A 67,955-nucleotide genomic window follows, 5' to 3' on the forward strand; every position below is an offset into this window, starting at 1 on the left:
GTTACGTTAGCAAAAAATGATAATTGCATAATAAGTTATGCACCTTAATAAATCAACGCATAACATGTTATGCAGCCCAATATATGAATGCATGACGGGTTATGCATTTTTCAATATTGAAAAGGAGTTAAGCAGGGTTGTGTTTTTAAATGCATAATAAGTTATGCACCTTAACAAAAATCAATGCATGACATATTATTCAGTTCCAATATTAAATGCATGACTAGTTACACATTGTTTAGATTAGCTGCATCACAGGTTATGCATATAAAAAATGTTGTTATATTTTTTATGCATTCCTTTGATGAGTGTCATTAATCATGTTGCAGTATAATGAGAAATTTAGAGATGAGTGCAGTGCAATGGAGATGGAATTCTGTGAACCAAGAAAACCAAGAAAAAGGAAAGAGATATATGATCTCGTCGCAATGAATCTTGAAGAGAACAGGGACAATTATGAAGAAGCATTTCTGGATGCGATTAAGATCATTGAACAAGAAACGTGTCCACCCGATTGTGCTGAAGCAAGGTTGCAGATCATTGAAGCAAAGCTGAAAGACATGAAGCAGACTCAGGAGAGGAATAAACAGAGTGGAGTAGACTTCAATGAAAAGTTGTATAATTACGTGAAGGAATTGCTCGTTGATTGTGGCAACATAGAAGTGCAGTAGGAGTCGTCAGGTGGACCTAGTGTCAATGTATCATCAGCTGAGCCAAGTGACCCACTGAGCCAAAACTTTCCAAGGAATGAGACTCTTGTTGAACTGGTATCTTCAACTGAACCACCTACACAAGAATCAGTTCCAGAAGTTATCAGACTCGATAGCCAAGACCAAACGTCTAGTCAAGGTATCCAGTCTTCACATTTCAAGTTCATGGACATGGAAAAAGATGTTAATCTCTCCAGCGACGACAAGGAAACAGAAACTCAAGTGGAATTGGAGACAACACCAAATATAGCAACAACACAAGAAAGACTTGAAGCACAGGAAAAAGACTTTTTGGCCGGTGGTGATGATGACATTCTTCCAGAAACTCAGAAGAAAGCAGAAGAATATGTGGTGCCCACATTTAATCTTCATTTATCACAACCTGCTGCTGCAATTAAAGATGATGCTGGTGGACCACAAGAGAAAGCTGAAAATCTGCAACAACACGCTGTTGATATACCACAACATCAAACTGAAGAACCACAACAACCAGAAGAGCCAGTGGCTGAAAAGCCACAACAAGTAGCTGTTGAGATGGTTGTTGATGCAGAGAAGGAGATGGTGGTTGAGAATCCTTTAACTCCTGGTGCCACACAAGATGCTGAAAAAGAAAAAGGCTATAATAAAGATGCTGAGATGGAGACCATTTCAAAAAACCTGGTACCTAAAATATAACATCTTTTATTATGGTATTTTTATTAATGTCAAATCAACTATGTACTACTTATTATTTTTAATCAACTATAAATTGTTTACTATATTGTTGTTTTGTTGTTTAATCAACTATTTGCTTAATTTCATAATAAACTATTTATATCTAACACATTTTGGTTACATGAATATCTAGGAAGAAGACGTAGGAGGAGAGTTTGTACCAAGAACAAAATTTTTGAAGAGGTCACCATTGAAGAAAAAATCAGTATTGAAGCGAAAAGCAAACAAGACATAAGAGGATGGGAAGCAACCAGGAAGCAATGTAAGAAGAATCAAGGAAAGGACAACATGGAATCAAAGGACAACCAGTGTACTACTCAAAGATTGTGAGCTAGGGAAGCAGTAAGAAGCAAAAAGACAAGCCTGATGAGAATAAAGTTGAAGAAGAAAATCCCCGTACGTCTGCTGGCTTGCCGTTCAGAAAATTACCTCCGCTGGAAACAATGGAATGCTTTCAAGATTACAAGGATACAATAGAACCAGCCATGATGGAAGTACTGGAGACATACTTTGAGAATGCCAACAGCCTGTAAGTACATCAAAATTACCTTTATGCTTGTTTGCATAATATGTCATGCATCTCCCAATGTTTAATGCATGGTTAGTTATGCATTGTTTAAAATATCTACATCACATGTTATGCAGCTCCAATGTTTAATGCATGTTCAGTTATGCAAAAAATGTTGTTATATTTATTATGCTTGTTTAAGAAATCAATGCATTACAGGTTATACTTCTTATGAAATAAATGCATAACAAGTTATGCTTAAAAAAACCCATGCATAACACAACCCTCTAGTTTATGGTTCTGCCGCATGTCACTTGAATAAAACATCTCACCAATTATGTCTTATGTCATCTGCAGAAATTCGGCTTGGAGTATCAGAGAAGGAGAAGACCTGTACTTGTGGGATATTCGGATTCACAGATATATAATAAGGCAGCTAATGAACAATGAATACTTAGAAGACCAAGTAGTACGCTACTACAGTTATAGGTTGTTCAAGAAGCGGGAAAATGAAAAGATGGCTGATAGTGTTGAACATAGGTATGCGGAGTCTGCATTCATGACGCCAGATGCTTGGGTAAGTCAAGAAAATAAAATCATTTTGCTACATAACAAGTCATTCCTGCATATTATCTTATGCCCATATAATTACTTCAGCATAAAATGTTATGCAACTAGATTGAACTGCATAACAAGTTATTCAGCATTGTTTTCTACACCTGTTGTGCACCCTTTCAATTGCATCCACTAACTTTTTTTTCCTAAAAAATATTTCTTTTGCAGTTCTTTGTTAAAACAAAGGATAAAGATGGGATTGCCAAATTTGTTGGAGAATTCATCTTGAATCTCCCTATTGAAGTTGAGAGAATGTTCATTCCAATGAACTATATGACAAAGGAAAACCCTGCTGGTACACATTGGACATTGTTAGAGTATGACTTTTCAGAGGGTGAGTGGAACTACTATAACAGTGTTGACGGCTATAAATCTAACTGCAAGAAACAAGCTCTCATAATGGCAAAGGCTTGTATGCCGTATTTGATCCAAAGATATGATGAACTGAATCTATCACCACAAATCGTGGATATAAAGCGGGAACCGCTTGTATACAAGGATATTTTTACCAAGATTGTTCCTGAACAAGGTCATCACCCCGACTGCCTCATATTTGTATGCTATTATATGAAGATGAGCATGAAGTCTCAAGTCAGGGACAAATGGCTGAAGTTGGGAAAGGAAGATGCAGTAGAAAAATCCAACAAGAAAAGAGTAAGTCTGGTATTGAAAATGCTGACGGATCTTAGAAACAGTTGGGCGATATATGCCAATGAAGACATCTGGGATGATGTTGCGCGTCAATGTGATGAAGATGAGCGTCAAATGTGAATCTGTGCATAATAGAAAGGCTCAAACATAACTTTGTTTTAACAACCTGTGTGTTGTTGGTAGGTTGAGAAATTTAACTTGGGAGTGAAAACTAACGGGAAAGTAGTTAGTGTGAAGCTTAACTTAAGTCAGTAGTTATGTGTAATGTGTTGGTATGAAAACTTAACTTTAGTCAGTAGTTCTTGTCAGAACAACTTATGTTATCTTGTCGATGTTTATATATATATTTATTATATATCAATGCTGGTTTCAGTGCTTCTATTTGCTGCAATCTTATTTCATTTAATTGTACTATGATATAAATATTAAAAGGAAAATGAAGGAACAACAGGTTACATATAAACATCTAAATAACAAGTTACGCAACAAATTAAACCTGAATAACATGTTATTCCCAATAAAATAAATGTGCATGACTTGTTGTGCAGACGCATGACCTGTTATGCAGATGCAGATGCATGAAGGAACCACATTTGCATGAGTCGTTATGACGCCATCTTTAAAAGAATAAATGCATAACAGATCGTGCATCGTCGAAAAACAATGCATAAGAGATTATGCATCTTCAAAACAATAACGCATAATACGTTATGCATCATAAAAACTAATGCATAACAAGTTATGCATCATCAAAAACTAAAGCATAATCCATTATGCATTTAAGAATAAAAATGAAAACATTATCTGATAGAAGCAGAAAAACACACAGTGAAAAAAAAAGTATTTTTCATAAAACCAATACAAAAAAGAAACTAAGTAAAGAAAAAGTACTTGTTCATAAAAACTAATACAAAAACTAATGAAAGAAAAATGAATAAGGTTCAAACATAAAAGTAATAGTCTGAAGAAACAAACAAGATAATTCTCTTCTTTAACTTCCCTTAGGCTGCTTCGGCGGCTTCGGAGGCTTCTTGTAACAGGTAGGATTCGTACATGTTTGCTTGTTATGATGACCAAGATCAAAACAATTACCACAACGAATAGCTCTCCTGGGCGTCTTCTCATATCTTCTCAAATGCCTATTAGCTTGTGGTCTCCATGGCGGCCTCCTAACATCAGGTACATCGATAATATCATTACCTTCATAAACTTCAGGCCTGTTATATTTCGGAATAGGATGAATTGCATCATTGTAGGCATTATTGAACTATGAAGTAGTGAAATAAGGTTCAACAAAATCATATGGATTAGAACCAGACATTGTTATCGATGCGAAAGCATGCACACATGGAAACCCATAGACGCGCCACCTCGGACAGGTACATGTCCTTGCCTCAAGGTTAACACTATGAGAACTGTCCCCTCCTTCCACTTCATAAACATGAGTATCGGACTGTATAACCAGCCAGGTTAAACCCCCATCAATAAGAGCCTTCATCTTATTTTCATTCTTCGGTGTGATAATTTTTATGAAACTATTACCCGTATTCCGCCTTTCTGACATCATACTCATCACATCCTTCCTTATCTGATACAGAAGAGCATTTGCAAGGAGCTTCTTGTGTACCTTCATCCAACTATTGGAGGATTCAGCAAGAGTAGAAGATGTCCTACCATACCTACAACCCTGGAAAAAGGCATTTGACCACTTCTCTGGAGGGATATCTTCAATATAGTCGGCAACCCAACCACAACCAAGACCCCTAATAGCAGCGATGGAAGTTTGGAAACCTTCGCGACTAAGAGCATAAGCAGCAGCTTGAAATGAATCAATAACTGCACCATACCTTTCGTCAGATGCATTAATAGGTAAGTTCATCTTAAGATGATAATAGCAGAAACTATGGAAGGCTCCAGGAAAGTAAAATGGAATCGCTCTCTTTAATCCTTCTGCACGATCAGATAAAAATGGCCTTTGATCATGATCAAGAACATTACTCAAATTCCTCATGAACCATTCCCAGTTATCATTATCTTCACCAGGTACCAGGGCCATGGCTAGTGGGAAGAAGCCTGCACAGAAAAAAAATATAAAATCAAGCCAACGTCTACATGAAGTATGTGCAGCTAAAAAATGCATAATGGCTCATGCATCTAAACTAAATAATGCATAAGACATTATGCATCTAAAACAGAAAATGATGCATAACCAGAAAAGTGAAAACAAATAATGCATAATGTCTTATGCATCTAAACTAAATGATGCATAAGACATTATGCATGTGCATAAAAAGGATGCATAAAATCAATAAGTGAAAACCATAATGCATAAGACATTATGCATCTAAACTAAATAATACATAAGACATTATGCATCTAAAACAGAAATGATGCATAACCATAAAAGTGAAAACAAATAATGCATAATGTCTTATGCATCTAAACTAAATGATGCATAAGACATTATGCATGTGCATAAAAAAGGATGCATAAAATCAATAAGTGAAAACCATAATGCATAAGACATTATACATTTTAAAACAGAAATGATGCATAACCAGAAAAGTGAAAACAATAATGCATAAGACATTATGAAGCAAAAATAAATAATGCATGAGACATTATGCACATATATAAAAAGGATGCATTATCAGAAAAATTATCATTTTCAGCATTGATAGCGGTTGCAGCCATGAGGCATCCTCTATATGTCCCTGTAAGAAAGGTAGCATCGACATAAACCATGGGGCGAAGGTAACGGTAACCATGGATGCATGCCTCGAAAGCAAAAAAAAAACGTACAAACTTATTTGAAGGTGCCTCATCTTCTAATTCAGCTGAACTATCCTCGTTCGCTTCAGGTTCATCCGTTTGAACTTGAAAATCAATCCAACTCCCAGGATTTGTGCTGCGAATGGAATCTACATACCATGAAAGATGCGAATACGACATGGCTTCATCACCAAATATATCCTCATACACTTTCTCTCTTCCGTTGTAAGCTTGGTAGTATTTCACATTGATCCCGTAGCTAGTTTTGAAAAACTTTGCCAAATCAGATGCTTTGAAACTCGGATCACTTCGGATTTCATCCTTGATCAGACTAGAAACAAATTTACTGTTGAGCCTGTGGAAAAGCCTTTCAGTTCCAACACCACAGGTATGACTGCTCTCATATTTCTTAACCTTAAGCATCCTGTTTTCAACATCAACAGCACAAACCTTATACTCCCAAGGGCAATTTTCTTTTGAGCATTTTGCATAGAACCTGCTAGGTTCATTCTTCTTATATACAAGAACACGCCCAGCTTTTAACTCGTATTTCTTCACTAAGATACGTACCTCTACTACACCTCCAAAAAACACTTTACCAACTTCACCAAGTAATTTATTCCAACCTTCAGTCCTAAGAACCTTGTTAACAGGCACAGAACCATCTTCAAGGAAATTCACCATAGCTTGTTCGGGTTCAGGTTCTACTACACGACTACTTGAAGCTCTACTACGATTTCTGGAAGAATTACAGCCAACTTCGACAAGTAAATCAAAGCTCTTCTGACCTTTACAGTGGCAACGAGATACAAAACATTGAAGCAGAATATCAGAATCAACTCGCACAAACTTGCTTCCATCATTAAAGGAAAATCTGACATGATGCGGTAATAAACGAGTCCAGTTCTGGCAAACGGCTGTCTTCAAAGACTCCAAAGTTGTGTTGACATCAACAGGATGTGCTAAGAATTCACTGAAGTAGTGAATTACAGCTAGTGCACTCCAACAGGCATTTTCACCCTGCAAAACACAAAAGAGAAAAAAACAAACATATTTATCCTGCATATTGCTTCACAAAAATTCTTACTCAAAATTAAAAGATCAAATCAACAACAGCAAACAATCTACATTAACCATAATCAGATGAGAAATCAACAGGATATCAAAATCAAATAAAAAATCAAATAAAAAATCCAACAGAACAGAAGCAAAGCCTAGTAAATTGGTATGTCAACATCGGAACATGAAACCGAAACAAAAAAGTTTAATCGAAAAGATCTACATTGATGTTAACAAATTCAAAACCTAGAAATAAACAAAAATTCAAAAACAAGCTTAAAAGATCTAAAAAACGATTTGAAAAACTAAATTAAGCTTCGGAAACCTAAAATAATAGATCCTAATCTTACAGAAACTAAAACATAGAATCGAACCAAGATTAAACAAAAATCAGAATCAAGATTGGAATAAAAGCGAACGAACCTGAAGCTTTGCTGAGTAAATTGAATCTCTCTCGGTAATCAAGGACAAGTGAGGCTAAAGCTTGCTGAGTAAATTGAATCAATCTCTCGATAATCAATCTCTCCAAAATAAACAGGATATACTGAAACTGAAAGTGAGGCTAAACTGGGAAATAAAAAAGAAAATAAACGAATTTTGAAAATTCTGGGCCTGCAAATAATTTGTTGGCTGCTTTTGGGTGCGCCCGTGAGATTTTGTGAGGGTGGGTTTCATAGTAGGAAAATGTGCAAGAATGGGCCTCCCTGTAGTTTTCACTTCTATTTAAGGGATAAGGACTACAATAGAAGCATGTTAAGGCCCAAGGATTAGTGTAAAATTTAGTAGGGTAAGTTAATTGAGTATATAAAACGAAAAGTTAACTTCACTTTCTAAAAGTAGGCGCGAACCAAAATTTAAGCCATCAGAAATAAAATCCTCCAAAAATAAAATAGCTAAAATCTTCCAAAAATAAAATAGCAAATGAAAGTCCAGACTCCCTGGACGTTGACAGACTAGATCAGTCTCTCCTTTCTGAAAGTGAGATCAAGAAAGATAATACTGTAAAAGCATAACCAAAGGCCGTTTACAGGTTTAGTTGACCAAACCCCATGTGCATCGTTCATACTTCAATGCTTTATACCTTAACAAAGTACTAGGACTTGCAACTTGTGTCTGGTGGCCCAGCAACAACAAGTGATACTTCAGCAATCTAAATCATCTTCTTCGTCGGTATCCGATGCATTATTAATTATTATGTAACGTACAGGATGCCGGTTTGAATGAATCATCACCTCCAAATAATTGGCCATAAAATTTCCATTTCCTTGAAAAAGAAAGGAAGGTACTTTAACAAGAGCAGCAGCTGCAGCTAGATAATTATGTTGATGAATCTGCTAAAAGCGATATGGTTATTAATTCTTTAAGAGTAGGTGGCCATCAATCGAGCAAGAAAAAAAATCAGAAGAAAACAAGAGTTCATTTGTAATAGAGATGGAACCAAAATCTAAAAGTAGTGTTGTTGTGTTGACATGGGAAGATTTATGCGTCCGTGTACCTTCGTCCAGTAGTACGGGCAATGATATAGCCATCATTGAAGAGCTAAATGGGTATGCTCAACCTGGGGAGGTCTTAGCTATTATGGGTCCTTCTGGTTCTGGAAAAACAACTCTTCTTGATGCATTGGCAGGTAATTAGGCAAGTTTACTTGTTCAGTTCAAGTTATATTAGGGGGGTGGCCTTTTTCTTTTCTTTTTTAATTGATGATCCATGGATCCCTTTGGATGCATGAAGGCTGGACGTATTCAGTTAAAACACAACATTACTTTTCTCATTTTAAAGATGGCGGAATCTGAAATCAAAAGAGACTACTTAATTAAATGCAGGGAGATTGCCCTCAAACACAAGGCAGTTGGGTCTGATACACGTAAATGGTCGAAAACAAAGGCTTTGTTTTGGGACGTCAGTAAGAATAACAAATCTTGATTCATCTTCCATTTCTATTTCTTGGCTGAAACTCCATATACAGATATGTAGCTACTTGGTATTCATTTTTAAAAGAATTTTTTTAATTTTTAGGCTTATGTAACACAAGATGACACATTAACAACGACATTGACGGTCAAAGAAGCCGTTTACTACTCTGCTTTGCTCCAATTACCCGACTCTATGACAACATCGGAAAAGAAGGAGAGAGCAGAGACCACAATAAAAGTGATGGGATTGCATGAAGCTAGGAACACAAAAATAGGAGGGTGGAACATCAAAGGGCTAAGCGGTGGACAAAAGCGAAGAGTAAGCATTTGTATAGAGATTTTAACACGTCCAAAACTTCTCTTTTTAGATGAACCTACAAGCGGTCTCGACAGTGCAGCATCTTACCATGTAGTAAACCGAATCGCGAAGCTTTCTCGACAATATAAAATGACTGTTATTGCATCTATTCATCAACCGAGCAGTGAAGTCTTCAATCTCTTCCACAATCTTTGTCTACTCTCTTCTGGTAGAACAATTTACTTTGGTCCTGCTTCTGCGGCAAATGGGGTAACCAAATCAAGACTCATCATTTTATCAGTCTACAAATTTCATTCTTTTTATCCCACACATAATACGATTTGTACTTGTGTTGCCTTTTTTATTGGCGCAGTTTTTTGCATTGAATGGATTCCCTTACCCACCTATGACAAACCCATCAGATCATTACCTGAGAACTATCAATAAAGACTTTGATGAAGTAAGAATACCTTAAAGCTCCATTGATGTGAGAATCTTTATCCCAACAAAAACTAAAAGTTTCGTATCAATATTCCTATCCAGGACACGGAAAAAGGTTTTGGTGGCAAAGTAACAACAACTGAGGAAGCAATTTATAAACTTGCCAAGGCGTATAAGTCATCACAAATCTTCCAACAAGTCAAACTTCAAGTATCGAATCTTTGCAAAAGGGTAATAACATAGTAACTAAAGAACGCTTAGTTGTGGATGATATTCAGGATCCTTTAATTTTGCTTACAAAACATCTTTCATATCACAGGAAGGAGGTATCTTAGAAAAAGGAAGCCAAGCTAGCTTCTTAACACAATCGGTTGTTCTTACAAGAAGGTCTTTCTTGAATATGCACCGCGATTTGAGCTACTACTGGTTACGTTTAGGAGCTTACATTGGACTTGGTCTTTGTGTTGGTACAATATTTTTGAACATTGGTACCAGTTTTGGTTCAATTCAGGTAAACAGCCGGAACAACCTCTTATATTTTCAATAATCTTTAAACTGATCCTTTAAAATGAAGTACACTCACATCTACTGGCCTGGGTTCTAAATTTTGCAGGCCAGAGGTTCAGTACTTTTGTTTGTAGTTGCATTCTTAACTTTCATGGCAATTGGGGGATTCCCTTCTTTCGTGGAGGACATGAAGGTATGATTCTATATTTATGCGTTTGTACATGCAGAAAGATTACTTCTAAAACATATTTGCTTTGTAGTTTTCATACTAATTTTCACTTTTATTTTCGTCTCTTCAGATTCAGATCTTCGGACGGGAAAGATTAAATGGGCATTACGGTGTTGCAGCATTCGTTGTGGGAAATACACTATCTTCAGTTGCATACTTGCTTATGATCTCACTATTACCAGGAGCCTTAGCTTATTACCTAGTTGGTCTCCACAAAGGATATGAACATTTTCTCTTCTTTGCTTTACTACTGTTCGTATGTATGATGTTAGTTGAGAGTTTAATGATGATCGTTGCAAGTATAGTACCCGATTTTCTTATGGGTATAATTGTCGGAGCTGGAATTCAAGGTGCTATGATATTAAATGCTGGCTACCAAATGATCTTCCCAACCCAGTTTGGAAATACCCAATGTACTACATTTCCTTTCACAGGTATGCAAATGAAGGATTCTACAAGAATGAGTTCCAAGGACTTCAGTTCCCTAATAATCAAATAGGAGGATCATCGACTATCAGCGGGGAAGAAATTTTGAAAAACATTTGGCAAATGCCTACAGGCTACTCAAAATGGGCTGATCTTGCTGGCCTTTTAGGAATGGTGGTTCTATATAGACTAATGTTTTTTAGCATTATCAAGTTGTCTGAAAAGAAGAAATCCTCAAGTTGTCTGAACGGCGCTTAGAGCAACTTTTCTCTTGGCGAAGTACAAAATACTGTTCTGAAGTTGGAAGGCAATTGAAACATTTTTATTTAGATTTTAACTTTGCCTTTAAAATTTTGCAGACCTGTTTACTATTAATCCACAGCTTAGTATGATCATTTTTCTGACAAGTAATGTTTAGTGTTCAAGAAAAGCATTCCCAACTGATTATGCAGAACTGAATAGGGTAGCTTAACTATAGAAGAATATTTACAAACAATTCAAAATTCCAGAAACAACAAAACATGCATTTTGCTCTGACATTACTCACAATGAGATCAGAACTGATGCAACCTTCCATGTTTGACTGCATGAATAAAGTTCCATTCTTGGGATTCCTGTCCATCCATTTCATCCATGGATCAACTCAGTAGCTAAACTAGGCCAATCCCTTGCAGGGCACAAATTGCACCAATCAAAGGAACCACATAACGATCAAAGTACATGCTTTTAGGTTCATGTAACTGGATGTCATGGCCTCATCCTTTTCGTTTGTCTTTTTGAGCTCGCACTGAGACCTTGAATTTTGGCATGTTCTTCTCATAACTTCTGTTCTGTCGAATCAAACAGTTGCATATTCTTCAAAATCTCTTAAACCGGTTGCAACCACCATAACATAGACCAGAAAATTACTAAACACATGTATAAACCCAAATTTTAGCATTTCCTCACTGAAGAGACATACTTGTTTTGAGCCGAAAGACCACTCAGCAACCTGTTATAAGTAGCAAGATCAGGTATAAATCCTTCATCCAACATCATTTCCACCAAGGCTTCCCCCTCCTCCTTTCTACCTTCTCTAGAAAACCCAGACACCAATATATTATATGTCATGCCATCAGGATCCAAACAGTTAGTAGAAGCTAACAATCTCAATCTATTAGCATCCATCGTTCTCCCCAAACCACACATCTCTCGCAATACACAATTATAAGTCACACTGTCCGGAACAATTCCTAGCTTTAACATTTTTTCCATCAAAACAAATGCATCTTCCACCATTCCTGAACTCAGTAAGCTATCTATTAAAGTAGTACAGATAACTGGACTCAGAATCTTTCCTTTCTCTAGTAACTCTCCCACAAGTTCTAACGCCTCACTCATCTTCCTTTCCAAGCAAAGCCCTTGAACAATATCTAAACAATCATATCTATCAGGAATCGCATTTTTCCTAAAGATATCAATAAATAGCTTGCTAGCCTCTGACGTCCTATTCTCTCTACACAGCCCAACAAACAAAATGTCGCATGTTACATCTGAAAACTCAAATCCCAAATCAAGCATCTCATATGCCATCTCAATACCCTCCTTAAACTTTTTGCTTCTAAAGAACCCTTTAATCAAAGTGTTGAAACTAACAACATTTGGGTTACAACCTTTAACCTTCATCTCTTTGAACAATTCAAGTGCAGAACAGAACTGTGAATTCCGACAATAACTACTTATCAAAGTATTAAAAGTATAAACATCAGGTTTAACTCTATCCTTAACCATCTTATCATAAAATTGTAAAGCTTTGTCATGTTCTCTATACCTAACAAAGCCATTAATCATTATATTATACAGAATTACACTAGGTTTTCCATCAATTAGTTTCCGCATGTTTCCAAATGCAATCAAAGCATCATCTAATCTCCCAACTTTACAATACGCATTGATAGCAAACCTAAAAATAACTTCTGTTCTATCGCATGAGAATATCCCATCCGAACAAGGACAGGGGTTTGAGACCATACCTTCAAGAATTGAATTAAGATCATCAAAACGGTCAGTAATTGCTAGAGTCCTAACCATCCATTCATAAGTGAAGTGATCATGACGAAATGCATCAATTTCTGAAGCCCAACGAAAGATGTGAACATCGAATTGGGTGAATCTGGGGTGATAATGTAACTTTTTATGGAGGAAATTGAAGAGATCATGAGGGGTAAAAGAGGGTTTAAGATGAGATTTAAGAAATTCAAGCAGTTCTTGTTGAGATGTTTGAGACAGGGAAACTGTAGGAAGAGGAATATTTAAGGGTTCAGGTTTATTAATGAGGTTAGAATTTGGTATAGGTGGGAGAAGTGTAGATGAAGATTGTAAAGTTTTTGTGATAGGTTTTGGAAGTTTCCTGAAAACCATTGTATGTATGTTTAGTTTAACAAACCCTAATCATACTCGTTCCCTGTATTCCATATGCTTGTTTTCTTCCAGCAAACTTTCCTTCTTCAGTAGGCAATACATTCAGAATCTGCCACATAAAACAGCACATCTTAAATCTTAAATCTAACATAAACTGTAGTTGGAGTACCCTAAAAGTTTGAATATAAATATATTTGTTAATGTAGCGTAACAACCTGCACTTTCTTGAGTAATGAACCATTTTCCACGATGCACTTCTGTGCCTTGATCCTGCAAACCATGAATAAGTCATAAGGAAAAAAATCCACACACAGGAAGACTGCTCCTCAATTGCATTATTGCTCTTTCACATGTGCTTTTCAACAGGTAATAAAACATGATAAGGGGATTATAATACTAATCTTGGGCTTGTATATATCTGTTATCTCACCATAGATTTCAAAATAACTGAAAAAAATGACAGCTATTTAGTTACTAAACAATCTTTTCAAGAGCTAAACAACACAGTAGCATTACACAATTAACAAATAGCGAACAGGGAAAAAATCATTAAAGGGCACCAATTATCAAAATAGGCGACTAACCACAGAAATGCACTTCTAAAAGTTGGTAGTTGTTTAGTTTAACAACTTAATGCATTACCTGCAAATATCTGCCTCAAAAAAATGGTTAAGATGACACACAAACTGGTCACACCTTGTGTCGGTGCACAATTAATATAAATGCAGGGTTATTTAATGTGCAACACTCTTTCTGATATTGGTGTCGACTGGTTGTTATTGATACTGATCTATGATTTCTCTTTAAGTTGTTCTTTTCAGGTCTTTTATCTCTTTTTCTTCTTTTTACGCTACTTGAATTTGGGTTGTTCTGAGTTTATATAGCCAACGGTATCTCTCTTACTTTTGTAATTTCTATATTGTTGTGCTTGTTGTAAGCTAATTACTGCCATTCGATTTTTTTAAAGGTTTTGCTTTGTGGAATGTGATTACAGGTTACAGCTGACAGAGGGCTTGAGTTACAGTCTCCTTGTAAGTTGAATTTATAATGTCATATTCAAGTTTAGAAATCTTTTACCAGGCCAGAATGTTATATATCATTCAACATCAGCATTCTGTATCAACTTCATTTCTCAGTACTAAAGTGACACCATTATATCCAGTGAATAAGAATTTATCATCTGTTATACCACGATTTTCATTACGTAAACTAGTATACCAAAAATCAGGTCTAAACTAATCTATTCTCCGAACTAAGAACATCATAAAGACGGTATGTTTCTGGTTAATGTGAAGATATCCACTAGTGCTACTGCACACTGTCCTCGAGCTCAATGAAATCTTAGTCAATAATTAAAAATAATAAATCAAAATTACAATGGTAGAGACCCAGGAACATCATAGGAATTTGGGAGGCGCAGGTTCCTGTATTCTAGCAGAAAGTAAGCAAAGGAACAAAAGAGATGGACCAGATGCCAACACCCTAAAGTTGTTTTCAAGTTACAAATGAATTCTTCATGTCAACTTAGACCTAACTTTCCAGTTACTCAGTTTGTCCCAATCAAGTTACAAAGATCATTCATACAGCTTACTTACATAAACCTAAACTCAGAATAAGATAAACCCTAAATCGTAGAATCACTCAGATATCTATTCTGCAATGCATACAAAGTAGTGCTCAAAATCTAATCAATCCACATCAGAATTCCCACCACAGAACACATTTCATATCTCTAAGTCAAAATTGAGATTATACCATCTTTTTTAACTAAACTGTGAAACAAAAACATGTCTAAGAAATAACCAAACACGCCTTAATCAGCAATAACCAATCCAAACCCTAAATCAAAATCAAAATCAAACATGCAAACAAGCAAGGAAAATCACCATCAAAACAACCATAATAAAACCCTAAATTCGCACATACGAGAGAGGAATCAAAGAAAATCATACCTGTTTTAAAAGATAAACGAAGCGACTCCTTGGATTGTCACTTGAAATCAATGAATTCTCGAACTCGAGATAGAGGAATGAGTATTCTTTACTCACTATAGAGTGAGTTTTACTATATAGTTTCGGCCGCACCGCAATCTCATTTGGGCTTTGTTTCAACTTCAAGTTATCTTACAGCTGTGAGTCCGGGACTCGGGGGTGAGCAAAAATTCCTTTATCCGTATGCATTCCCAAAATTACGGGTGAAACTCAATTCACAAGCTCTATAGGCTGAACATGGATGGAATTTTTAAATCCGTACTTTAAACGGCTTGGTTGTAGTTGGACTTTGAAATCGGCGATTTCACTCAAACACAGGGCTGTAAAGTTTAAAACAAGTATTCCATTTATCAAAAATTCTGCTGAAACTCGATACAGTTATTAAAAGAGGAATAAGTAGAACCCAAAAAGATTACTTCCAATGCTTGTTTATCCTGAAATTTTTAATAAATATATAATTGGACAGGGTTCTGTGTTGTCGTTATATAATCATTTCATCTGCCCTAGTTCGTCTACAACTGGGTTGCACGGACGCTTCATTTCTTGAGCCGCGTCGGACGCGGGACGCGTGTGGGATGCTGACATGATGCGTGTCCGACGCACCAATTTGCGCGTCTTGCGCGCGTCTGGTTTGGACGCACCGATGACGCGTGTCCGATTTATTTATTTTTCATTTTCATTTAAACTTCTTCCTTTATTTTTACTATTATTAACCAAATGAAGAAAGACAAACATTTAAATTAATAATTTAGATCTTTATTAGGGTTTTGTAATTGGAAATGACATCACATATATCCTTAGTTGGGCATGTGTTGTTCTAAGAATGCATTTTGATTGTGCCATGTGTTTAATAGTGGCTGATTGTTTGACCTTCGACATGTATAAACAAACGATATCTTCTTTTCTTTTGAAATTTATACACATGTAGCATCATTTTTTAATTTTTAGGATCGAAATACTTGACTTTGCTTTATATATACATGACTATATATAAATAATATATAAATAAAATATGTATATACGTGTCCGCATCCTAGTTTTTTAAGAATTTTGTAGTGTCCGTGTCGCGTCGTGTACGCGTCTGCGCAACCCAAATCTACAATGCTCATCTAGTTTCAACCTTGGTAGATTTCTTTCTTTAATTAATTAAAAATATATATATCATTTTGAAAGGAAAAAAAGTGCAGAGGTGACTAGGTGAGGGTCGACCTTAGACTCTTCAAAGAACTCCCCATTCCAGTTATAAGAGCTTATAAAGTTAATTCATTTGGATACATATCCTTAAATTAAGCTTTGAATGCTTGTGTCTCCAAACTGAATTTTCAAGTTTGTTAAAACTATGTAAGGTTGTTCAACAATTTTGACTATTGAAAAAGGTCATCTGTAAAAGAGGGGATCATAATTGGAATAAGATGAAAAGAGGATTCTGTAATACTTGATCAATAAAACCTGGACAATGGGGAGAAAACAGAAAACAGGCATTTGAGTCAACAAACGATAGCACCTATTAAAAATTCAACACACTTGTTCACTATCATGAACCAATTTATCTACACCTAACAAATTAGTGACTCTATTTGTCTGTTTACTTCTTCTTCTTCTTTTTAACTAAAACCGTGTTGCTCCGCATCCGATCCGTATCTCCTGCTGATCCGCGGATGTTAAATTTGGGGGTGATTTGGTCAGACACGGTTTGATTTTCCAAATCCGCAACTTTGACGGATTAGACGCGGGTGATCCCAAATCCGCATCCATCCGTCCGTTTCTGACCCCTAGCTGTGAGGGACCTAGGAGGGTTGAATTTTTTATGGAGACCCATGTTATTGAAAAAAAGTATGGCTTGCGGATCGGGAGGACAATTAGGGCTAAAGCCTTAATTAGCCTTCCACAGGTACGTCTCTGTGTCTGAGAACCAGTGAACTAGATGACCGTGTACGGTGGAGGACCGACCGAAAATTACTGTTTGCAGTGGAGGCCGATGAATGGACAACATTTACCTAGTTGGCCACATGATAAAATTTTAGTGATGGGGTAAAAATTAATGACCATGAGATCACTTGGTATTTTTGTGATCGTTGTCAAATTTTGGGTTCCTGCAATAAATTTCTTGGTTATCATACATACTTTATATTGCAGTGCAAATTTTGAGTAGCCTGGCCAATTTTGATGACGGAGTAAAATATATGAGTTGCAAAGATGTATTTTGCATGAGTTACTTTGACAACGTTGAAATCTTCTTAGAATCAGTCGCGGGGGGCGTAATTGAAGGTTGGGGAATGTTATGATTTTTCTTTCTTTTTTTTGAAAAAATTAGATAACATATAGGAAACAAGATAAGCATCAATCCTCATTTACATGCTCGAGATTAGATTTCCTTAAGTAGGTTCCCTTACGATGGTTGTATTTAGAATATTAGCATAACCAGAAAAATACATACGAGAATTTTAAGGATTGCAAATTCATTCTTGAGTTTGCAAGGTTTTATTTTGGTAGTTCATTACTAAGGATTTTCATTCGTTCAGTTCACGAACCTAAGAATAGAGTTTGTGAACCTAAAACTTATTAAACTCAAAAGGAAAATAAGGTCTTTGGGGTCGTGAATTTATTATGGTAAGTTCATGAACCTATTAAAGAGAATTTCTCCAAGTACTTTTATATTTTGATTTCACGAACATATTGCAGTGAGTTTGCGAATGTAAGAATGAAAAGCTTATGATATTTCAATGTCATTTAAGTTCACGAACCTATATATATGGTAAGTTTGAGATCCTATTTCTAAGAGAATTCTCCTGAGACTTTTAAAGCATTTGAGCTCGCGAACCTAACAATGGAATAATGCTCCTGAGAGATATTTGTATTTGAGTTCACGAACCTATTATGATGAGTTCACGAACCTATTATGGTGAGTTCACAAACCTAACAAGTTTTGATTTCTCGTGTTGTGTTTGAGTTCGTGAACCTACATATTTGAGTTGGAGAACATGTAAGGCTAACAAGTTATATTTTAACTCTTTTACTCCAAATCTTCAACCGTGAATTCCTGGACCTAAAAGCTTAATGAGACTTACCCATGATGTCGATATTTTTAGGCTTATTCATTCTTTTTTGGATTTCAAGGATAACTTTCTACACTCTTACGAATTGTTATTCATTAGGTAATTCATTTGACCACAAAGTCTACTTATTTTCTTGAAAATTTGAAGTTACCTTTAGTAGTAATTCTTCTCGTAAGAATATATTTGGCTAACTATTTTTTACAAAATCAAAACCATGAAAAAGTCTCATTGCAAACCTAGTCATTTCTACTGAAACAATTTTAGGAAATGACTTTGATTTGGTAATCGAGAATTAAACTTGGTTTGCGAGAAATTCATTTCTTACATCCTAAGCAACCCAACCTTGATTGAATATATTTGAGACACTAGCAACACAGGAAACTCAATACGTAACCACACTCCTGTATAATAATAACATGTTACAGAGTTGTCCTCCAAAAACTAAAAGATCATGAAGATCCAAAGTTCGACTTTGAAAAACTTCACTTGGGATTTGTGAAGCACAAGTTTACCTATCGTGAAATAAAGATAATTTCAAAACATGTATTTGTAGTTGTGTTGTTGTATGGGCTGTCGTAGGCTCAACAAATTAATAAAGATATTTCTCACTAATTAACTAGTAATATAGCGGTAGTAAGAGATCGTTCCCACAGAGAGATGTGTAATTGATAGGTTATTTGATCAGCTAAATAAAGTAAATAACAATGGGGGATTGTTTGTGAGATAAATATAAAGACAATAATAAAGAAAAGAGATGATTAAGGAATCCTTCGCCGTTACCAAGCTTTAACAGGATTAGAATACTTATTTATTGTTCTTAAGAACCATTCATCACCAACCGTAGAATAACAGCTAGCTCAGTGCTATCCCCAAAACTCCTTATACCACGGATACGGAAGCTCTCCAATATCAGATTCTACTCAATCGAACCACAAAGTAGTATCTCACTCAAGGTGTAACCCAATCGAATGCTTTAAGCTTTGTGAATTAGGTTAATCCCAGTAGTTAAATTCTTAGCTCAAGGTTTACTTGCTGGTGTTGTTTTTACATACGATTCCTCCACACAATTCCTCTGTAAGGTCTCGTGATTTCTACTTGTGTAGAGAATTATTCGACGATTACTTATCTCCTAACTTCCACTAGCGATAGAACAACCAATAGACTGATCTAATATGCATCCCAAATCAATCTAAGAATCACTCATAAACCCTAGATATGGTAAACACAAACGATGATGATAAAAACTCTCAATATATTTGTATTATTAATAAAGCTTCACGCTTAGAACATTGAATTCATCCTTAATCAACAAAGGATTTAGTTTCTCATGATCACACAATTACTCGGTTTCCTCCTAAAGGGGTAAACCCTAAAATATTAATGAAGAACAAAAGTATAATATGAGATGATTGATTTCATGACCTAATACCTTTTTATAGGTTTACATTGTTTGGCCTTCACGTATTTAGTTTGATTCAAGAACCCGACCCGAAATAACGAAATAACGATCCCAAACGTGTCATTAGGCCTTCCAAGGATTTTATACACGTTTTCCTACTTGCTAGGTATGCGTACCCGTACGCGTACCTCAAATTCCAGTAGAAATTTTCGGAACTAGGGTATGCGTACCCGTACGCGTACCCTAGTGTCTTCGGTATTCAATAAAAGCTTGTTTTGGCCACAACTTCTTCATCCGAACTCGGAATGACCTCATTACTTTTGCATTCTTTATATATATATCAATTATATTCAATATGGTGATGAGAAATCCTTAATTTGAATGAGTTAAGATCCGTCTTTGACCCGTCTCTTGATTTTGAGCGTTATGCTCATTTTCGTCGCACTTCTTCCACTTCTCTTGAACTTGGGCACTTGGATACTTGGAATACTTCTCTTCTTATTTATTTTCAGGACTTTGTAGCTCCTTTTTGGATGATTCACCTAATTGAGACAAATAAGAGAAAACAAGAGTAAATAGTACGAAACTATGCTAAAGCAAGTATGAAATGGATACTAAAATCATATGAATTATGCACTGATCAGTTGCTTATAATTCTTGTTTATTCTAAGGTCTTTCTCGTCTGAGATAAGGTAATTTAAGAATTGCAGATCACATCCGAACTTAATAGAAAACTAAAAATATGATTGAGTATAATTCTTATCTGTTGAAATCATGCTTGTGAGTTTTGCATAAAAATTTATTTTAAATTAAGTTCTAGTTGATTTTTGTGTGATGGAGATTAAGGTATCTCTATGAGTTTTAGAGAGAATAAACCTTAATCTTAAATTTTAAATTCGTATAAATTCATGGAACAAATTTCTATCCTTGATATATAACCGGAAGAAAATCTTTAGGTGTCCTGCTAGAGGCAAGTACCGTTGTGGAGCAACTTCTAGGACTGTAAAGGACAACAACTATGGGATAAGGTGCGTAAGTTCTTGCGAGAATCAAGAGACGTACGGGCCCAACTACAACAAAGTAGCTTAGAAGGTTTATTCGATCTCAACTACATTCCAGACCGAAGTTTTAAGTAGGGTAGTGTTTATAAAGGCTCAATACAGTGTGCGTTGAATCTAGAAGAGATCACGTGGTTTCCTTGTTAATAAATTTCTTATGCGCGTCTTGTTTTACTTTTACTTTCGCGTTATATTGATTATATATTTATAATTAACAGTAAAAACAAGTTGTACGTTAATCAATTCTTGTGATTCAAGAATTTTTTTCAAGAATGAAAATTTTGGTGGTGTACTTGGTACCCTTCCCTTTTCAGTTATAATTTCCGCTTCTTATGTTGAGGAAAATTTTAAAGTTCTCAAGCATTGCTTCTTTGAAAATACCCGAACAATTGCGAAGAATTAAACCAAAGTCAAAACTAGAAATAGCAAATAACCAAGATGTATCATAATTCAGTTTTAAAGTATTGAAATCCATATGCCACTGAATACACATTGATATCTGTAACTGCATAGTTGTATTCTTTTTTTTTTTTTTTTTTGGAAATCCTTGACCATCTCTCCTGCTAAATAAACCAACATTATTTTTTAGATTTCAAGGCCATTTGAATAAATTTTCTATTCCCTGTAACTCATTCATTATAGTCACTTTTCGAATAACAAATGTTAAAGTGATTCCGTTGAATTTTCATAGAAAACACAATGGTCGTATCCATGTTCATAAATGCTCCATTATCTATTTTGCAACACATCTTGAGGACACTTCTAAACAAAGAGCGTGTTTGGGAACCCAGATATCCCAATCTAGGTTGAGTTATCCCTATAAAAACGGTTATTTTGTGTTTGTTTCACATAAAAACTAATCACAGACTAGGATACCAAAATCTTCCATAATTTTCGAATGCTGAAAAAGTAAGTTTATGTTATTCTCACGTATACTCATTCTCCTCATTTCCTAGCCAGGGATAGTGCAACATAATCCATTATTAAACCCATTATTATCACCAGTATTAAAACCCACAAAGGGTTTTAAGTGCCTTCTCCTCTACTTACTTCTACTAACAGTTCGTATTCCTTTCTCATATAAATCAAGGTGTCATTTTTTTTTCTTTTCTTTTGATTTTTCATGATCCATGAGACCTTCAGAACTTAGTGACTTGCTAAGAGGTTTGATAATTTGGATCGGAATAAAAATATTTCACACAAAATTCTCAATTGTTATTAAAGTCCGTCTTAATTTATCTTCTCTAAAGCATCCATTGTAAAAAGAATAAAGTTTTATATTCATTATGTCAGCGACAATTGATGGACTAAACAGACTGTCTAGAGCAACCTTGTTCCACTTCTTATTTTTTGAGTCTAGCTACTAACTCATACACAAGTTTTTATTGTGTTGTTTTCCCAGGGACAAAAAATCTATAGTGTGTCTGCATAACTTGGTAGCCAATTATCCTTTCATATTGATTGAATTTCCTTTTTCCACCTCCCAAACATTGTATTATTTGATGTGGTTGATTTCTTGGTGTATATATCCCCAAATTCATAAAGACTTCACTTTCTTTCTGGCAGATAACGCACTTGAGTTTTTGAAATAATTTTTCCTTCAATGTTGTTGCCTATATATCCTTTGGATTGTTTAACACTTTCCAAGCAACGTTATTAATCATATCTTGTTCATTATGTCAGCATCTTCAAATCCTTTGGATTGCTTACCACTCTCCAAGAAACTTTGTTAACCATATATTGATTCATTATGTCAGCATCTTCAAACCCGCAAACCTCGTACGTTTATGTTTACAAGGAAAATTCAAAGACTTAATATATAGACTTTTAAAATTAGTTATTTTACTCCACCAAAAATCCCTTTGGATGACAGTAATCTTCTTAATGATCTTCTTAGGTAAAAAAAAAAAATCATCCCGTATAAAAAAAGGACTTGCTTGAGATAACATACTTGTTGAGGATAAGTATACTTGGTTGAGAGATGACTTTCCATTTCCAATCCCGAGTTTTATGTTTACGTTTTCTAAAATACCATTGAGTTTTTAAGTTACTGATCTGTCAATAAAAAGAGGTGCCCCTGGATGTGCATACTTTAAGTTTGTCTTTAATAGCCTAGAGATCATCTTCTGATGTTTATTATATACCCTTTTACTGAAAAACAGACCCGACTTATTGAATTTTATCAGTTGCCCTGAAGTTTTGCCAAAAGAATCAATTGTGTCCAACATGTTTTTGCAACTAACCAATTAAGTCAGCCTTAATGTAGAAGGAAATCATCAGCGAAAAAGAGATGTGAGATTGATATTGCAGTTTCAATAAGTTTGATCCCGTGTATTTTTCTGACCTTCCAAGTTAATTAGAAGTGTTGGAGAACACCCCCACACACACGGTGCATGAATAAATAAAAGGGATAAAGGGTCTTACGTCTAATGCCTTTGACATGTTGATTTTAAAATGAATATTACAAATATTTTTTTTTTTCATAGGGTGGGTAATCTCATAAGCAACAATAATGTTATATGAAATTTGTTTAAAAATAGAACAAAAAGAAAAACAAATTGTAGAAGAGAAATATATCTTTTCCGACAATATTTTAAATTTATTTGCTAGAGACTTTGGAGTCAATTTGTACAAAACATTGCATAACCTAATAAATAGGGATGTTCATGGTCGGTTTTTGTTCGGTTTCCAGCCAAACCAAAACCGAAACCAATACTATTGATTTCTAAAAATCTAAACCAAACCAATCCATTAACCATTGGTTCGATTTCTAAATGGTTTTAGCCAGTTTCGGTTTGTTCCATTGGGTTAATGGAAAACCGACTGTGTGTCAGTTTTCTGAAACTGATAGTTCAAATCTTTTAAAAAAATAACAGTGGAATCCTTTTAATCTACCTGCAGAATGTAATTAACACACAAGCATAGTTCATAACTCAAGTTTATAAGCATAGTTCAAAACATAAATATTACAGATTCAAAATACATAAACTCCAAGTTATGCATGCTCCAAATTCATAATTCAGTTGAAGATTCTGGCGAATGCCGACTGGAGACAAAGAAAAGAAGAAGAGAAAAAATGAACTCGTCTGGAGTACGGGTAGAACTTAGGTTTACAAAGAGTGAGATGGACGGGATAAATTAAATCTATCTGAAATTAATCAACGGTATATACTTCTCGGTTTTTCATTGGTTTTTGGTTCGGATTTCAGGTCAAACCAAAACCGAACCAGTAATATCGCTTTCCAATTTTTTTACCATAACCAATCCATTAATAAATGGTTTGATTCGGTATCTTCCTAATCGGTTTGGTTCGGTCCGGTTCCGCCGAAAAACCGAAACCATGTTCATCCCTACTAATAAATCTAAATTCAGGTGGAGAAAAAATTGGTTAACATCTTTTTTTCATCTTGGACTGCCACAACTTGCGGCCCAATGTGCCAGTTATGTTTAAAGTAACTTACCGTGCCTTCTAGCTGTGCAACCCTCCTTATATTCACATCCGAAGTAAGGTTCTACGGGGTAACTTAAGGAGTCACACCACCTAAAACAGCAGAACCTTTTTCTTTTCTCCTTCCTCTTTCTGACTTCCTCTATCCTTTCCAAGTTCCAATTTACCCATTACTTACTCCACCACCAGGCACCAGGTACTCTCACCCTCTCAGTGGAAGGTCCATTATCTCCTCAGTTCTCATTTTATTAGTTGATTCTCAACATCTTTTTTACTACCGAAAACCTTTTTGACTCGTATAGAAAATTGGGTTTTCATGGGGGCTTATGGTTTCTCTTCAATTTTGAAGTTTTTGTGATTTTTGTATGAAATCTATGATGGGTTTTTTGTTACATAGGATTTATTTGATAAAAATGGTGTTGTTTTGCGCGTTAGAAGTTGATGGAAAGTATGGTCAGAACTGGCTCTGCTGAGCTAATTTTTGGTTGAATAAGTTATGACAATGCAATGTGAATTCTTTACTAATGTTTGTTTCTTTGTTAATGGAATCATATGATGCACAAGAATTGTTTGATAAAATTCCTCATGGGGAAATTTCTGTTATCTTGCGGAAAATTTAAGAAAGATCAAAATGTGGGACAAATATCCTAACAAGATAATCTAGTACTGGATTGAATACTAAGTAAATAACATGATAAGTTAGCACATGATAATTCAGCGTAGCTGGTGTTGATTTTTAGATTATCAGTTGATATTTCAGAAACGTGAGTTTGGGGTTTTGAGAGTTTCTGAGAATGATCTCGTTTTGCAGGTACAAGAGTGGTTTTCCAGTGATGGGTCCTCCCACATTGGCAATGGATAACAAAAGCTCTCCCCAACTCTCACCAGGTGTTTTGAATGTTTTTTATTATGTGTATGAATAATGCATCTTTCTTGGCCTTGTAATGCTCATTATGTGTATGAATTGTTCAGCAATTTGCCCAACATTGGTATCCTTATGTTCTTGTCATCAACGCAAAGTTATTTGATGAATTTCTATACTATTTGGCCTGACATGTATCCATTCATAGAAGATAAAAAGGAAAAACTTCCCCAACCCCACCTCCCACGTGATATACTGCTTTTTGTTAATTGTGTAACTGTGAATCAGCTCTATTCCTTGTTTTAAGCAGGTGATATGGTTTTGCAGATGCAATCAAGAATTTGTATACCTCTCAAGCGGAAACCCAAAAGCTTTTTGCCTCAGTCAGCATGGGGAAAGAAAAACCCTTCGACTTTTTCCGTGTTTTAGTTGGTATGTATGAAGACTATTAATGAATATCTGTCTAGTTTTGAATGGTAAAAAAGAAATGTCTCAGTGTCTGATCTTGGGCATTTGGAGTTGGTAAAGGTTGTTGCTTTCTCTGCAACATATGGCTACTGAACGTATAACTGTTTTCATAAAATGAAAAGGGAATAATTATGCGGTTGCATGGGCTTTCCTTGACTGAAAAAGATAACCATATCTCAGGAATTGCTGTTCACATATATATATATTAGAATTTACTATTTAGAAGTTAGTTTACTAATTCATGAGGAAAGATGTGGGGTAAATGTATACAAACATGAAAGGGGAGGTAGGAAATGTATACCTGAAATTGAAGCTGGTACTGTTTCTTTCTTCACCAATGTTTATGTGTTTCTAATAGTTATGCTTGAACTTTGTAGATGGTGTCATAGCAGGAGGCACTGCTGGTGTTGTTGTCGAAACATCTTTGTATCCAATTGATACAATCAAGACTCGTCTACAGGTAGGTTACTTCACAAGAAAACCGTTATGGCTAACTTTGTATTGCTAAGTCAGCAATTCTTCTTTGGAAGTAGTTGTTGGTTCTTAAATCATGTGATACTGTATGCATCTGCGGTGCCCATTCTGATTTTTTTGTTTAGATTTCTCTCTCTATCTTGTTTATTAGTAGACTAGATGGAAAGCTGTTCATTTATCTAAGCTCATCTTCCGCTGCCCTCACACCAAATTAGTTGTCTATACTTTATTTCCATTTCAGGCAGTTCGTGGAGGAGGAAAGATTGTTTTGAAGGGCCTTTATAATGGATTGGCTGGAAATCTTGCTGGTGTCCTACCGTAAGTTCCTGATTTTCAAGTTATTTTGCTACTTTGCGTGTGACCCGTGTTTTAGATCAAAAGTTCTCGTTTCTTACGACCTTTCACTTTACAATAGAGTTATAGGTGATATTTCAGACAATCTGAGTAGTTATTAGTACGAAAGTCGCATATAGTATCTTGAACCAGTTTCATTGGGTTAAAGAGTCCTAAATGGATTACTAGCATTGCTGCATAATGAGTCCTTAATGGATTCTCTAGCATTGCTGCATGACTATCTTATATGCTCAGTCTAGCATCTGTGTAAAACAATATATACACTTCTCTATATTTTCCACTGTATCAGTTTGCTATCTCGTAGGACAATTTTAGAATGCGTCTTTAAGCTACTCTAGACTGATACTGAGCCAACCTCGGCATTTACTAGATGGAAATGCTATCTGAAGAACATTAGTGAATGCTTTGATTTGTTCCCAATGCTAGGGGTCAAATGATACCCCAGCTTTGCTATTGCAAGGCCAGATGATGTGTGCTCATCATATGATGGTTACATGGGTCCAGCCTTTGCATTGCAAAGTTCTTAAACTGGTCTACGGAGTTAGCTTTCTGATGAGCTAATTCTTAGCATAAGCATCTGACAATCTTTGGCTAATGTTGTGTCATGACCTCATGCACATATTACCATCCTTCATCACGTTTGTTCTAATGTTTTATGTTCAATTGCATTTTCATTTGTGTAGACTTATTTGAACAAAATTCACTGATACGTAATCTTCTATATAGGGCGTCTGCCATATTTGTTGGTGTCTACGAACCAACAAAGCAGAAATTGTTGAAGATGTTTCCTGAAAATCTGAGTGCTTTTGCGCATTTGGTAAGTGAACATGAATTTACTGAAGGTCTTGCCATTTGATGATTCTTGAGTCTTCTCAACTGTTTGTCAACAATTTTATAATGGGAGTTCCATCGTAACGTTGTATTTAAAGAGTTGATGACGACAAAAACTCATTAGTCTTCTATACTGCTGCATCTCCAAAATTTGATTTATCAATTCCATTCTGCATATCTCCTACTATAAATGTTTCATTAGGCCTTTATGCTTTCGAATAGGGGTTTCTACAGTAAACAATGAGGTTGATTGGGCATCAAAAAGTCCCAACACTAAACTTATTAGGTTGTGCACGGTACCTCCTTTTATGTTCTTCTTACCCCCCCATAAATGGATTGAATAATTTATCACAGGATTTATAGGTGATGTCCAATTGTAAAAGCGGGTGTTTCATTTTGCATTAACTTCATCATACAGCTTCCGAGTATAAATGTAGCATAAAACCAAAAGAATTATATCTTTGCACAAGATTTCTGTTGGCTATGATGAGAGAATTCTTTCTTATTTTAAAAATATGTTAAATTCGTGTAGACTGCAGGAGCCATTGGAGGGGCGGCATCTTCTCTTGTTCGTGTACCAACAGAGGTAGATGAAGTTCGTCTTTTCTTAGATCCAATAAACTCGATTATTGGTTGTTTACTCATCCAGAGCACTACTTAGGTTGTGAAAACAAGGATGCAAACTGGACAATTTGTTTCTGCTCCTGATGCTGTTCGTCTAATTGTTCGTAAGGAGGGTTTCAGGGGTCTATATGCGGTATGTACACCTTATTTTCCTTGTAATGTTGCGTTTATTTTGACTTTAATGTTCTACTTCTGCGCTTATGTGAGTTTGACTTTGTATAACTGTTCTGCTGTTACAGGGTTACAGCTCCTTCCTGTTAAGAGATTTGCCATTTGATGCTATGCAGTTTTGTATTTATGAGCAGATTCGAATAGGTTACAAACTTGCCGTAAGCACCCTTCGCTAGTGCTGTTGTTTTTGTGGATTTTTACTTGCCAAATGCTTCTAAATTGCATATGTTTATGCAGGCAAAGAGGGATTTGAATGATGCAGAGAATGCTGTTATTGGTGCCTTTTCTGGTAATCAATTTCATTGTACGAGTTTTGGTTTACAAAGTTATGTTGCTATAGCTTCTAAATTTGTCTTTAGGAATGTGGTTACTGAATGTGTCTGATTCATCACTTTGATTACGTTATTTTAAAGGAGCAATAACTGGCGCTATAACCACTCCACTCGACGTAATAAAGACGAGATTAATGGTTCAGGTACTATAAATTTGAAATCATCTCTTTTTATGCTTGGAAGTTATTTTTTCCCCATTATATGTTCTAATCTTTTTAACTTGTGCAGGGATCCGCAAACCAGTATAAAGGAATTGTAGATTGTGTTCAGACCATAGTTAGAGAAGAAGGCGCCCCTGCTCTCCTGAAGGTATAACCCAGTTAACATAGCGATCACTATCTACTTAAAGAGTGTAGTTTCAGATTTGAAATAAGGTTTCTTTACCCCATGTGAAACAAGATTTTCTGTTATAGGACCTCTTACTCCTCAAATGCCTAGCGTTGTTCCTTTTCATGATTAATTAATGTTATTTCTCGACAGGGTATTGGGCCAAGAGTTCTTTGGATAGGTATTGGCGGTTCAATTTTCTTTGGTGTTCTTGAGAGGACGAAGTTGTTACTTGCACAAAGGCGTGATGGGAAACAAACCCCAGAAGAATCCTTCAAGAAGGATTGATATGAACCTCTTCCCATGTTTCAATTTAGAATATCATTCGGTATTTTCATTCTTTTCATACCTTTTGTTGCTGTACTGTAGATGATAGTTAGGGCGTCAAGGAATTCAAGTACGACATCATGGAAAATGCAGTTTTGTAACAGTCGACTTAAGAGTGAAAAAACTAGACAATTGTAGTCTCTCATCTTAATTTTAGTCCTCCGTATGATTTTATTCTTTCTGTTTGCAGTTTTATACTTTTGTTCCATCACTTAACACTCTGGTTTTCTGCACACCAAGTTCCCTGAAAGCTGGAAAATGCGACTGCAAAACACCTAAAAGACGCTGCAATGAAATTGTTGATAAGATAAATCTATAAGAGACACAAGCACAAAGAGATTTTGTGTCTGAGCAAATACACCTTAAGAGCTCATTGGCTCTGCTTGGTTTCCAGCAGACACCCAAAAAACTTGCACCAGCTTGGTAAGCCCAATATTGACACCAACCATTTGCAGAAATACACAAAAACAAGCAAATTTCACCATATCTTGGTCTGTAATCCCTGTTGAGTTTAATGATATTAAAAGGAAATTTTACAGTGGAAGTTCAATTTTACAACAGTTCATAGGGAACTCCGAGGACGAAAAGAGTGAAACTCTGCTTTAAGATTCACATCAATATAAATATACAACAACACTGCTTTCCTGTTGGGTAAAATTGGAAGCAACTTTAAACTATAAGAGCTCTTTTTTGAGCTACAACTGATTGTCTATGTTTATGAAATATTGTTTTTCTTTTGAACAAAACACAGAAGAATGCTAAAATAACCATGGCAAGGAACAAAACTTCCATCATAGTCCATCCCCAAAGCTCCACTTGATAGCTGGAGCTGCAGTCAGTTCTTACCTGCTTTCGCTTTTGTAGACCTTCAGGATCCAGAACGAAATCCAGGCTCATGGCTTCATCTTCCACCAAGATATGTGTGGTCTTTGATTCGTAACCTGGCATGGCTACCGTGACTACAAGACCGATAGATGCAAAAAAGACTTGAATCATGGAACCATATGGTAATCAGTTAAATCATTAAAAAATTGAAAGGGGCAAACTTAATGATGAAAAAAATGTACTCAAATTAAACAAATCCACCATATGAAGCTCAGTGTGTTCTCAGTTCACAGGAGTACAGGGCCAGATCATCGGAAATGTCCAAGTGAACTCAACATGGGTCCCAATAGAATCGAGGACACATACAAAAACTTAAACTATAACATCAGTGGCTTTATACCTTCATAGTGTTCACCAGGAGCGAGTAGACGATGGTAATCCCCAAACACGTCACCAGCTTTAACCTGTTAATTTGAAGATTCAGAAAGTAGGTTTGTACAAAGGAAACCAAGGAAATGATCATCCAACTATACAAATTATAGAAAATGTCAGTTGATTTGTAGCCCATCAATAGAATTCAACTGTGACAGAACAAGCTACGGCCATCTGGATCAGCTTCACACAACTCAAGAATGTACAAGTAGAATAAGTTGTCATGGGACCTATGATTGAATCTTACGGGGATAGTTACTGAACATTTCACGACCAGTGGTTAATGCTTTTCTGTCAAGGTCGAACCATTTGATATAGAGTAGAATAATCATAGAGATGTATAGTGAAATCTGAAATTGTTTGGAAACATACTGTGTAATTGATTCCCTTGATTATGACAGAGGCAGGCAAAGGCTGTCCGCACTCGGTTGATAAGATTCTTCCATGTACTCCTGTCTATAAAAAACGCCGTTATACAGAAATGGTTTCAAGGAGTAACATACTTTTTATGTCAGAAAGGGCACTAGATTTGAAATTTAGTTCATTATTGTTCTTCATTTTGTTAGCTAATTATCTGGGTTGCACCAATACTTCTTGGGGCTCCCGTATCGTGTGTCCCCGTATGGACACAGCCACACATACTCGGACGCACCTAAAATACTTCTATCTTACTATACACTAGGAAACAGCTGAGAACTTAAAGGTCACCTACCTCTAAGGAAGATTATAGTCGAAAACATGCATGTGCTAGCAGACATACACTTGTGCAATTGTAAACAAGTGCAAACAAATACAGTTGTGTGGTTTTCTCGTTTACATTTCTATATATATCTTAAAAATTGACGGTACTTCAACATATACCGCTGTGTCCCCGTATTATAGTTTTTCAGAACTGCCGTATTGGACACGCGGACACGCCGCTGTGTCGGACACCCGTGGCGGTATTGGTGCAACCCAGCTGATTATGAAGAATGTTTCGAAGATCAACTCCCTTGATTATAAGCCAAAAGGGTATGTGCAGCTTATGTCTATTAAGGTTGCATGCGTAGGTTGCATACGCATGCAACCTTAAGAAAGTTAGTTGACGATAAGAAGCATACTTTGACCACATACGATAAGAAAGTTAGTGTAATGACGCAGGACAGAAGCATAGTTATACTTTGACGATAAGAAAGTTAGTTGACCACATTCAGAGGTCGGTCCCAAAACAATTCATTTTTCAAAAATAAAATAAAATAAATTATTCCACAATAAGCTACATAAAGCTTACTTTGACAAGGCTTGCAACAAGATTCAACATACTCATTCTGTTGTACTCCCATAGCGTCAGAAGCTGCAAAGTTAAACAGATGGAATAGAAAGAGAAATTAGCCAATGTTTCCTTGAGACAAAAAGATCATACATAACTATAAAATCTGAATCGTTTTCGTGTTAACCATCCTTCCATTGACTGCAACGTGGTCTTAGGTTTCAAGGGAAAAGACAAAAAAACTTTCAGTGAATAAAATGACTTCATGTTGTAGGTACCATAATTTATCCTACTGAGTTTCTCACGAAAATCATCAAACCTACCCAACATGCAACCAATAATATAGCACCGTAGGAAAGAAAACCAAACCTCTGTTGAGTTAGGCCATTTGTTTTCACTTATTTCCAAGGTCAATTCAAAGCAGCCTGCATGTATGTAGTTCCAATCTTGCATACCACCATATATAGGATACCTACAGTTATTTTCTTTTATCAACAACCGATTTCACAGAACTTAAAATGGAACTAGGAATTTTGAAATTGATAAAAACTAAATGCTGAATATAAGATATTTTGCCATACCAAGCTGCACCGTTGGTAATTCCTTCGTTAAATTCTTTGCTAAGAGACATGTTATAGTGAGAACGGCTATAAACACTTGCCATGTGCCGGAAGGTTGTGTCATCAGGACATGCATAGTATACTTTCCTGAAGATGCACGTTGCAGAATAAAACTGCAATCAGCATAAGAATAATTAAAAGAAAGCTATCCTGCAAAGTCAACACTGATACAGGTGTTATGAATTGAGTATATCAGGTGCTGAAATTAAAAAGTACTGCACATGTTTCGTTTAGTTGTCTTACTCCAGTCATGTTTATAAAAATAAACCCTATATGAATTGAGTTATCAAGTGCTGAAATTTACAAGTATACATCTTTTGTTTTGTTGTTTTCTTCCCCATCACGTTCATAAAAAACAAACCATCTATACCTCAACAAACGTCACTACTTTGAAGTAAGGCACATAACAGAAAGGAAACTACCCTAGTCAGACAGAAGTCTCAAGTTACTCAAGGTTTCCTAAACGAAATCTTAAGAGATGGAGTTAATGAAATTACTTTTGGTTCTCAGAGCCATCCCATGGAAAATTTGCCACGAGCGCACCCTGCAAAAAGATAGAAACTTTTAGGAAGGGTTCAACGTTTCTAAAAAATCCTAAAGTAACACTGCCTACAAAATTTTTCTAAATAAGATGGAAAGCCGATAACTTGGTCAAACTCAAGAGTTGTAGAGCTTATATATTCTAAATTCTGCCTAATATGGCAATATTAATGTTGCTTTGCAAGCAGAGTTCACTAAGATAGATATTTATTCTCCATTTCCCACCAAGTTTGTGTAGATATTGAGGAGAATTCACAAACACAATGCAACTCTTACGAATATCAAATGACATAAATACTTGATGTTGATGCTACTAATAAGAGCAGAAACAGAGAATTTACCCCATGCAAGGTGGCTGAGGCCGTGAAATGAATTTTTTTTCAGCCAACTCATGATTGCTTTTGTCTCAGGTTGCCGTAGGTCCAAATCATTATTTACTGAAAAGAACTAAGCACATTATATGTTAGCTTATATTTCGTTTATAGTTTACTCTACGAGAAAATGAGAATGAATAAACCAAATATGCAATTACAATAGATTTTTCACTCTAATGTTGATACAAACTGAAACAACAAATTTGCAAATTAGATAACTGAACGCGAATACTCACTTGGTCTGGAAAGTCTCGATTCAGGTCAATGTTGTTTGCATTACCACGTTTTTTCAGTGAGTACCCGTCTGGGTTCATTGTGGGAAGTATATGAAGGTGTACATTTTTTATGATCAATGTTGCCTATTTAACAGAAGCACAAGTCAAAATATATCAGAACTTCAACAGAAACGGGACAAAGCTTCTAAATTTTTGACAGTCACTTAAATCAAATAGGTTGTACTTAACAAATTTTTAGTATCTTTGCTTTAGTACTGAAGGCCCAATTATAAAAGCAATGAAGAGAATCAGCAAAACCATGTCCACAAAAGTTACAGTAAATGATAAGGGCAATACCAAGGGGTCTGTCATGTAATTGTTGCATAACCAATTTGCTAAATGCATCAGTAGCTCACGTCCAACAGGTTCATCTCCATGTACATTTCCAATGAACTGAAACATCCCATGATTTCAAATTCAGCTAAAATTTCAACCAAGAAGATAAAAGCTCACGCCAAGAAACAATTTCTCATATGGAAAGATACAAAAAAATGTGATTCGCCCTAATTTGTATGTAGCTAGACTCAAATAGTTCAAAGCACAAAGAGCCGTAAAGAACATAGGAAACAGAATGACCTGTAAGCTATTCTCACCTTAAATGCAGGTTCAGGCTCTTCAATCCCCGGATTATGGGAAATTTCCAATACCCACTACACAAAATGAACCAAAAATATCTTCAGTCAAAAACAAAACACAAAATTTACTCATAATCAATAAAATTAACAGCAAGTGAATTATGTAAAGTTTCATTACCAAATTAACTCCATTAACGCTCTTTCCAATACTGCTCATTTTTCAACCCAAGAATCCCTCAAAAGAGAGACACAAAAGATCAAGTCAGTCAAAGCTCCTACACAAATTCACAATCAACCAAAAAATCACAGAAAGGAATTGCCTTTGTATCTGTAAAAATCAAACCTGTATAGTCTAGAAATGGAGCTGCATTTATGAGCAAAGTTCTTCATTGCTTTCTCAAGTTCTGTATTGCTCATATACCCATGACTTAAATCAACACTGTTGTATTCCAAAACCCAGCATTAGAATCCTAAAAATATTTCAGAAAGAAATAGAGAGAGGGAGTGGGGGATATGAAAGTACCTGGGAGGAGTTTCTCCAAATAAGTGCCGGCCATGGCCATGATCAATGAAACCTGTTAAAAACAATCAAATCAGCTTAAACCCAATAAAGGGTTCTTTAATTTCAAAGAATCACGCCTTAAAAAGGAATTCTTTAATATTTTTGGGGTTCAGGTTGATGGAGATAGAGAAGAAACCTGAGTGATTGAAACTGTGTTCACCACCTCTAGCAATAACAAGATCTACTAAAACAGAGTAAATGAAGAAACTGAAGAAGAATAAATAAAGGGAAGAAGAAGAGGAGAACTCCATTTAAGACTGAATCAGAAGAAACCGATTTCTAATTACTGTCTCCGTTCCATTGAACTCTGAAACGTATTAAACGCATAAAGAGTGAAGGTTTATTATCTTTGCTTTGAGTTTACAATAATGACCTTTTGATATTTTTACACAATGTCATCACGTTTTCCCAGCTTTGTAGTTTGTTGACTATGAAAGATGACAATCTCTTGTTGTATTGAATCCATTCTCTTTTGTAAATCTATCAACCCGATCGAGAGCACTCTAGTTAAATGTTTCAACTAATTCTTGGATCCACCAACAGTACCTTTCTTAATTTCAGCTTCTAATTTATGCATCTACCACAAATTTGTGTCATTTGAGTAGAAGTTAGTTGAATTGGGAGGCACACAAAAGAAAATACAACAAAGAGTATTTGGTCATTAGTATCCAAACTCAGAACAAGAAAACAATAACTGATTCTCTGACACCGACCAACTTAACCATTGATGTGCCAATTGGAGGTTGCATATTCCATTACCCATTTACCCTTAAGCCATCCAAAACGGCATCAAAGAATTCAACTTCTTATTGAAGTGTCGTCCGGGTACGAAGGACCATCCAGAAAATCTAAATACTGTTGCATAGCTAGCAGATGAGCAAAAGAAGAAATATTCTGACAGATAACAGAATCTACCTTAAAATGTCTCACTCGCTATCCCCTCTCTATCTACACCTGCATAAAAGACTGTGTATTCTAATAGTTTGATGTCAGATGTTTAATGCATTGCTTCTAGAAGGAGTCAGTAGTGATTCTAGCGATTGAATGAATGCCTGATCAGAGAGAGTGAGTCATTGTATCAGTCTTCCAAAGGAAAAAAAAATGCTGGTTGAGGAGAAGGAGAGTATCATCCTGGTAGGTGGACGGACCTATATCAACCATCAAGAATCTTAACCCCGGACTAGCACCACCAACCTAACTAATGATGCATCGCTGCATTAAGGCCGGTTCGTATGGGGGCGGCTAAACCCCCCATTTGCCATGCCAGCTGGCCTGGTAAACTGGTTGTGTCACTACGGAAAAATGATTAACCGATCGAGTTTCCACCGGGTGGAGACTAGACCGCTAGCGGTTTTCATAAAACCAATCGGTCTTATATCTTTCGGTTATCAAAAAAGAAGTAACAACTATTTCCCCACACATCTCCCTATAAATTCACCTCATTCAATTCGATTTAATCACACCTCATTAATTCTATCATCTTTACTCTTTTGTACCTTTAAATCCTCTGTTTCATTTATATTTTCAACTCAATGGATTCTTATGACAAAGAAGTGCGTATTCATATGGATCGATTTGAAGAACAACAACGAATATTCGTTCAGACGCTTCAACAAATTGATGATGATTCAGATGAAGATAAAGAACTAACCCACAATTTGTTGCAGTTATATTCATCATGGAAAATACCTAGAGATCCAGAGTCAAGAGAAGTGTTCACAAGAAGATATACGTACCGGGATCGGGATGAATGGCACGAGAAGCTGATGCACGATTATTTTCTTCCCGATTGTGTGCTCTCTGATAAAAATTTCCAAGGACGATTCCGCATTCCCAGACATTTGGTGCTAAACATTATTGGTGAGCTTTGTCAGGTAGAACCTCAATTTAACTATCAGTATGATGCACTAAATATTAGAGGTCATAACCCTGAACAAAAGGTGACTTCGACCTTAAGGATTCTAGGATATGGCAGACCTCCAGATTCTAATGATGAGTATCTTCGCATTGGCAAAGCAACCGCATACAAGTATCTTTCATTGTTTTGTGAAACAATGATTAATCATTTTGGTCCAACCTATTTACGAAAACCAACTGACGCGGATGTTAGAGAAATATTAAAGCAAAATCAGGAAAGGGGATTTCCTGGAATGCTGAGTAGTGTTGACTACATGCATTGGGTATGGACCGGATACCCTACATATTCGGCCGGTCAATATAAGGGTCACCATGCAAAACCAACGGTTATCCTTGAGGCTGCTGCTTCTTATGGATATGACACGCTTTTTTTGGTCTCCCAGGATCTCATAACGATATAAATTTTTTACACAACTCGCCTTTGTTTGAAGATTTAAAGTATGGAATTTCATCTCGGGTAAATTTCACTATCAACGGGAATCACTACACTCGTGGTTATTATCTTGCAGATGGAATTTATCCATAATGGTCAACTTTAGTTCAATGTTACCGTTAGCCACCTTCCAGTGAAATGGGTCGTTCATACTCATATTTCAATAGTAGACAGATGGATTTGAGAAAGGATGTGGAACGGGCTTTTGAAATAAAGAAGCGGAAGTTTAGTTCTAGTCTTAAGTTTAGTTTTCATGGATGTTGTCAAGTTTAGGTTTTATGTAATGTAAATGTAATGAAAAAACTAGAACAAATTCAATTTCGTTCACCATAACCAAATACTACATCTTTATTAAAATTAAAGCTGATACATTAATTAAGAGGCACTACTTCATCGTTGTCTTCATCATCCTCATCTTCAGCTTGAACTCCAAATTGTTTTTCCAAATTTCTCTTGTTTCGTTTTTCTTCCAACTCCTCTGCTATCCCTTCCATCTCCATCTCCATCTCCATCTCTCATACCATCAATTGTCTGGGATTCATTGTTAAAGTGTTTGCATTTAGAATCTTATTCTTGTCAAAATCTGAAACAAATTTCTCTTGAGTTTGTCGATGTTTTTTCATCTACGTAGTCAAGAACTTCCGGTCTACAGCTCTTTGTTTTTCGAGGGTCTTCTGATGCTCTATCAAAGTATCAAAAACACCTTCACTTGCTTATCCTTCTTGGGCAGCTTTTCTCGCTGCTCTTGCATTGTTTCTTCCTAACAATTTTCTCTTAATCGAAGCATTGAAATTCAAGTTGGAATTGTTATTTTTTGTGGTTTCTGCTGAAGAAAATGGATTCTCAAGAGGGGGATGAGATGTTTGAGATGGTTGTGAACCTGGCGTCGAATGAGAAGAAGTGTATGGTGAACTTGCAGGTACATTCTGCATGTTTTCTAACACTTCTGGATTATATTTAGGCAACGCTTTGAAAATATGATAACAACTTTCATAAGCAAAAATTTTCCCATGTTTGTGCTGCCAATCAGTTCGACACTTTCGGTCGACATCAACATCGACAAGACCACTCGCTCGAGCACGAGCGGCTTGCATTAAAGCATCAACATACAAGGCAACTTGGGCGTTAATTATAATGAAGCGTCCGGATAATCCATTAGCATCACGATCGTTGATGTTCATAGTTTCTTCAAGAAATTTAGCAAATATGTTATCCCACAACTTGATAGATTGTTGTTGGTCACCATCGACACTATCTTGTGTAAAGAACACATACTTTACACAAGATAGTTCATGGCTTTTCTAAAAAAAGCAAAGTCTTAAATACAAGTCAAGGGTGCGTGACCAGCAACATACGATAAAAAGTAGTCTGTAGATAAAAGTTTAACAAAAAATTGAGAATAAAAATCAACTAACGAGCATATTCTAAGATCAAGTTAGTAAGTTTGCTGGAAATTTAAATTCTAAGAAATTATACTTTGCTTGAATCAAATGAAATCACCACCGTATTCATAATTGTCGTCACCAATACATGATGAGAAATAAGCAATATATTGTTGTTTTTCTTCAGTTGGCATGAGACTCACACTTGCTCCAATGGTTATATTGATGCAGTCACCACTGTCTTAGAAAATACTTGTATTGGGGCAGCATCCTAGGAAACTATAAATATATGAATCCTAGACCTGAGAAAGATTTCAAAGAAAACCTGGTTAAATTGGGGCCTATAGCTACATGACAAAATAGAATCATTAAGAAGTAATTCATAGAAACCCCTTAACCAACTATTTTCTTAATGGCTAATTCACCCCTGATTATTAGTGTTAATTCGGATGATTAGTGTTAAAATATAGTGTTAGATGTGAAATTAACTTGTGTTAATTAATCATCTGAACATGAAAACATTTGAAAATTTGAAATTTTTAGAAGAACACCAATTCAGAATCGGTATATGTTTACAGATTGTAACCTCAAAAATATACAGAGAATTTTTGAAACTTGCTTCTACCCAGAATCGGTTTATATGGACATGAAAATCAACCGATTATCCATAATCGGTTTATATGGGCATGAAATAAACCGATTGTGGGTAAAATTTGTCTTTTTTAATTATGTGTTGTTAAACAAATTAAAATTCATTTTGTACCCGAGTTAATGAAATGAAATCGAGTATGATTTCATACTCATTTTATGATCGAGTATTAACTGGAAAAAAAATGGGTTAACAAGAATCGGTTTACCCGGTACATATATAACAACCGATTCCTGACATTGCACAACAGGAATTGGCTTATAAAAATGCTCATGTAATCCGATTCTAACAAAAAAAAAAACACAGAAAAATAATTATCTCTTCCATACCAGAATCGGGCTATGTAGGCAATAACGTAAACCGATTCTGGTTCAATTTCCTCTAACTAGAATGCCCATCCAGGAGACTCGGTCTTTGTGGGCATAAACAACAACAGCTTCTAAATGAAATCGGTTTACAAGTGCATTGACATAGACCGGTTGTTATAAATCCAAAAAACTTTGATTTAGAAAAATTGGATTGTTCGAGTGATTTCATGTTATTGAAAGCTACTCTAGGGGACTGGGTTAGTAGAAAAGTATATGATTCGAGCTAAAACAAAAAATTACATATTTTTAGTGAATTTGGTGATTATCAACAATGTTTTCATTTGATTTTGAATTCTTAATTTCGATGGAAATGGAAATGATTTTGATTTGATTTAGTTTTTTGTTTTTTTTTTTTGTTATTAGGATTTAATGAGGATAAATTGGTAGTATTGATATTTGATAGAGGGTAAAATGGTAGTTTCATCAAACTTAGACACCCCTTATCATTCTTTATGGGGTGGATGAAAAAAATCCATAGGCCTTAATTAATCACCATAGACCCCAATTTAACTAGGAAAGAAAAGAAAGAAAATATTATTAGCCGCACAAAAAAGCTGAGCACGTCGTCCTGGCAATAACGAAATGAAATGTGTTAGTTCTGGAAGATTTTTTTTTTTTTTTGTTAAATCTGAAATAGCATATTTTCTTAGTTGTTTATTAATTTGGGAGGTGCAATGGAAAGAGTTGTGTAAATTGCTCACTTTCTGTTGTTAATTGGGCGGTGTAACCAAAGATGAAATCACCCTATGATTATGATTCATGAATACTATAGAGATCGTCAGCTTACAGATGTGGATTTTGAAGATGTTTGGGCAGTGAGTGCTCTGTGCTCCTCCTAAACGCGAATGGGTGGTTTACAAATCACTTCATAACAAGATAGGTACAGATGACATTATGCAGGACAAGGAGGTCACTTTAGTCTCTAGCTGCTTGCTTTGCACGAGACGCTCACATTTTGAAACTTCCAAACATCTATTTTCGAGTGTGCATATGCTACTTCTTTATGGTGCTGGATTTGATCCTGAGATGCTGCCTCCCTAAACAAACTTCTCAAATACATTCAGATGACACTTATAACTTGAGCTGTCTTGCGGGTGCGACATGCAGCCATCACCTTTGCCAATACAAACACTATATAAACAAGAAATATTTATCAGATTTTGGGATTAACAGAGATGATTTTCCAAGTCTCCTCATACCAAATTATCAAGATCGACCACCGTTTTTTTCCTCCATTTCTTTCTGGTCATTTTATGAAGAACAATATTGTAGTATTGGATCCGAAGAAGAAGATGATGAGGAAGATGAAGGTGATGATGAAGGAGGATTTGTGCAAGAACTGTAATATTGTTGTGTGTTGTATCAAATCAAATACAATAAAGATGGGTCTTTATAGACAAAAAGTTACACAGATGATGGATGAGCAAAAGTAGATAGAGGCCATTGCCCTTACCACATCTGCCAAGGGGAAAAAAAATCATTTTATTTTAGTGGAGGAGAAATTTCAACCGTGTACTTAATTTGTAGATCATGGATATACTAACAGCTAGGCCTAGAATGTGGTATTTTGGTTGGGGGAGTAAAAGTTTAATAATTCATTTAGGAGGCACATAGAAAAAGAAATGTAACTAACACTTTTTCCCTCTTTGGTCATTAGTAACCCGCCACCAACTTTAAAAACTTAGCTCCACCATTGAAGTCTTTATGTTATTGCATTGTGATTAAGAGTACCATGAGCATTTTGATTGTCCTGTGTTTTGTCAGGAGCTAGCTGCATTTTCTTTTGTTGAAAATGATATGCAATCAGTTTTTAGTATGAACATATCTTAAAGAATCTTAAAACCTTATCTAGTACTTCACCATTGTTATTAACTCAAAATTTTGTTCTCTTTCCTTAGGTCATCGGTACTTATCAAGACCCACAACTACTATCCGAGCACCAGTTTTCAATTACATGTAGCTAGCTAGCAAAACAATGTTTAGAGACTGCTAGTGGGTTTAGGTAGTCAAGTACTGAAACCCCGTTTAATGTCCGTGATCGCCATTTTGTCTATTTCCAGATTCCATGATCATCCAAAAATTTATGCCATCCAAAATGGCTTCAAGATGAGAGGCATCAAGTATGAATGACCATACAAAACATCTTAGTGTATATTGTTATTATGGATGTAAGCAAAGTCTAATAGAAAACAAAGCAAGTGAGATATTGGAGGAAACTATGGCCGAATAAGAGTTGGGATTAGATACTTGAAACTACAGTAATGTTGTTTTCGCATTTCATCTGATTATGGTTAACATGTATACAACATTACTGGGTTTTTTTTACAAGAAGACTTGGTTGAGTTAATCAGAAGCCGTGAAATGACATAGAACACTAAGACCTGATCCATAACATGTTTTGACGATACTTGTAGGAGCGAAATATCGCACATTCATTATATATGCGAAGTAAAGGTCATCTAATATGAGCGAAGATTATCGCACATAGTAAAATTGAGATGAAGTATCTGATGATGTCAGCACAATCACGAGTAAAGTTTGAAGATCTGTGCGAAGAATAAAGTGTGCGAAGTTATGCGAATGTACATTAGCGATTGTAACGCACAGTGATTCCGAAAATAGGGGATCTATTAGCTGTCATCCACTATGTAATATCCTATATAAAGGGAAAAGCTATCATGTAATAGAGGGATCCTTTAGAGTGTGTTAGACAAGAAATTAGGAGAGAGAAAGTTTATTTGGAGAGCAAGTTAAGTCTTTGTATTATCTTGTATAAAATTTAAGATCTTAATGAATAAACAAATGATTTTCATTACGATTTCTTAGAGTGTTGTTTAGATTCTTGTATGGATGTGATTGTAGGATTTCCTGCAACTATATTTTGGCGCTAGAAACAGGGAGGAGTGATATGCCCTGTTGGTGAATTCGTTTACAAATCAAGTTTACAGAATTTTAGATCTAATATTTTTCTTTAAACAATTGAGATTTTCATCATTAGAACCTTTCAATTCTTCTTAAAGTAGTCTTTCATTTTTTAATACAAAAAAGTGGTGATGGTACGAATCAGATATACTGCTGAACAAACAGCGACAGCTAAGAGGAGTAAAAGAATTGCTGAAAGAAGAGGAGGTGCAATTCCTGAACAACCAGAGGTAGGAGAAATAGAAAATCAAAGAAATGCAACTCCAATTGGACCTCAACGTGCACAAGAGCAGAACAATGATATTGATTACAATCGAGTGAGTATTCATACTGCGCGAACGAATTCTACCGAAGAAGAGGAACAAAGGACTGGAGATGCATGAAGAATTGAAGGAAATGAAGAAAATATGACAATTGCAGAACTTAGACAAAGATTGATTGCACAACGACGAAGAGAAAAGGAAGAGCGTGCGAACTTGATGCGTTAGAATGGTGATCTAAGAGAAGAGAATCTCAGATTGCAAGAACATAGATCAAGAAGCACTACACGATCAAGATCTAGGATAAGCAGAAGTTCATCAAGACGAAGTGAATCTAAACAAAGAGATGCTAGGCGAGAGCAACCTTTAGGTAATATTGATGATAACTTACAAGTAGGTGATAATTTACAAGATAAAAGCGATGAGAGACGCATATAATATGACCGATATGAGTAACAGCGTGAACATCATCGCCGACAAGAAGGTCAAAGGAACAACAAACGTCAAAATGAAGGAGAACGATATCGCACACACTATGAGTCAGATAATGATGAGTAAAATGATCCAGAATAAGGGAGAATTCTATTGCATGGTAGAGAAATATTGAGATATCAATATGCACGCGAAGAAGATGATGAAAGAAATAATGCTATTCGTGAACGTATGAAAGATGAAAGAGAAAGGCGTAGGAGAAGAAGAGAAGAAGCTGAAGAAAGAGAGATACAAGAGGCCATGCGACAGAATAATCATGAGAATAGATTGAGGAAAGCGAGATTAAAAAGTCCTATGCGACATGACTTAGATAAAATTATGAGTGAAGAAATTCTTAAAGAAATGACAGAATTAAGAGAAATGATGACTGCGCGAAGAAATGGTGGAAGGAGATAGTTAGAGGAAGCAGTAGAGGAAGCTGGAAAAACACCCTTTGCAAGAAAAATTTAAAACGCAATAATACCACCTAAATGCAATTTTCCAGTATTCACAAATATATTTGATGGAAGCACATGTGCAGTACAACACATAAAAGCTTACAATCGATCTTTGTTGCAATCGGAAGAGAATGATGCAATGTTGTTGATGAGTGCTAAAAAGTGCATATTTCTATATACTTTTCTTGGCATTTAACTCATCTTTTGTGCATTAATTCTACAGTTTATCCCATATTCTGTATTTTCTTTGTTTTCAAGAATAAATATTTTTATTAATTAATTTTGCATTTTTAGGTAATAAATAAAGTTTGGATGAATTGCGGAACGAAAAGAGCAGAAAAGTAGTAAAAAGCCGGGAAGAATTACACAAGGAAGCCGCGAAGAATGTTGTGCACAAGACCAAAAGGCTAGAAGTGGGCTTGAAGAAGAAGAATTGTCCTTAAAGAAGATATGGGCTTGGCATACCCAAGGCCCAAAACCCTTACTCAAACACACTTCCACTATCCAAGCCCGTCTCGGATTTCAGCCGTCAGATCGAAGCATTTCAGCATCCTACGGTCGCTCCATCATCGCACATCAAACTCCGAAGCCCCCGCTTTACATCGCAACGCCCATCTCCATCTTGGGTCGTCCGTTTTGCTACATCCCTTCATCCGACGGTCGCTCCACGCTTACCTCCATATCGCCGTTGGATCCACCTACCATCTTCCCATCCATCGCTCCTTGTCGCAGATCATCAAACCTCGCTGAACCCGCTCAACACCCGAGCGCCTAACACCTATACCCGCAAAACAAACGCACCCTTCTTCCCAAAACCATCGACTCCATCTTCTCCATTCCGTCTGCAGAGAAAACTCTGCCACCACCATCACCTCCACTGCCCCTTCTCAACCACCATAACTCCCACCAAAAGCCATCATGGCTTCTAACAACCACAAACCATCATCACTACCACGTCCTACATCTTCCTCAACAACTAATTTCATCTACTTCCACGCCACTGAACCCTAGGTGTGAAGTTGGTGAAATAGGTTGATGAGCTAGAAGTAATTGGAGCAGGATATGGAGCGGGAAGAGAAATAGAAGGATGGGTCGACGTGATGGAGCAGTTATTTCATCGAATTAGGTAAGATTTGGTGAACCCTGATTTTACTGTTTGGGGATTTTTTGGGGAAAAAGCTTGCATGTATAAATTGAAGACATGGGTGTTGATTTTGGGCATGCCCGGGCTAGCCGGTGCACCAAGTTGTAGTAGTTTATTTTCAGTATTGTTCATCATGTTATAATTTAATAACTAGGGTTTTGATGAAACCCATAATCATATGTTAAGATAATTCATGTTCATGTTGTTGTTCTTGATTGTGCTTCATTGCTTTAGGATTGATAGTTAGCTAATGGATCAAATTAGCCTATGATCAATTGTACTGTAAGAAGACAGTTGATACTAGGGGTGAGTTAGAGAAGTTGGTTGATAAGTCATCCATTTGAGACCTCTCTGGAAGAAGAAATGTGCTTAATTGATAAAGGAATGACAGTTAGCTAATTAAACCAAATTAGCCTGTGATAGGTTGTGCTGTAAGAAGACAGCTTATACTAGGGGTGAGTTAGGGAGATTAACTGATAGATCATTCATTGTAGTTTTATCTGGAAAGGAACAAGAACATAATTTGAATAGGTATTGCCTTAGCTTAGGGTTATTGGGTGAATTCAAATGCCCTAGTGCTTTTAGTCATTAGAAAGATTTAAAATACAACACCAGCTCCCTCCTTGTCCCTGTGGACTTCCCCTTATTTGCTCACTCACTACTTTAGATCCTGTATACTTGCAGGTTTAGGTTAAAACATAGTTTTAGGACTTATTCCTTGAGCTACCAGTTGTGTAAGTATTTCCCTGCGAGCTTGACAGGGGAAGCTTTGCAATGGTTTGAAGGGTTGCCAGTAGGGACCAATATTAGATCATTTCTTCATTTACAGAACGTCTTTTTGGGACAATATATAAGTAATAATATGTCAAAACCAGGGATTGAGACGACCTTTGGACTTCGCAGAAGGATCAATGAGAGTTTGCGTCATCTCACCACGCGTTGGAGAACTATGTGTAGTGAAATGGCAAGAAGATTGGATGAATGAAATTTTATACTAGTCTTTATCAATGCTCTTTTTCCTACGGACTTATTATATACATAGATCTTCAGGATAAAAGACACCATAACAATGCCAGAGTTGCGCGAATTTCAAGAGGAGTATATAGCGCTTGAGGAGAAGCAAAGGGATATGGAGTCTTACCCAGTTGCAATACCTAATGCGAATAATGGGAATGCAAGTTTACTCTCAAGGATGACAAATGCTGTTGCGAGTATATCTCAGAGAAGTCAAGGAAAGAACATTACAGAGGTGGAACAAAAGCTGGTAGCCATGGGTAGCGAAGATCAAGAAGAATTCGAAAGAGAATACAAAGAAAAACAATTCCAAAATCGCGGAGGAAATAATAAGATTCAAAGAATGGATAACCCTCCAGAAGTCTATGGAGGCCAACAACCATATTATAATAGAAGACAAGGAACTGGAAAGGTGGTATGAGAACAAATAAACTTGCCCAAATTAAATAATACAGTAGACAAAATCTGGGAAGACGTTATATTAATGGAAGAAATTCCTGAACCACATAATGTAGGAGATGAGCCACCACCGGGGAGAAGGGGAAAAGAATCTTGTGTACATCATCGCTTTCATGGTCACACAACAAGTAATTGTAGAAATGTGAGGAAAATTATACTGCGAATTATTGAGCAAGGAAAATTGGACCACTTCTTAGTAAAGCAGCCACAAAATTTACCACCACTACCACTAGGAGGAAATACATATGGTGCGGAGAAAGGAAAGAATACATATGTAATCGAAGTAGGTGCGAAGGCGAAGAACCTATACTGTAATTCGATTATACACTCATTCAAAAATATAGAAGACTTTCATGATAATATCTTAAGTCTTGTGCATGCGAGAGATAATGATGGAAGAGAAATATTCAACCTTGCGAAGGTATCACCATTAAAGGATTGGCAGAAACAGACCATTTCGTTCAGTGCAGAAGAAACACCAAGAGGAGGAGAACCACATGAATGTCCACTAGTGGTGAGGTTAGGGATTAATCCGAAAGCAAAGTAGAGGATGACGAAGAATATGAAGCAAATAATTGGGCCATAAATAAAATACTCATAGATCCTGGGAGTTCCGTCGATATACTCTTTTATCATGCATACAAGACTATGGGTGGAAGAGATGACGAATTAATTCCTTCAATTTATAAAATTTATGGCTTTAACGGTACTGCGAATAAGCCAAAAGGAGAAGTGACAATGCGAATTCCTCTACAAAGTCTTCCAACAGAAATTGTATTATGTGTTGTTGATGTTGAGTCACCTTATAATGATCTGATTGGGAGGCCATGGCTACATAGTATCTTGGGTATGGCTTCGACATTCCATCAATGCATAAAGTTTCCTTTAACTCAAGGTCTTGGCATAATAAGAGGAGATACAAATGAAGGTAGAAATTGTCTGGAAATTGATATTGACAAGTGCGAAGAGCGAGAATGAAAACGAAGAAATTGGAAGAAGTATGCTAAAGATAGTGAAAGAGGTGAAAGATTAATGGTGGATGTAGTGTCTAAAAATGGAAAAACAGATAAGCAGGTTACTGAAGCAAAATCTCTGCGAATAATAACACCAAACGAGCCAGAAAGATTACTTCTAAAAGAATGAGAGCGGATGCAGAGGCAGAAGTTGTGTTCTCAGGAAAAAAGTGAATTGTTCGATGATTCTCGCACAAAAGAGATCGAAGAAATCATGCGAGATAATGTTTTGAGAAGCATCTGCAAACTTAAAGAGATGCAAAAGATGAAAGAGGCAAGTGAATAGTATGAAAAGTGCAAATGTTTTTATTCATGAGTAAGAAATTAATAAGAATTCTGTGTACTAGAGTTGTATAACTCAAGAATAAGAATGGAATGAAAAATTCTATTTTCATATGATGATGCCATATCAAGAGAAGGCAAATGTAAGTCCTTAAAATATGACGTTAATAGAAGGCAACCGAAATAAAAACTCTAACTAGGGAGGCTAGGCATCCGAATGTGGCGTGCAACCTAGTTCTCATAAATGCAAGAGGCAAAAAGTAAGACTTATCGCACGTCATAATAGGGGAAAACCTGGTAAGCATGACTCAAGAGAAAGCTACATCGACCCTGGAATTTGAGTCACGGAGATTTGGGGTGAGAAAAACGAATATGCCCATCCAGGAGAGACACCTAAATCGAAAGATTGGGGTAATAAGATCTTTCCTAAGGAGTGCAGAAACTCGATCAGGGCGACGAGGTACACAGTTGAGTCAAGAGTGCCCGGGGCGTCTGGAGCATACCTTGCCATTCTTGACAAGTCCTGACTATGATGCACTCGGTCCGAAGAAACCCCACTTAGGGTGCAGTCTCGTAACCATAAACCTTATCGGTGGAGGGATAAGAGGCTGCGAAATCAACTAGTTATTGTATTACTGGATGGGAGGAGCCAACCTTAACCCGGTAGAGGTAAGCTTCCTTGAAGGGGAAACCACGGGGAATATAAGGACGGCACCCTCCATTAGGGAGATTAATTGTGTCAAAATACGTAAATGTCATGAGGCTTTTTACTCATGGGAGTATTAAGGCTTGTCATATTTGCGCACATAAGAAACCTGAAGAGGTAATAATACAAGAAAAAGATAAGGCGAGATCAATGGGTCGATACACTACAGTGTAAAGACTTCTTGCGATTTCGTCGCACAAGAACAAAGAATTTTTTGGGCAAAATAAGACCTTTAATTAGGAAGGCAAAATAAGACCTCATGAGAAAAATAAGATATATGCTAACCTTGTTTTGCAGGAAATTGAATGTGATGCGAATAACTTCGCATGATACAAAACAAAAATAAGGCAGAGAACGACATTATGTTCATCAACCTAGCAATATGTGCCAACTAATAGAGGCAAGAATGAGAATGCAAACATAAGAAGAATGTTATTTGCCCCATTTCATAGTCTCATGCACGTGCGAGAAAGAATGACATTTTTCTATGTGCGAATAAAAATATAAATCAAAGGGAACATATATTAAAGGAGCAAAAATTAATAATTAAAAGGTGTTCATTCCAAAAGACATGAAGATATACAAGAGACAGAAAAAGAATTTACAGCAAGCGAAGAATGATTAATTTTTACCTGAATTATCTTCATCATTTCACTCGGCATCAGAATCACTTGCTTCTTCTTCGTATTCTTCATATTCTTCTTTACTATCAGAAATATCAGGAACAACTTCATTGGGGGGAACGTCTGCGAATGTATACTTTGAGAGAGGAATATCATTATCAGCATAGACTTTATTAACAGCTGTATCACGAGCACGAGTGGAATCCTTGCCATTATTCGAAACATTGAGGGTATATTTCTTCTTTAACTTCTGATACTTGGAGTTGCGAGCAGATAATTCCATTGAATACTTTGCGGCTTCCTCAAGACGTTTCTTCTTTTCAGCAGCTAATTGCATAATTCTTCAATCTTCTCAAGATAGTTTTTCTCTTTCTCTGTGAAGTATAAATAAGCAAGTTAGAGTTAAAAAAGATATTATCCTCAAGAAATGACAAGCATGAAATAGCAATAAATGACCTTCATGATTGGAAATAATGTATTTAACCAGTGCAGAATGTTCAGATTGAAGGCTCACGTTTACGGCTAAACCCTTCCTAGCATCATTCAGAACGTTTACGGCTAAACCTTTCCAACTAAATTCAGCTTCACTTTCTATTAGAAGTTGAGAACGGATTAAATTTCTTTCATCAACAAGTGCGTTCTTTTCGCTCAAAGCTAAGTCACGTTCAACTTGAACTTTAAGGACGGTTTCTTGGAATCTTTCTAATGCCTTCGCACCCTTGAGAGCAATCTCATCTTTTTCACTAATGAGTTTGTTCTTCCTTGCTTCCAAAACCTGAATTGTCTCTTTATTCTCATGAAGACGATGTCTGAAGTTATTAAGTGTAGTCAATAGGGGTCTATGATCCATTCTAAGAGCAGTATACTTAGTCTTAATTCTTCCAGATTGAGATTCTCAAGTCCTTTGATAGGATAATTGTTTAAAGAAGAGTTAAGGTGTTCTAAAAGAATTTCCTCGTCAGAAAAATTAGATGCCTCATCAGAAAGATTATAAATGTCTGCGTATATAGGAAAGTAAGAAGTGCAAATTATTACATAAAGAAAAGAGAATGAGAAAGTTAAAGATCACGCACCAATAAGTTCATCATTCCTGTCTGGGACCTGGTGAATCAATTCAGAGTTGGTAGAATTTTCAGCTTTAAGTTTGGTATTTTCTCTCCTCAGCTTGAGAAGTTTCTTTTGGTAATCTGAGGAAACCACATAAGATAGGCGAGAAACCTACGAAAATATAAGGAAAGAATTATGTAATAAAAAGAAAGAATAGAAATAATATCAAAGAAAGTGCGAAGATCTGAACATTACCATAGAACCAATTGCATATTGGAAACTTGGGTTTATTACAGAAGCAGCTCCGCGAAGAGATGGGTCATCCAAAATGGGAGCATCGCAGATTTTAGAGACCATTCCAAAAGTGCGTTGTAGTTCATCATCATTAATAGCCGACATTATATCAGAGAAAAGGGTGGATAAATATTTCAAGGAGGAGGAGATTGATGGATCTTTAGAAGCAAGAATATCATCATCGTCGGATTCAGGACTTGAAGAAGGGTAAAATTCTTTACGCTTCTTGGAAAGATCCGAAGAAGACGTTTTAGACGAATATTTAGACACAAGTTTCTTGGGTTGGTTCTTGGCTTTACCCATAGTCTTAACACCCGAAGTTTCAACCTGTGCGAATAATAAAGATAAGAAACAGAGGCAACAATATTGTTAAAATTAGAGAATGGATGTTCCTTGCTTCATTATTCTGCGAAGATGACACATCGTGTGATGTCTTGGCCCTCTTAGCCATGTTCTTTGGATTAACAACCTGGATTTGGAGGAGTACGAAAATAAAAAATAAAGAAAGTAAAGCTTTGCGAAATTTAGAATATTTCTGCGAAAATCTCATACCGCTTTCTTATTCTCATCTTCAGACAGAGCCAATTTCTAAGGTTGGTAAGAAGAACATTTCTCAGGAAGGGGAAGATCGCAACCGTCGGCAGCTTTGCCAGACACATAAGGACCTTCTAAAATTACAGGACAATTAAACCAACATGTGTCATTAGACCTGCGAGCAGTGCTATTGGATATGTCATTCCAATCGACATCTTGCATAATCTTCTCGTCTTCAGAAATGCCATCCTTCCTTCTTAAGTGAATGGCCCATTTGGTTGATTCATTTTCATAATTGCAACATAGTAGTGTTTGAATAAATTATCAAGAGTATACACAACAGGGTCGATGGCTTTATCACGGAACAATTCATTTCGCACCTCATAAGAATAAGAAGTTCCTAATCCTGCTGCGCGACGCGAATATTCCAAAGCTATTCTAATAGCATCACCACTCAGTTGAAATATTCCCCGTGCGAATCGATCATCAGCCAGAATTTCGTAGAATAAGGGGATTTCTGGATTATACAATGGGATATGAACATTATTCAGAAGTTGTCCTAATAAAACGATAATCTTATGATTAGTCCATTGTTCGGAATTGATTAACTCAAGATCGAGTTTGGATGAATAATCAGATTTAGAAGGAAGAGAAAGCGAATAACCTCTGGTGTTAAGTTCTTTCTTCAGTTTGGTGAATTCTATCTCCATATTTTTACCAGCTGGAGCCATTATAAGAATGGGAATGACGAGTTTATAAGTAAAAAAAAAAATTAATCTTGATCAAGATCAAATCAATAAGGTTATGATCAAATCGATAAAATCAAGATTAAGTTACAGGAAAAAAAGAGGAAAATACGAAGAATGATAAAGGAGATAGGGAATAGGTAATAGAGTGTAAAAAAGATGATGATACGAAAAAAGAAAATTGCAGTAACATATGAAAAGAAAAAAGAAGTAAAAAGAAGAAAGAAGAAGATGAAGGAAGTTATATAAGAAAATTTACTCTCTTTTTCCGAGATTTATATCATTTAATGCGAAGAATGAACGGATAGAAAGAAACGGTTATAAGGACGTGTCAGATAATGAGTGGTCAAGAAGACACGCATAAATTAGGAAAGCTCAAATTCTGGAAGTGTGTAGGCAAAATAGAATATGAAAAGATGAGCATGTGCTATATTATAGGATGGAGATTTCTCATATCGCTAACTCTATAAAGAGAACGAAATGAGAAGAGTAAAAATTTAGGAGTGAAATATCGCACATTCATTATGTAAGCGAAGTAAAGGTCATCTAATATGGGAGAAGATTATCGCACATAGTAAAATTGAGATGACGTATCTGATAATATCATCACAATCACGAGTAAAGTGTGAAGATATGTGCGAAGAATAAAGTGTGCGAAGTTATGCGAATGTACATGAGCGATTGTAATACATAGTGATTCCGAAAATAGGGGATCTATTAGCTGTCATCCACTATGTAATACCCTATATAAAGGGAAAGGCTATCATGTAATAGAGGGATCCTTTAGAGTGTGTTAGACAAGAAATTAGGAGAGCAAGTTAAGTCTTTGTCTTATGTTGTATCCAATTTAAGATCTTAATGAATAAACGAACGATTTTCACTATGATTTCTTAGAGTGTTGTTTAGATTCTTGTATGGATGTGATTGTAGGATTTCCTGCAACTACAATACTATGACAATCTAGGAAGAATTGGGTGGAAAATAAGTAAATTCAAATGCGAGTATGTATTTGTATTGAAGAGCATCTATAAATAAATAAAAAAATTGAAAGCAAGAGCATCTAAAATCTAAGTTGTATTCGGTACTATTATTTATTTATTTTTCGAAAGTTGCAGTGCATCTAAAAGAGCTAACTTTCGAGTTAGTAATCCTTACATCAAAAGGAGTAGAGCCATCAAAAACCCACCAATAAGATTTGATATTTGAAGAACCCATAATTAATGAATCCACAATTGGGGGATATCAAAACTAATTGGAGGATAGAAGAAAAAAAACAAAAACTGGATCCAAATATCAAATCAGGGTCACCCCTTATCTAAGTATTTTATATAATTCCTAATCTCCCGCTCACTAATCAGGTTTAGTGGTTAATTATATTTAGGAAAATCATAAGATTATTTGATAAATGATTAGTGTATATTTTTATTTGTATTTGGGTGAGTGAGGTGAGAGTAGAAGGAGGGAGAAAAATGAGAGAGAACTTTTTTGGCGAAAATGGAGGATGATTGTACAAGCACTCCCATGTAAAGGTGCCAATGTGTTGATAATTTGATTTTTTTCTTTGAATCCACCTTTGTTGCAGCTGAAATAGATCGGTGCCGGCATGGACGTAGTATGAATACAATGCCGGCAGCAGCATTCCCAGCATTGTATTCATGCTATGTCCATGCCGGTCAACAATATCCCACATTTTAAAAGGCAAGTCGGCATTGTATTCAACCGAAAAAACCATGCCGGCATTTGTTGGAAATTTTGATAAATGTTTGCCACTATGCAGAGTTTTCGGTGATCGACCTGGTTTCTGGTATTGAAAATTACAAGGTGATTTCTGGTATTGAAATTTAAAACCTATTCCGTTTTGAAATTTTTCTGGTTTTAACCAGTCCATTTCCGGCACAGTCAGTTAATTCTCGAGCATGCCGGTATTGCTAACGGTGTAATATGTTGCTTAAATTTCTATGCTGGCACATGATGTACAGTATCCAGAAACTTGATTTTTTTTTCACTTGACTAACGGCATTGATAGATTTCTATTGAGCATGCCTGCATTAGGTTATGACATTGAATGTTAGTTACCAAGCATGCCGGCACCATTTATCGGCATGGTCTTCATCAACTCCGGCGTGGTCTTCATCACTTCCGGCGATGTATTTTTTTTTTATTTCCGATATGGTCTTCATCACTACCGGCATGGTCTTCATCACTATCGGCATGGTGTTCATCACTTTCGGCATGGTCTTCATTTCTTGTTCATGGTCTTCATCACTACCGACATGGTCTTCATCACTACCGGCATAGTCTTCATCAATTCCGGCATGGTCTTCATCAATTCCGGCATGGTTTTCATCACTTCCGAATGTAAAAATAAAATCGTTTTCAAAGTGGAGAATATTTAGGTTTCAAATCCCTAACCCTAACGAGAATGCCGGCAGTGAAGATGGAAATGGGGGATATAATTTTGTTTTTTGATTTTAAGTTATTAGATTTTTATTTTGAGGGAACGGTATTTTCTCCCCCAAAAAACACCCGTTAGTAGATACTATTGGTTGGAGGAAGTAATTCATATCCCCCAATTAATTTTGATATCCCCAATTGCGCGTTCTAATTAATTATGATTACAAAAATAACCTCTTATTATTAAACAATATTTATTTTTTCTTATTTTAAAAAAATCACTTAAAATATAAAACAAAAAAACCACCTTTAAAATAGCTCCCTAAAATGGCTCCTAAAGAGAATTCGCATAAAATAACTCCTCTTAAATTAACTCCCTTTGAAAACCGCTTTAAAATTAATTCCTACAAAAACAACTTGAATTATCACAAAAGAAATTCGTAAAAATTTAAATTTTCATAAATGGTTAAAATTCTAATTTCCACAAATATGTCAGGCGATACGGAAAGATTTTGTTTATCACTAGAAATGAGACGGTTGAAAATTCATATTTTCACACTAACAACCGTGATAATCGAAATTTTTACTTTTTTTTAGTAAAAATACGATTATCATCTGTAAAAATATCCGTGAAAGTCTCGATTATCCTGTTCATATTTAGGTGAAACCCTAATAATTTAAAAAACTATGCAGAAGAAATCATAAAAATTAAATGAGAAAAAAAAAAGAACTCAATGAAAACTTGTGAAAAATAAATGAAATACCTAGAAACAACTTTGCAGCGACTATATATTGAAGAGAAAGTAAGAAAACCAACACTAATAATTACTAACTACTTATACCTTCTTAAAGAAAACTGATCACAGTCGATTCCAACATCAACGGAACTAATATGACTTCACGAAGATCTATGAAGAATTTAATTCTTCTAGCTCTACTAAAATAACCGGATTTGCTCTCTTAACTGTAATTGTCGGCCATAAATAATGGCACCAATTAATGGTTAGAATATCAACCCTGTTGCTCGGCTTAAAGGTTGACCATTTTGGGGCTTAATTGTTTTGGGTAGGCAGATTATAGATAAGGAGAGACTCAAGTGATTGAAAAGTCAGATTTACCCTTTGTAAATAAATAATTAAAAATCAAAACCTAATCCTAACCTTAATCCTAAATCATAATCAAACATCAAAATCCATTCATTTTCTCTATTCTTCTTCTTCTCAAAAAAACTCTCAAAAACCTAATAATATATCCCTCTCTTTTCCATTGATTCTCAAGATGGAAGCAAGATCAAGAGTGACAAGATCCGGCCGATTGAACCCAGATTCTGAATCAGGGCAAGTTATTGATGTTCCTTTTCATGGTGATGTGGTGAAGCAATCTCTTCAAACACCTTCAAATCCTCCTATGAACCAATCTGTTCAAACACCTGCGAATCCTCCACAAATGACTCATACTAGGTAAGAATCGAAAAATCCAGCAGTTTTTTACCATTAGATTGAAAAAATAGGTTCGATCATCGATTTAGGGCTTCCAAAAATGGTTTTCTGAAGCGTTTACGGCCGGGATATCATATCGTCTTGGCCGTGATGTTAACCTAATGGTTGGGACATCAAGAACTCCCAGCCGTTAATGTCTCTTGCAGTTAGGAAAATTTGAGAACCCAACCGTGAAATACATTACGGATGGGACTTTCCCAGCCGTAAGTCGTCCTGTGTTTACAGAGTAAAATTAAGTTATGAGTGTTTCGGTTGGGAGTTTCCTAACCGTAAATAAATTTTCCTAACTGTTATTTGTATTTTCTAGCCGATACATTGTTTATGGTTCGGTCGTTCGCATATTTCTAAGCCGAGACTATTTTTACGGTTATGGGGTCTCACTTTTCCCAGCTGATAAAGTTTATAACGGATGGGTTATCTGTTATTTCCAATCCGTAATCCTATCTTCTGATATGTTTTTCATCATTTTTAGGAACCCTGAAAAGGAGAAAGAACCCCAGGAACTACCAATGTGTGATATTGCTACGATGATGGTACGTAGTCTAAGTATATGATTCTTTTTTTGGTATACGTTTCTCAAATTATTTACCACTATTAATTGAATGATGTGAAAATGGTCAAAAGAGCTAAGTGGATTGCCAGGGGGACTGAGACGTAACATTGAGGAGGTTTTATATTTGGATTGCGAGGAACAAAGAACACTGATTCTCAGGCTTCTGGAGTTACATAATCCAACGAAGGATGATCTCAATACTAACGACGAGGATGATCGGATTATCTTTCTCAAACTCCCGACAGTTATTCATCATCTTCTGAGGATGTTCTTTCGATTGTTGGTCGTAGTGGATGATTGTAGGTTATGTACTTGTTTAAGTCATTCCAGCTTATGTTTATACAGACTTTTATCATGTTTAAGTTTATGGATTTGGGTGAACTACTTTTCAGAGTTACTTTTCATTAACCTTGAATGAATGGATAATAGTGTTTTGATTCTTGTTTAAGATACTAACAAGATTACCAGCCGTAAGTTGTGTTAACGGCTAGAATTATCAGCCGTAAGTTATATTAACGGCTAGGATTACCAGCCGTAGAACTGACAGTACCCAGAATTACGGGCAGGAATCCCATCAGAAATCAGCTTTACAGTTTGGTGTCTCATCCGTAACTAAGTAAAATCTGAAACTGATATTACAAGAAGAGTTACGGCCAAGATTACCAGCCGTAAAACTGACAGTACCCAGAATTACGGGCAGGAAACCTAGCCGAAGTCGGTTTTATGGTTTGTCTCAGCCGTAAATTAGTAAAATCTGAAACTTGTATTACAGGAAGAGTTACGACCAGGATTACCAGCCGTAAATTTTACATTACCCAGAAATACGGGTTGGATTCCTAAACGTTACATGATTTAAGCTTAAAAGGGCACCCGGTCTTCTTCGTATTATATACTCCCTTCTTCCTCGCGGTTTTTGGTTTATACTCACTACATTTTTTCCAGTGGCTCTCATACTTTTCACTAAACTCGCAAACCATTTGAAAGTTGTTGAATGTAACTTGTTTATTCTGGACTATGATGCACATCTTTTTCAGCCCTTGTGATCGAGCCCACTTCTTTGCATCTTTCTTATCTTTCCGCTCATAGTTGTTTGCATAGTGAACACTTGTGTCCTCGGAAACTTGCACAGGTCGGGGTTGATCTTGCATAAACTCGTATTGCTCTTCAATAACCACCTCTTGATCTTCCATAACCACCTCTTGGTCTTCCACCGGAATGTACAGTACAATCTATAATAGAATGACATATGTCACATAATTATTCACAATAGAAATTTAAACACACAGAAACGGCTGGGTCTACGAATGATATTCCAGCGGACAAGGAGTATACGTCTGGGTCCACAAGTGATATTCCAGCCGTCAAATAATATACGGCTAGGTCGAAAAGGGATATTCCAACCGTCATTACAACAACGGCTGGGTCGAAAAGTACTATTCCTAACCGTAAACTGGTTACGTCCAAGAATTCCAAGACGTAAATTGCCCAGTAATTGGATTAGTCAGATTACGTCCTAAAATACGAGCTGTAAAACAAGTTACAGATGGGTAACCCAACCGGCACCGACAACATTAAATAGCATTTAATATTTTCGGACAGGAAACCTAAATCTTAGATCATTTCTCGGTCGAACTCGCATGCGTTGCTATCTCTAGCATGTTTGTCAATGTTAGTGATCAAAACTATAATTCTTGATTTCTAGTCTATTTTAGCTAAGTCTCGGACTAGGATAGAAAGTGTAGTTGAGCTCAAGGACTTCATGGCGATTCATCATACAAGTAGAAGAACTACTCAATGGACCAGTGGAACTTCTCGACAAAAAGGTATGTGAAGACTTAAACTTATCTATCACTGAAAAGTCTATCTACTCTATCTCCTACTCTTTGAGACAAGAAGTTGTATGCTATATATATAGACTTTGATTATACACATTTGGTATTGAGAGCCGAGTATACCTCGCCTATCTATATCTCGAAATATGAGTTGGCAAGATTTTCACTTTAACCAAGGTTATCTTTACCGTGTGACGAAAGTCATGATATGTTTCAATCATCTTGAAAATTGCTTTGACGAGAAATGGTGCAACAACTATATAACGTCCTCTAAGAATGTTTCAGTGATTGAAACGAGAGTTTAGATTACATAACCAATGGTGGACATAAGCATTGTTGTGAAAACACATTTATGCATAAGTCCTATTCCTTGAACCAAAGTTTGCGAACTTTGTTGATCAAGAGAACCGGAAGGATGACGTGAGCCAAGTACGCGAACTTGCGAAGTTCTCAAATCCGAGAATTTTTGTTGGAGTTGACAAATTACTTGCTGAAACTAAGTCTGCGAACTCAGTCCGCGAACCGGCGAAGTTCTCATACCCGAGAATTTCTGCAGGAGTTTGTAAACTCTGCCCGGTAACTTAGGTCCGCGAACCTAGTCTGCGAACTTGAGAAGGTTATATATCTGAAGATGATTTCTGAACTTAAACTTAAAAAGACTAAGGAATGTAGTTTGCAAACCGTGTCTATAAAATTTCATGAACCGATTCGAGTGAATCAAATCATCTTTGCTTCAATTGTGTCTTGTATAGTACATGAGATTTCCTTACAATTGAACAACTCTGTAACTAGTTCATTTGAAATCATTTGAACTAGTTGTTGTGAAGAAGAACGTGGTTTATATGGAATGCTCATATGGCTAACCATTTAGTTAACTATTGTTGAACCACAAGTGCATACGTTTGGGTACGGTTAACAAACCTAGAAGCGTGCATTGTCAAGTGTGTGTAACAAGCTAATTTTTTGATCCAACGGTTGAGAAATATTATCTTGAATCTAAATCAGTTTTTCATCTAACAGTGGATATTGATTGCTTTGTTACCAAGGTAACTTAATTGCAAACCCTGATTTGAAAGACTATACAAGGGGAACTCTAGTATCTGTGCAAAACTAATCCCCACACCTCACGTGTTATACTAGTTTTCATACTAGAGTCGGTTCTCCTTTAACCTTTGGTTTTCTTCTTGTAAAACCAGGTTAACGACTTAAAGACTTCATTGGGATTGTGAAGCCAGATCGATACTACTTTTATCGTAGTTGTGTGATCTAATCGTGCATCTTCTATCGTACGAGTACAATCAGATTGATTGGCTTGAGATTGTTTTCTCCGATAGGAAAATATAAAAAGTAACCACAAACATCTTCGTCTCATTGCTTGTGATTCCACAACATCTTGTTTCGCTACCATACGATTAAGATTGTTTTGAGGTGATTGATAACTCTAGGTTGTTCTTCGAGAATATAAGACCGGATTATAAATTGGTTCTTGTTCACCTTGATTATTATCAAAAGACGGAACAAAACCTTTTAAGGTTTATATGTGGGAGACAGATTGATCATTTGATAGACTTGTCTGTGTGAGACAGATTTGTTTATTATCAAATATTCTACTTTGAGTCGTAGCAGCTCTTAGTTGTGGGTGAGATCATCTGAGGGAATGAAGTGCGCAGTATCCTGCTGGGATCAGAGGCGTAGGGAGTACAACTGTACCTTGGATCAGTGGTAGACTGATTGGGGTTCAACTACAGTCCAATCCGAAGTTAGCTTCGAGTAGGCTAGTGTCTGTAGCGGCTTAATACAGTGTGGGTTCAATATGGACTAGGTCCCGGTGTTTTTCTGCATTTTCGGTTTTCTTGTTAACAAAATTTCTGGTGTCTGTGTTATTTCAATTTCCGGATTATATTGTTTTATCTTTATAATTGAAATAATACAGGTTGTGCGTTAGATCATCAATTAGAGTAATCCAACCTTTGTTTGTTGATTGTCATTGATTGACCCTTGGATATTGGTCTTCGGTACCATCCAAGTTATTCCTTGTGTTTGATTAAGGACTCGCTGATTTCTGTTAGCTCGAGTAAATCAAAACAAAAGAGAGATATTAACTCCTCGATATACTTTAATCTGGATTGAGTCTGACTATCTAGTTGATTCTCTAGCAAAGTATATTGGAGTTAGCCCATACATATTGCTAATCGAAATATTGGGTGGTGGTGTTAGACCCCCGCTTTTCAATTGGTATCAGAGCAGGCAAACACGTTTAAAACCTTACAAGTCTGTGTTTGTAGCGATCTGACTCTATGGACAGAGGTGCTATCTCCATTAACGTACCACCAGTCTTCGATGGCTCTAATTACTTATGGTGGAAAATTTCTATGCGATCTTTTCTTCAAGAGCGTGATTTTCAATCATGGGTATATGTTGTTAATGGATATGATGCTCCCGTTGTGGGAGTTGGAGATGTAAACGTTCCCAAGAATATTGGTGAATATAGTCCTGCCGAGATACTTGCTGCAAAGAAAAATTCTGACGGTTTGAATGCCATCATACATGCCATTACTCCAACTCTTCAGCACCATGTGTCAAAGTGCACTAAGTCTAAAGATGCTTGGGATATCTTAGAAATCTTATTTGAAGGTAACTCCCGTGAAAACGAAGCTAGGCTTCAAAACCTTAATTCTGATTGGGAGAACCTTCGTATGGCAGATAAAGATACATTTGATGAGTTTAATCACAGAGTGTCTGAAATTGTTAATGCATCTTTTGCATTGGGTAAGACTATTCCTGAAAAGGACATTGTGATGAAAATTCTCAGATCGCTACCATCTAGATACGAGTGTAAGAAGCATGCCATCGTTGAGGGAAATAACCTTGATAATCTTTCCAGAAATACTTTGGTTGGAAAGTTAAAGATCTTTGATCATGAGCATACATCCAAAATCGGAAAGGATGTTTCCTCCAAAGCACAAAAGAACACTAAATTACTTGATAAAAGTAAAAGTGTTTATGTCTCTGAGGATGATCAGTCGGAGGGTGATTTTTAAGATAAATATCTTGACAAATCAGTCTCTTTGATCACAAAACAGTTTAGGGATCTTCTATTGAAGAGAAGTAAACGGTTTTCAAGAGACAAACCCAGGTCATCAGATAAACCTCACAATCGCGTTCCTCCTAAAAACAGGGATGCTGACGAGGCTGATGACGAGGACATGCCACATTTCTTTAAGTGTAAAGGTTTTGGTCATTTTGCAAACGAGTGCCCAAATCGTAGAAAATACACTGGGAACAAAGGTCTTGTTGTAACACTTGATGAGATGTCTGAGATCTATGATTCTGATGAAGATAGGAAATAAAGTGTTGGTCTTCTATGTGAAAACATTGATTTTGATAATTGTAGAAATACATATATCAACCTTGATGGTTTCAGTGAAGAAGAGAATCCAATCAAGCTGGAAGAATCAATTGACCCATCCTTTGGAAACTCTGTCTGTAATGTTTCAGGATCTACTATGTGTCTAGTTGCTTTCACACCACAGATGCCTGAATACTATCCAAGATTGACGTGCTCATTTTTTTCTGAGAGAGGTCATGAACTATCAAGATGTTACAAGTACAAGCATCAAGTGAGGCACGCCAACAAACTTCAAGGAAGAGCAAATCGATTGGAAAGGAAGCTTAAACTTGCCCAGAAGACTGCTGAGGTATGTAGGATTTTATCTTCGTCTAAGAAGTTGGTTTCCAAGGATAAAATAAGACCATTAGAGAAGAAGGTATGGTCAAATCGGTTTGATAGACAAAAGTCAGAGGATTCTTCTCAAGAGGAAAATGGTGGACAAATTGTTGTTCACCACAGCAAAATTAATTGTGTTGATTGGTAAATCTTGTCTCATGTGCCTGATCAAAAGAGATAAGATTGTGTACCGCTCAGGCTTTAGGAAAAGTTTTTCTTAGGTCTGTTTTTCCTGTCTATCAAATAAAGGGTTATTATCGACACTCTTTATAGGGTTTAGAGTTGGACGTCCACGAACATGCTTAAAGGTTGTGAACCCTACATTCCTTTTTCCTCTATGATATCATTTATACCTTAAGACTGCTTGTTGAGATTATGAATTCCACTCACAGAAAAAAGTTGTTTATAACTGTTCTCTAAGAATCATGTCTTTGGATTGAAAAGATGTCAACATGATTGTTAAGACCTCAATCAAGGAAAAAGAGAAATCTCCAGTAACTCCGTCCTTGAAAAGAAAGAGGAGGAATACAAGAAAGCCAAAGGCTATTCCTTCCAACTCTCAGAAGTTTTCTGATGTTCTTGATGAGTTGAAGGAAGTAATAAAGGAGATTTGTGAAATAAAGGCTTGCTTTTTAAAATCTTTGGAAATTCAGAAATCCCTGGTTCGACATCATCAGCCAAGACGGTTTATTTATATTAACTCCTATCTCCACGAACCTTATGTTCCAGTGGCTGTTGACGACAAGGAGTTCGGGAATGATAAAGAATTTCTCAAAAATATTGTTTCCTAGTATGTCTTATTTTTGATTTAGTTGGAAGAATAACTAGTGCTTTGAATAGCAATGATTGTGACTACACATAGCTATTATTTTTCATTTTCTTGTTCTTTTTTTAGGTTTATTGGTTTAAATTTTAAAAACTTTTTGGAGGATGATGTTTTGCAGTATTAATCTTTATGACTTGTTATATTATAATTTGTTATGGGATATTGGGGTTTACGACCGTGAACTATGTTTGTCCCATACTTTGTCAAAAGTAAAGTCGTTCGTGATCAGTATTCACGTATTGATAAAAGAATGAATGGACTTTTGACAAATACAAAAGTTAAGCCTATATTGTCAAATATTTGATGTAAGATAGGTTAAAATCTTTTGTTTTCAAGGATTATGTCTATTAAATATCGTTATGCAAATAGTGATGGAAAATAGAATGAATCCTTGTGTATTCCGCAGTATTGATCATCCCTGATCCATATTTTATGTATTACTGCGAGGCTCCGTAATATATATTATGTTGAGCACTATACAACCAAGTTGATTTTTTAGCTTAGTTGTTGTTCCGTGAGATATGTTATGTCGAGCATATTGAACTAAATTAATCATCATGTTTGGTTATTCAGTTATTGGTCCGTAAGTTTTGTTATGTCGAGCAAAACAAATGACAATTAAAATGATTACTTTTGTGATTAGTTTGGTTGTGTATTCCAATTAGATTAATTATGGGTTCTCTTGTAATTAGTCTAGTTGAGTATTTTCCTGTCTCCATAAGTTCTCTTTTGTTGAGCATAATCAATTGAATTGATCACTTTTTGTGTTTAATTTGATTACGTATTCCGATTAAATTAATCATGGATTTACTTGTGATTAATTTGATTGAGTTTTTGGATATAGAAAATCATTCTCATGGTTTATTGTATCCAATAAAAATCCTTCTTTTCTTTCGAAATTAAGGTCGCTCTTGTTATTCCTTCGAGAATGACATCAAATGGGGGAGAGTTCTCTTGAACTTGTGCTTAATGGTCATATCTTGAGGGGTGTGCGGTTGTGGAATTTTAGAGGGGTTATCTTGTATCTTTAAACTCCTTGATGAATGCATTTAGCTTCAGCTTTATGATTGCATCTAAATTAGTTGGTATGTATTTTTACTTTTGTCATGAAATGTCTCTCCCGGAAATTTCATTATGATCCCGTTCTTGTACCTTTGCCAATTTTATTGACAAAAAGGGGGAGAATTAATATGTAGTTCAAATTACAAATACATATAGTTTTCGGATCATTGTGTAAGGGGGAGTGGTTTCCATGTAAGATGGAGTATTGACTAAGGGGGAGTGATACATGTCACCATAGTATTATTGTTGAAGTTGTGATACAATTGAACTTTGACGCCGTGTAATAATACTATGACACTGTATAAAAATGATCGAGAACTATGTTTTCTCATTGTTATAGCTACGGATCTTCAACAACGGTGATGCTAAACTTACAACCTTTGGGATCATTGGAGTACTTGGAAGTGACGAAGGTTTCGAGGAATGTTGAAGATTAGACATGTGGAATAGGAGATACTAAAGATTCTTTATCTTTTTTGTATTCCATATATATTGATAGTTTTGTCACTAAAATTGACAAAGGAGGATATTGTTAGATGATTACTTGGTCGAACTCGCATGCGTTTCTATCTCAAGCATGTTTGTCAATGTTAGAGATCAAAACTATAAGTCTTGATTTCTAGTCTATTATAGCTAAGTCTCGGACTAGGATATAAAGTGTAGTTGAGCTCAAGTATTTCATGGCGATTCATCATACAAGTAGAAGAACTACTCAAGGAACCGGTGGAACTTCTCGACAAAAAGGTATGTGAAGACTTGAACTTATCTATCACTCAAAAGTCTATCTACTCTATCTCCTACTCTTTGAGATAAGAAGTTGTATGCTATATATATAGACTTTGATTATACACATTTGGTATTTCGAGCCGAGTATACCTCGCCTATCTATATCTCGAAATATGAGTTGGTAAGCTTTTCGCTTTAACCAAGTTTATCTTTACCATGTGACGAAAGTCATGATATGTTTCAATCATCTTGAAAATTGTTTTGACGAGAAATGGTATAAGAACTATATAACGTCCTCTAAGAATGTTTCAATGATTGAAATGAGAGTTTAGATTACATAACCAATGGTGGACATAAGCATTGTTGTGGAAACACATTTACGTATAAGTCCTATTCCTTGAACCAAAGTTTGCGAACTTTGTTGATCAAGAGAACCGGAAGAATGGCGTGACCCAAGACCGCGAACTTCCGAATTTCACAAACCCGAGATTATCTGTTGGAGTTGACAAACTAATTGCGTGAAACTAAGTCCGCGAACTCAGTCCGCGAACCCAGTCCGCGAACTGGCGAAGTTCTCATACCCGATAATTTCTGCTGAAGTTTGTAAACTCTGCCCGGTAACTTAAGTCCGCGAACCTAGTCTGCGAACTTGAGAAGGTTATATATCTGAAGATGATTTCTGAACTTAAACTTAAAAAGACTAAGGAATGCAGTTTGCAAACCGGGATATAAAAGTTCATGAACTGATTCGAGTGAATCAAATCACTTTTGCTTCAATTGTTTCTTGTGTAGTACATGAAATTTCCTTGCAATTGGACAACTCTCTAACTAGTTCATTTGAAATCATTTGAACTAGTTGTGGTGAAGAAGAACGTGGTTTACATGGAATGCTCATATGGATAACCATTTGGTTCACTATTGTTGAACCAACAAGTGCATACATTTGGGTACGGTTAACAAACCTAGAAGCGTGCACTGTCAAGTGTGTGTAACAAGCTAAGTTTTCGATCTAACGGTTGAGAAATATTAGCTTGAATCTAAAAAAAGTTTTCATCTAACAGTGGATATTCATTTCTTTGTTACCAAGGTAACTTAATTGCAAACCCTGATTTGAAAGACTATATAAGGGGAACTCTAGTATATGTGCAAAACTAATCCCCACAACTCACGTGTGATACTAGTTTACATACTAGAGTCGGTTCTCCTTTAACCTTTGGTTTTCTTCTTGTAAAACCAGGTTAACGACTTAAAGACTTCATTGGGATTGTGAAGCCAGACCGATACTACTTTTATCGTAGTTGTATGATCTGATCTTGCATCTTCTGTCGTACGAGTACAATCAGATTGATTGGATTGAGATTGATATCTCCGATAGGCAAACATAAAAAGTAACCACAAACATCTTCGTCTCATTGCTTGTGATTCCACAACATCTTGTTTCGCTACCATACGATTAAGATTGTTGTGAGGTGATTGATAACTCTAGGTTGTTCTTCGGGAATATAAGACCGGATTATAAATTGGTTCTTGTTCACCTTGATTATTATCAAAAGACGGAACAAAACCTTTTAGGGTTTATATGTGGGATACAGATTGATCATTTGATAGACTTGTCTGTGTGAGACAGATTTGTTTGTTATCAAGTATTCGACTTTGGGGCGTAGCAACTCTTAGTTGTGGGTGAGATCATCTGAGGGAATCAAGTGCGCAGTATCCTGGTGGGATCAGAGGCGTAGGGAGTACAAGTGTACCTTGAATCAGTGGTAGACTGATTGGGGGTTCAACTACAGTCCAATCCGAAGTTAGCTTGGAGTAGGCTAGTGTCTGTAGCGTCTTAATACAACGTGGGTTCTATCTGGACTAGGTCCCGGTGTTTTTATGCATTTGCGGTTTCTTTGTTTATAATATTTCTGGTGTGTCTGTGTTATTTCAATTTCCGCATTATATTGTTTTATCTTTATAATTTAAATAATACAAGTTGTGCATTAGATCATCAATTAGAGTAATCCAACTTTTGTTTGTTGATTGTCATTGATTGATCCTTGGATATTGGTCTTCGGTACTATCCAAGTTATTCCTTGTGTTTGATTAAGGACTCGCTGATTTCTGTTATTTCGAGTAGATCAAAACAAGAGAGAGATATTAACTCCTCGATATACTTTAATCTAGATTGAGTCTGACTATCTAGTTGATTCTATAGCAAAGTATATTGGAGTTAGCCCATACATATTGCTAAGTGAAATATTGGATGGTGGTGTTAGACCCCCGCCTTTTCAATTGGTATCAGAGCAGGCAAACACGTTTAAAACCTTACAAGTCTATGTTTCTAGCGATCTGACTCTATGGACAGAGGTTCTATCTCCATTAACGTACCACCAGTCTTCGATGGCTCTAATTACTTATGGTGGAAAATTGCTATGCGATCTTTTCTTCAAGAGCGTGATTTTCAATCATGGATATATGTTGTTAATGGCTTTGATGCTCCCGTTGTGGGAGTTGGAGATGTAAACGTTCCCAAGAATATTGGTGAATATAGTCCTGCCGAGATACTTGCTGCAAAGAAAAATTCCGACGGTTTGAATGCCATCATACATGCCATTACCCCAAATCTTCAGCACCATGTGTCAAATTGCACTAGGTCTAAAGATGCTTGGGATATCTTAGAAATCGTATTTGAAGGTAACTCCCGTGAAAAAGAAGCTAGGCTTCAAAACCTTAATTCTGATTGAGAGAACCTTCGTATGGCAGATAAAGATACATTTGATGAGTTTAATCACAGAGTGTCTGAAATTGTTAATGCATCTTTTGCATTTGGTAAGACTATTCCTGAAAAGGACATTGTGATGAAAATTTTCAGATCGCTACCATCTAGATACGAGTGTAAGAAGCATGCCATCGTTAAGGGAAATATCCTTGATAAATTAAAACAAGAGAGAGATATTAACTCCTCGATATACTTTAATCTAAATTGAGTCTGACTATCTAGTTGATTCTCTAGCAAAGTATATTGGAGTTAGTCCATACAGATTGCTAAGCGAAATATTTGGTGGTGTTCTTAGACCCCCGCTTTTTCACTAACCGTCGCCGACAGTATTAAATGCTTCCCATGCACGTAGAAAAAACCTGGCCGTAATTTTTTAATTACGGCTAGGAGTATTTATCGTCCCATCCGTAACATGCTAATAACGGCTAGGAGTTCATCGATAGTGAGACGTTATAATGAATAACGGCTTGGAATTCATGGATTCCCAGCCGTGATTAGACCTGGCGGCTGGAAACCTAGGGTTTTCGGAAGGAAAAAACCGAAACTTCTTGCAACTGTGAGCTTAAAAAATGAAATAGGACTCAGAATAGAGGTATACCTGGAAATCTTGAGCAATTGTTTCTTCGATTTCTTCTTTTTCTTGGGTTGGTCCTTCGAAATCATAGTAAGGTTCACAAGGGTTATTTTGAGTTTGTAAAAAAAATTCATGATTTTCTGAAAAATCAGCAAAGAACTGATCGTTGTTGATGGGTAATAATATGTTATCGTATTTGGAAGATAAGGGTTCACATACATCAAAAGTTTTGCTTGAATCACTGATTTTCATTTTTTCCCCCAATTTTTTCCCCTCTTCTTCTTCTTCTTCTTCTTCTTCTTCTTCTTCTTCTTCCCTCTGATTTTTTGGTTTTGATTTTCATCTTCAACATTTAACTTAAAGAAATGAATTAGTGTTGATTAATTATCTAATCATGATTAGTGCTATTAATGAATTTTATTATCTAAAATCAGTAAGGGGTTATATTAGTCTTCATATAAATATTTGATGGGGGTGTCCCAGTTACTATTTGGTGACCCTAGAAATCCCCCAAAAGACCAAGACTTTTTAAGCCCTAACAATAGGGTTCTAGAATATAAGTAAGGTGCACCAATAACGCTTATAAATACGCCCGTAGCAATTTGACCTGAATTAATGATATATTTTTTTTTAAAATATTTTTTTGTTAATAGTATGTAAAGGTTAGTTTAGTTATGCTGGATGTTCGAAAATCTGAATATACTCTCACACAACTAATCTTACTGTAATCTTACATTTTGGGTTAGGAATATATATTATTTTATTGATGGGTTTATGAAAGAGAGAGGGTTCAATTTTGGGTTCCTTAGAAATTTTCACGTTAAATAAAACATGCAGGGGACTCATTTTCCCAATCAAC

General features: G+C 36.1%; 3 protein-coding genes, 1 long non-coding RNA gene and 2 pseudogenes across 5 annotated transcripts; 3 read left to right on the forward strand and 3 right to left on the reverse strand.

Annotated features, from left to right (window-relative positions):
- The first annotated feature begins 8,460 nt into the window (after positions 1–8,460).
- On the forward strand, positions 8,461–11,101 carry LOC113290573 (annotated as a pseudogene).
- A 156-nt stretch (positions 11,102–11,257) lies between these two features.
- Positions 11,258–15,587, reverse strand: LOC113287080 (pentatricopeptide repeat-containing protein At2g36240-like). The gene is made up of 3 exons (XM_026535746.1): positions 15,196–15,587; positions 13,459–13,513; positions 11,258–13,352 (listed from the first exon to the last, which is right to left on the reverse strand). Exon 3 carries the CDS (start codon positions 13,241–13,243, stop codon positions 11,777–11,779), a length of 1,467 nt encoding a protein of 488 aa, XP_026391531.1. The 5' UTR covers positions 13,244–13,352; positions 13,459–13,513; positions 15,196–15,587; the 3' UTR covers positions 11,258–11,776.
- Positions 15,588–24,281: 8,694 nt separating this feature from the next.
- On the forward strand, positions 24,282–29,160 carry LOC113287081 (S-adenosylmethionine carrier 1, chloroplastic/mitochondrial-like). 2 transcript variants are annotated; one of them, XM_026535747.1, is made up of 13 exons: positions 24,282–24,391; positions 25,007–25,083; positions 25,385–25,489; positions 25,903–25,985; positions 26,241–26,317; positions 27,080–27,170; positions 27,717–27,770; positions 27,846–27,941; positions 28,048–28,137; positions 28,217–28,268; positions 28,393–28,454; positions 28,540–28,620; positions 28,792–29,160. In XM_026535747.1, exons 2-13 carry the CDS (start codon positions 25,029–25,031, stop codon positions 28,924–28,926), a joined length of 981 nt encoding a protein of 326 aa, XP_026391532.1. In that variant the 5' UTR covers positions 24,282–24,391; positions 25,007–25,028; the 3' UTR covers positions 28,927–29,160. The 2 variants fall into 2 exon arrangements, with proteins under 2 accessions (XP_026391532.1, XP_026391533.1); XM_026535748.1 differs by having other exon boundaries at positions 24,290–24,415.
- A 384-nt stretch (positions 29,161–29,544) lies between these two features.
- On the reverse strand, positions 29,545–34,733 carry LOC113287082 (annotated as a pseudogene).
- A 1,216-nt stretch (positions 34,734–35,949) lies between these two features.
- On the forward strand, positions 35,950–36,904 carry LOC113290574. The gene is made up of 2 exons (XM_026540165.1): positions 35,950–36,446; positions 36,844–36,904. Exons 1-2 carry the CDS (start codon positions 35,950–35,952, stop codon positions 36,902–36,904), a joined length of 558 nt encoding a protein of 185 aa, XP_026395950.1.
- A 155-nt stretch (positions 36,905–37,059) lies between these two features.
- Positions 37,060–40,594, reverse strand: LOC113287083. Its single transcript, XR_003329687.1, has 2 exons — positions 39,868–40,594; positions 37,060–39,734 (listed from the first exon to the last, which is right to left on the reverse strand). It is a non-coding gene; the product is annotated as an uncharacterized LOC113287083 (long non-coding RNA).
- Between the last annotated feature and the right edge of the window lie 27,361 nt (positions 40,595–67,955).

The sequence above is a fragment of the Papaver somniferum genome, chromosome 6, assembly GCF_003573695.1.
Source record: "Papaver somniferum cultivar HN1 chromosome 6, ASM357369v1, whole genome shotgun sequence".
In the NCBI taxonomy this organism is placed as follows: domain Eukaryota; kingdom Viridiplantae; phylum Streptophyta; class Magnoliopsida; order Ranunculales; family Papaveraceae; genus Papaver; species Papaver somniferum.

Bases quoted from the DNA above. Each gene is read 5' to 3' on its own strand.
- LOC113287080 (XM_026535746.1), bottom strand. From the start codon at position 13,243: ATGGTTTTCAGGAAACTTCCAAAACCTATCACAAAAACTTTACAATCT.
- LOC113287081 (XM_026535747.1), top strand. From the start codon at position 25,029: ATGGGTCCTCCCACATTGGCAATGGATAACAAAAGCTCTCCCCAACTC. The intron at 25,490-25,902 runs GTATGTATGAAG...TGAACTTTGTAG, and splicing joins CTTTTTCCGTGTTTTAGTTG to ATGGTGTCATAGCAGGAGGC. The intron at 25,986-26,240 runs GTAGGTTACTTC...TTTCCATTTCAG, and splicing joins CAATCAAGACTCGTCTACAG to GCAGTTCGTGGAGGAGGAAA.
- LOC113290574 (XM_026540165.1), top strand. From the start codon at position 35,950: ATGGATTCTTATGACAAAGAAGTGCGTATTCATATGGATCGATTTGAA. The intron at 36,447-36,843 runs GTATCTTTCATT...ATTATCTTGCAG, and splicing joins GGCAAAGCAACCGCATACAA to ATGGAATTTATCCATAATGG.